We start from the raw sequence: 60,948 nt of genomic DNA, 5'->3' as shown, positions 1-60,948 counted from the left end.
CTTAATAAAGTTATTTGGGTTATTTATTTTTTTATTTTTTTAAATAAAGTCTTCTGAGTGCCTTTGCATAGTCATATTGGGGCACAATCCACATAGAAAAGGTCTATTTTCATTCCAGCTCAAAATTTGTTATATCGCCTGCTATATAAGTAAGGATTTTTATTTTTATCTTTTAAATTTTTTTAAACTTTGCAGGGTTTTACAAACAGGCAGGTAAAATACCATGAAATTGAATGCTCCCAAGTGGATAAAATGCCTTCAACTTGATTCCAAAAGGGTTCTCACACAGAAACCAGAAAAACTGTAAAAGTTAGTACGTGTTTTTTTATTTATCATAAATACAGTATGCACCGCCAAGCTAGAATCAACATTACTGTCCTCAAATTCAAAGCTGAAATACTATAATACATCACATGTCAACATTTGCATATCCAATTCCTTTATCAATCTCACGGATGTAGCTGTAAACATTTTTTTTTTCATCTTGAGCACTTGCACAATAGAAGTCACATATTTATAGACATTTACATTTTATCTACACTCAATATCTCTACAAAGCATAGAAAAAATAAATTCCATTACATTTATTATTACATTATGTATATTAGTTAATGATAGAGCAAGGGGTCATGGTTGACCGCGTGTGGCATTTTGGCTGCATCTCAAAAAGACTTTCACAATCCTTTCACAACTCAGAGCGATCCGGACGCTGCAGCCATCTAAAAAGCGCAAAGCCTCGTTCCCCTCTGTACATGCTGTGGGACTGAGAGCATCGACTGCAGTGTGACGTAGCAAAAAGGAGACGCAATATAATAACTGCTGAGATGCAGTAAGTGGCAAATCCATCCATCCAATCTCTTTTTTTTTTTAAAGTTGAGTAAGCCTTTCTGTGTTCTGTCTCAATTAATTCTCCTTCTGGAAAGTCATTATCGATCAGACGTGAAGTGACAGTCAGATTCTGGTTAAACGACCTCTAACAGTCACCTTATGTCTGATTGGATAAGTGAACTCTGCAAAGATGGGAGGAGGAAAAATTGTTTACAGAGTGGGTGTTCCACTTCCTGAACGTTTGCCAGGATTTAGGATACACCTTTCCTCGACCTCCTTCAGAGAACACTTGAATTTTCAGTTCCATTCTTGATAACAGCAAAGCAAGCTGCACATGTAGTGAAACCAGAAAAAGGAAGAAGGGAGCATTAAGAGACTGTGACCCAGAACAAAGCTACGTGAGGCACATTTCAGAGTCAAGTTTGAGAGCGTGGTCTTGCCATGTGATTGGCCTATGTACGCTAAAGGTAAAACCCAGCCAAAGGAGTTGGTGTTACTAGTTAGAGTAGCTTGAGAAGATGCATGGGAGACATGATCTTTCTCTTTCAGTGCATTTCTGACTCAGGACAACCCAGATTCCTGATATTTCTAAATTACAGAAAAAGACTGATTCCAGAGTAATAATTCAAAAAGCTAATTTTACTAAATGTCTTCTAACATTATTTGTGTGTCTGAGGCTCAATTCATTAGCTGCAATAGCTGAATGGTCCAAGAAGTTACATTGTTTAAAATATTTTATTGTAGCCAACAAAAGAAAAAGAAAAGGCAGGAGAGAAGTTGGTAAGAGTAACTACAGCAAAGCCTGTTATCTTAGATAAAACAGTATCCAAACCAAAAGATAAAAAGCAATTGTGTTTGCACCAAAATAAGGCTGTATAACACTGGGGGTTTGGTTAGGGTTCAGAGAGGAGATTCCAGCCTCCGACAGTACATTTTTAATAATAGATGGGTAAAATTATTTATTTATTCACCTCTCCTCTCCTCTCCTCAGATCTCCTTTCCTCTGTCTGTCTGCTCGGTTGTCTAAGTATAAAAAGGAGGGCAACTTGGTGAGAATGGAGACCGTGCCAAGCACAGCTTTATTTTAGATGATGGAAGGAAAACCACAATGGTGATATTATATTATCATATCCAGTCAGAACTGCTGTTACACAGCAGCAGACTCCCGCAGCTAACATGTTGCAAACAGGCCACTGTACTTCTGACCTGCTGTGATATCATCCCGTCCTCCATCGTCATCTGAGGGAGCAGGTGCTTGCTGTGACAGTGAAGTCTTATAATGAAAGGGTGTGGCTTCAGCTGGGGGCTGGAGGAACCTGTGAAGCTGGAAATGTCACTTGCTGGGAATCAGAGCATTGATGCGATGAGAAGACAAGGGGAACAGGCAGAGCTCTATTCAGAAATCCAGTGCCTGTGTGTGACCTTTTCAGCATCTTTTTAGGATTTTAAAACTACACATTTACAAGTTCTAGCTCAGATTGAGGGCAATAAGGCAATAAAAAAAAAAGATCTTGAATCTTGTTTTGACAGTATATATATCATCATTTCGCCCAGCCAGGGCTGCAAGTGGCATTTTAGGACTCAGAGAGGAGTGGAGTGTAGGATAATAGTCTTTTCCTTTGGCACATTCTGCTCATGTGCATTGTTGTTTGATTTTGCCCTGCGTCCTTTCTGTTCTGAAAATAACATGTCAATTCTCCGTGCTGTTCAAGGAATATATTTCCTCAAGTTATGATGCCACTGTTTCATCTTTCTCCTATTGATTTGAGGCGAGCTGGTGCCCTGCAGGGAGTAAGGAGGCTGGTGAAGGAGGGTAGCTCGGATGAGTTCAGGGTGCAGGAGTCAGGGGATATCTGGATGGGATCTGCTGCTGAAATTGATGGTTACCATCTTTTAGGAGAGAAGGGATTTAAACCCCTCCCCCTCCCTTTAAACCAAATTCCCTTAAGACACCCATTCAATTTTTCTGTTAGCCACAGGAACAATACATGTAATAATAAGGCCTGTAGCTGAACTCAATTTAAAAAAAAAAATGTTTTTCTTCAATCATAGATTTGCCCCTTGGAGTGGTAGTTTGCTCTTAGCTGCCTTTTCTATGAATTCCTTCCAGCAGTTCAGTATCATTTAAATCTCTCTGGATCACTGAACAAAGACTGCAGTGGTGAAGCTGCAGGGAGTTGAGGTGAGAAACATCGCAGAGTTTACCTGCCAGGTCTGTATCACCTTTGGGACTGGAGAGCTTGAGGCTTTAGAAAGGTTCACGAACAACGTGAGGATGGAGACGTCAGATGGGCAGAGAGGCAAATAATCTGTATAGTGAGCACAGTGCCTCAGGATGTTTTTTTTGTCTGAGGATGTAGTGATGTTAATCCAAAAGAAACATGATTTTGTCTCGACGGTATCCCCCCCCCAAAATTACCACTGGGCCCATACTGCTATCTGAACAAAAACGTAGACCTATTTTCTCAACATATAGGGGCATTAGTCTGCAAAAGTGAACACATATCTATTCAATTCACATCAAATGACCACTCAAAAACTTTCAGCTACCAGTTACTCATGAACCATATAAGACACAATTTAGATGTAAGCTCTCCTTGGTACCTCAATGAATTACGTTTGCTCTGCTGATGTTTCTTATGTCAGTGTGGAGTGAGTCGGTTCATCCTCGGCTGGGAAGGTAACCAGCAGATTGTGTTGTTGACTATGATGAGGAGCAGGAAGCTTCCAAAACTGCATTTTATTTTTTTAAGTTTGCAAAATTGAGGCATCTGGAATTTCGTTCTTCGAGTCTCCAGTGACTCAAATTTGACTTTCTGGCACATAATTTCATCCCCAAAAACAACAATGCACATTGTTATTTACTACAGACTAATAACAAAAAAAGGCAGCAAAAAAAAAGTGGCGAATATTGCTTAACAGAAAAGTCACTTCAGATGGACTTAAAACAAGCTCCCCAAAGTTACTATCGTGTAACTGGGGTCTTAAAAACCGACTTGATTCCTGAAATGAGGAGGCCTCTTAGATAAGCAGTCAAATCTCTTCAAGAAACACAGCAAATGTCCAGTTGCCTTTGATGGACTATTGTTAGCTGTTCCTAATTACTGAACCTGTTCAGAGACAGAGCTGTGGATCACCCTGCTGTCAGTGCTGTCCGCTACAGCTGCCAGTGCTGCCCCTCCATGTCTGCTGCAGCTGCTGGACGTGCTGAAAGGCTCTCTGGGTGATGTTTAGAGCTGGGTGGACCTTCCTCAGACTGGGCTCTCCGATCAGAGATAAACCACACAGCCCTAAGTAGGCATGGAGGGGGTCTGGTGGACAAGAAATAGAGAAGAAGAGGGAGAGGGGAAGAAATCGGGAGCAGAGCAAGAGACGAAAGTGAGAGAAAGAAGGGGAAAAGAGAGAAACGAGGTCAGAGATGGTAACGTGTATCACAGCAGAAGCACCTGCATGTGACAGGTCTGTAGACTAAATCAGAGCAAGGACGATGATAGTGTTTGTCACATCACTCTCCATTACTGAATAATAAAACAATAACCTAATTTCCCATAAAGAAGCACCATGATGCACAAGCAATATTTCTGTTTTCCTGCTCCTTTAAGAACATATAAATAATACATACTGGTTGGCCCCATGGCCCTTTCCCTCCCTGGGGACCAGAGTAAAAGCTGCACAGGCCAGTAAATGGACTAGTAATTGAATTATAATTAAGTGACAGATGATTGGACACAGACATTAAAATCAATCAAAGCACCATTAGCAGCATCACTCAGGATTCATATGGACTCAAAGTCCATTTCCAGTAGTTCAAGTCAAACAGCCCCAACCAAGTACTGAGTGCATATAGATGGACATATTTTTCAGAGGCCAACATTTCCATATTGAACATACTTTTAAAATTGGACTTTTGTTATATTACAATTTTTTTGAGACACTGAATTTTAGGTCCTCATTAAATGTAAGCCATAATCATTATAAGTACAAGAAATTAAATAAATTAAGACATGTGTGATGGACCTATATAATGTGTTATTTCCACTTTTTTAAATTTAATTACTGACATAAATAAACTTTCTATGATATTCTAATTTATTGAGATGCACCTGTATTGTGTATTATTCCACAATAAAATTGTTGCCAATAAATTATCGTCTGATAATACAAATTAAAAATGCTTTCATTGACTTCTACAAATTATGATACAGTAGGTGGCTAGTCAGCGCAATTAAATAAGAATTATATTGAAATGTTTGATTTGAGAGATTATATAAAAGCAATTAATTTAAAATGTTATGCAAAATGTTCCAAAACAAAAGTACACTTGGGATTTTTTTGTTTAAAAATAGTAGTAGAAAAAAAAAATGAATATCTTAAGAGTCAGAACTGTTCTCTGTGTTGTGTTAGTAATAATGATGCCAGTTAGATCTGGTTAGGTCAGAGCTATGCAATAAAACTTTGGATTTAATGGCAAGATTAAAATCAATTTAGTCGGAACTGAAAGCTCACTGCAATCAATTTTCGATTCAGAATCATAATCGTGACAACTTTAATGTCGTCATTCTCTTTTTGCAATTATTTTTGTTTCCACCAACTCCTGAGAGAAATATCTGGCTCTTAGGCTGCTAAACACTGCTGTTCACCAGTCAATCTCTGTCTGATGTCTGGTGCTGGACTGGTCTTGTAAGGTATCTTCAATTTTTTTTTTTCTGGAAACAGCTGCTTCCTGCTGTATTTAGATCACAATGTTTACTGTTGGAGATATAAAAGTAGGGATACCGAGATACCACACAGACAAGGCTTTCCTCCATGTTGTTTTGGCTGTTCTGCTTATTCGTTCCTCTGTGCTGTTCAGTGAGCAGGGATTGCTTCAAAAAAACTTCTGCCAGAACAGAAGAGCAAGTTGTGCTTGAGGCATCACATACTGTTCTGCCCAATCTTATATTTAGATCTGTTGGCCATCACTTGGGCAATGAAAAGCTGTTTCTTTGGTTCATGACAACAGATGCTTTTACTGAGACTTAATTTAATCGATTTGGGCTGAAATTTTAACCACTCTGTTCCTACGTGAAAAAAACTGATGAAAACTGATGATGATGAAATACATGATTCCTTCTTAAAGAGCAGCTGTGGACAAAACCAGGTTGTATCAAATATGTACATTTGGCTGTATTTGACCGAGATCTGCTTGACAAGTACACAGCATCGTCTCTTGTTCTGTGGTATTGTTACCTTCCTATCTTCCCAGAGCAGATCCTGTACATCAGCAGCTGTGCATGATGACCACACAGTTTAAGTACATGCAAGTCCAATGCTATCTACACCCAGGCAGCATGAGAGTCCCTTTTATTTCCTAAAACTCTCTTTTGTTCAGAAATATTTACGATGCTTTGTCAATACAGCATCTGATTTGCGTCACTGTTTCTTCCGGCCCATCTTCCCTGCCTTGTTCCCGTAATGTGAGGAGCTCGATCTCCTATGTCCTCGGGCTACCTATGAACAATCGCCTCATCAATTACACATTACAAGGGCCAGCAAGAACACAAGAACACATACACATGCATGTGCACCATTGAAGTTTAGGATTACAAGAGCGTTTCCATTGATCTCAAGTTAAACTGCAAACCACAACTCCACCCTGACCTCTCTGCACCTGTGGAGGGCAGGGAACAGGCTGTTCCGCCGAAACTGCTTGTTTCCAAAATCTTTTTGTCCTGGATGCAAGACCTTTGAAGCTACTGAAAAATAAACAACAGCAACAATACCTTAAACAGCACCCTCTTCATAGTCTGTTGCTCATTGTTTGCTGCCTTTACAGCCGAATAGAAGGTATATGGGATCTGTGTCATTCTTACTTTGACAGAAATTAAAAGATACAAAAATAGCGACAAGACCCATATGAAGAACCATGACAGAATTCTGTAATTGGCTGTCCTCTAGTGGCTTTTTATTTGCACTCATGACAGTAAGTTTTTCCTGTAATAGCCACCTCACGTCAAATCATTTACCTGGATGGCTGTCCGGCCACTTGGCGAATCCCCCCACCAACCGATCCTGCGTGGAAAGGATGAAGCTCCTGTTCTTGTCAAAGTTTGTATACTGGAACACATTTAACAGCTGGGACAGGAGAGAGGATGGATGGGGGGAAGGAGTGTAAGAGAAAAGGTAGGGAGATGTTTTTACCATGGCATTTGGAAACAAACATAAAACTATACAATATAAACCAGAGCTGTAAATGCTCTTCAACTGGTCGTTTCTACAGTTTTTAAATTAATTGTTAGTTCCAAAGATCTAGCACATGTGGTGTTTAGAGAGTGAGATAATGCTCATCTCATTTCATTTACTTATTACTGCAAAATATCATCAATATAGATACTAGTGGATTAAACATTAAGCCTAATTCTTTGTCTTACTGCATTTTTGCCATATACAATTTTTTTTTTGCAATGCATGCTTGTCCCTTGTTTCCCTGTGGCGCAGTTATGACCTAGAAATTCAGTTTTCCTCACACTTTTCTGGACCATGTGTGTGCATGGATGTACCTCTGGCATAGTTATGACCCACATGCTGAAAGGTTTGCTCACAAGTTCTTTTTGGGGTGTGTGTTTATGTGGGCGTGGGGGATTAACCCAGTTCTGTCGACAGTGCCATTTTAAAAAATGGCCCATGTTATTTAAAAAATGTCTCTCTTGTGACAAAATGGTGCAGAAAATCAGAGGTAAAATACTTAAATCCACTAAACATGATAATGCATGCAGGAGTGTGTCTGTACCTCTAGCGTCGCTCCCACCCAGAAGGAGTAGCATGTGTCTACAGGTTTGTTGGGCCGCCCGTGGAAGCCGCTCTGCTGCCTCATGATACACCAGCGTCGGATCCTGTCCAGCTCCCGCTGACTCATCGCCTCCTCGAGCCGTCCCATCAGGCACAGAGAGGCTATGGCGCAGTACGTCCAGCCACCTGGACACACAGAGAGGCAGGCGCATGATAAACATAAAGTGGATACGGACAATTCATCACACAAATTAATCCAATTAAATGAGAGTACTGATTTCTGAGAGTGTATTAAAATTGGAAAGCGGTTCCAGTGGTTCATCCCTACATGTTTTGATGACAGACAACTAGATGATTACAGGGCACTGCTGTACAAATAGAGTGTGTCTTCGTGTTGGCTCCTTCACTGCCAAATATTTGACAGCATGTAGCTTCTCTCGCACCTCCCTGTGGAAGTCATCACAATGTAGAGCAACGGTGTGTTTCATATGAATATAAAGGAATGTGTGCTTGTGAGGAAAATTGGCCGTTATAGCTGCATTTATATGTTTTTTTCTGCACAACAATTGAAAATCTTTGAGTGGAATGAATATGCCTTCACCAGGGACTGAATGCAGCCTTCAGAGCTAGAGTCACACAAACATGAGTGTTCATCGATTGAAGGCAGGCGCTTATCTGTACAGACACAAGCAGCAGCTATCCATCACTTTCTACAGCCAAACTGTCAACTGCTTTCATTATCATCATGCCTTTAACTCATCCCTAAACATCAACACCATCCGCCTGTTTGCTTATCTGTGTTTGTGTGTTCATGCGTGATGAAGAGAAACAAAGAAGAGTAGAATGTGTGGGTCAGGGGTGTAAATCTGCAGACGTGTTACACCAGCCTCTAATCAAACATGTCTTGCTCACTATCTGCTGGAGGCACAGGAAGATCAACATAAACCTGAATCCGACACAACAGAGGGGAATCCAAAACGATTTATTCTAACAGTAGGTTTGGAGGAAATATCTACCTGAAAGTAGCTATTTCCCCTCACAGTGAGTTATTCATTGAAACCAACAATTGGGAATTTTATGGATGGAAAAAAAGAGGTCTACGTCTTCAGAAAACAGGAGTACATAGCCTAAAGATGAAGAAAATGCTGAAAATACAAAGGGAACAGTGTGATAAAAGCCAAACACACTGAGAAACTTAATTTATTACCCTGGCACATAGTTTCCAAAATACTATGTTTCACATACTGAATACAGTGGCTCAAACACAATCATCTACAAAATCAGTGTAAGTGTGGGAGGTCTTGGTGCTGAGCAAACACACACTTCAAGGCTGAATGGGTAATGGGCATGTACTGTATATCTCTACTGATGTGTAATCAGCCGTCAGACAGAGTTGGCTGGTTTGCAGATCAGTCTCATTCAAGACTGTAATCACAGAAGTTTAATTTATCGCAAGGAGGGAAATTACTGAGATGCACTCACATCTGGCTCTTCAAGCGGTTTGATTTCTATAGATTTAGTTTATGCAGTTAGCTACAATATTAACAGGAAATGTTACATTTACCATGTCAAAAAGGTGACTTTGGATATCCTCCAAGCAGTGCTTTGAAATGTGTCTGTGCGTGTAGGATGACAGCTTTTGTGTCAGAATAATAAGGTTTAATTTGAGTGGGGTAATGAGGACAATGTATCTGCAGAGATGGATTGTAATGGCTAATCCTTTAAACCAGTTACTCCTCCCATCAGCCTCTGTCATGCCCTCTGCTACAACACCGCCAACGCATCTGCAAACCTTTTGATCTGACATGAACCTTGATTATATTTATAAATCAAATGTTTAAATCTGCGCTGCCAAGAGTGTAAATTTTGAATATTCTTCTGTGGCCTACCACACCACCCCCGCTCCTGACATGCATACAGCTTTGACATTTCTGACATCTATAATTAAACCATTACAAGATGATGTTACTCACCGTGTGACTCTCGTCCAGCTCCCTGGCCAAACCCATTGTCGTATGACTGTGTAGAGGACAAAGAAGAGCTATTCAAATGCAAGCAATATTTCATCCTTCATAAAAGGCTGATGTGAGCGTGGAATGAGATTAGTGTCAGCAGAGGCTGAACTGCACACATTTATTCATAGTGTAGACTACAGAGCTGCTTCAAATGTCAGTTTTGAGGCTTCCCATTTGTTCTTATTGGTCAAGTTATAACTGGAAGCATCATCAACTAGCATGCTTTGTATTTTCATCTTTCTTTCTTGTATTTAGTTGTTTTGCAATTAAATGTCAGCAGTTACAGATTGCATAATCTAATTAAGGATACAAGAACATAGACAGAGAAACTGTCTATCAGAGTTCTGGGACCTGAGGAGTAGGACAGAAAACCACTTATTTAAAACTTCTTTTAAACACATGGATTTAAAATAACTCTGGTCTCATCTGCGATTTGCTGATATTTAGCTTATTTCCTCATTATTCAATTAAATTCAAGAAAAATGTTGTTATCCAAAAACTACAGTAAAATCTTGTTGTTTGCACATATTAGATTCCTTCATTAAACTGTTTTTTTAAATGTATTTTTAAATGGTACTCAAGAAGTGGTAATGGTCTCAGACAGGGTTTACTTAGTCTTCACTTTTTTTTTTTTTATCAAACAGAGCAACAGAAGATGAACATGTTCTTTGACCTTGTTTTGGGACAACATGAAGCTCTGTTATTTCTGTGCACAGAAAGACTAAGGCTTCATCAACCCGCAAAAGTTAAACAGTTGATTTAAAACACCCTCATTTCCCCTGAAACTGTGACAAGTTTGAAGCAATTTTGAAAAAACAACTGCCAACAGATGGCAGTCACTTGGGAAACAGTCCTTTACCGTCTGTGGGTCTGGTGTGTTCAGACCATAACAATAAGGCTGGTAAATGGACACCTGGCGCCATCCAAGTGTAAGTGAAACTTCCGTGTGGCTGGTAAACTTGCTACTGTTCCAGGGATTTTCAACAAAACCAGCCATTATATGGTGGTTTCTGTATACTTGCAGTCCCCAACAACTAACTTGAATTGCCAAAGACATTTTGAAATCCACCCACCAGCATGCAGCCAGTGGATAAATATACCTTTCAGACATGAATCACAGTTATCTGTTAACTAATTAACAGAGCATTCCGTCTCTCTCTCTCTCTCTCTCTCTCTCTGTCGTCTATGTGTGTGTGAAAAAGAAACAGTCTCATACACAACATGCACACACTAAAGAACCTATGTAATGAAACACTCTTGTGTTAAATGTCCTCATTTTAAAATAAGCTGAAGCTTAGAGGTGAATTGGACCATCTCTCTGCTCTGGAGACTTGAGTTGTACGACAGAGACTGAGATGACGGGCTTGAAGACAAAACCTCACACAGACAGCTTTGATGTCTCAAACCCACGTCTGATGGAAAAACATTAACCACTGAGGCTAAAGTAAGGGTTGAGTTAAACATCAGTCAACAATCTGACAAAAATATCACCTAAGTGCCACATCATAAAATTGTACCATGTTGTTTTTATCCTGGTGAGGTGGAGCCTCTGCTGCTACAGCTTTAAGACCATGATGCACTGCTCAACCACCCCCCCACATTTATTATAAATGAAGTATTTCTAGGCAGACTGCCACCTACTGAAGGTGGGTGGCCTATTCTCTTCATTCAAGTGTTGAGGCTTTGCGTTGAATGGTGCAGAAACAGAGGTTGTACCATTAGGGGGCCGTCTTGCTTCCCTGATCTCATTGTAATCATTCACTTATTACTGGTGCAGCAAGCACATCATATTCTCCCCACAATATAATATATATAGACTTTTACAAAAGCAATTGCTGTCAATCATCACTTATGACCCACTAGAAGTGTGTGGTGGTGTCTGTATCTGCAGACAACCTTCCCTTTGGGCCTCACATAGATTTGTATTCCCAGCCAGAGCTCAGCGTTTGCAGCCCGTTCTCACTTCCAAGTGGTCAAATACCACAGCTTTGTCAGAGTCTCTCAGATACAGACACACAAGGTGTTTAGACCAAAGCATCAGGATTTGACGATGAACAGGTTGTTTCATCGCTGCATTTTTGTGTTTCCCTGGCTCCTTGTCTCTCTCCTCTGCACAGAGTAAAGCTGTGTGCTGTAGATTGGTGTGTCTGTTTGACCGACACATATGGATCAGGCTCTTCATACATATTCTGACAATGCAGCACTTTTTCGCAAGATTTTATGGAGGTTTGGGTGCGTTTATTTGTGCTTTAGAGCAAAACCACCGTGAAACAATCACAAGATAATGTTCATTCCTCTGATTCAAGCTCGCACAACTATCACTGCAACGACCCCTGCTGATATGCTACTTGGTCTGCATCCATCACGCAAGGTGTTGATATTGGTCATTTATGAAAAAGTGAAGGGCATAAAACAGGCTCCTCCAAAATTAAAACTGCTTGGGAGTAGGATTTAAACTTTCAACTGTCAAACAATGTATGGGATTCCATTCTCAGACTGGTGAATTCAACATCTCTCTGCGCACGTCACTGTCTGTTACAGTTTAAGGTGGTGCACAGGGCTCATATATCTAAAGCCAAACTATCTCATATGTACCCAGACGTTGATCCTATATGTGAGAGAGATGAGGCCTCACTTACTCACATGTTCTGGACTTGTCCAAGCCTGGAAAGATACTGGAGAGATTTTTTCCAAACCTTGTCACTTATTCTTAATCTTGAGCTAGAACCTAACCCACTGACTGCCCTTTTTGGCACCACTGGTGAGGATGACACACGTCTTACTCCAACCAAAAGCCGTACATTGTCTTTGGCCTCGCTTTTGGCTCGGCTTGGGATACTATTAAGGTGGATGGACTCTGTCCTGCCCACACACGCTCAGTGGTTAAGGGACATCATGTCCTGTCTTGACCTTGAAAAGATCTGCTATTCAGTTTGTGACTTGAGCAAGAAGTTCCAGAAGGTGTGGGGACCTTTCCTGAAATACTTTGAGAAGCTTAAGTCGAATTGATGTATCAGCCAATGTCTTAATTTGCCTTCTTCTACTCATCCACCTCTATTTATTGATCTATTTAGCCTGTTTGTTTGTTTACTTATTTATTTTATTTCTTATTATTTGCTTGTCTTTCAACTCAATATTTGACTTCCAGCAGTTCCCTATAACACTCGTGGAATAGTAGTCCTGGGGAATATTTGTCTGTAAGTGCGGCTAGTGTGAGGGGAGGGATGTTTATGTCTATGTTGGATCACTACGGAAAATGTACATTGTTTGAACAATTATGTATATGGGATGGGATAAAAATTGTACAATTCAATAAAAATATCTGAGAGAAAAAAAACTATCACTGCAACTTCAATTGCAAGGTTTTTTGAGTGTCTAACTGTACACAATCAAAAATCTGAGTTTAGTAAATCGTGCATTACTGGCACAAGGTGAAATCCTGCCTCCTCCATGCATGTGGTTAGTTATTACAAACTGCATCTTTAACATCTACTCACCAAACTTCCTCTAATGTACTCTATGGCCTTCTGGATGTCCATGCCTGACCAGTCATCGAGGATGTAACAGATACTGGCTGCACAGTAGATAAATCGTATGTCATTTTCACTTCCTTCTGGCACTGCGTAGAAACTGGAAACAAGAAGACACACCGACACAGAAAGCCACAAATACAAGAGAGTTACATAAACAGTTGAATAATAGCTGAGTGTCTATGTTAACACTTTGTAGCACTTAAGTCATATAGCATAAGAAAGTCTGTCAGCTTAAAAAGCTTAAGGGCAACCTTCTATGTCGGAAGATAGCACCTTCTGCCAGATGTGATATACACAATGTATGAGTGTTTCTGTCTGATGTGTGTGTGGACAAAGCAACGACTGCTGTAGGACTAAAAAAAGTTTATGTCAGTCCATATTAAGACTGGTTTGTTCATATGACCACAGGTATAAATGAGTCAGAGTGAAAGTACCAGGGAAAATCAGAATGTCAGTACAAAAGTGTGTGTGTGTGTGTGTACACTGACCTGCCGTCCTCCAGCTGCAGTGCTCTGAGACCAGCCAGACAGGCCTGTTTGTTAACCCTGCTCAGGTCGTCTCCAAGTATTAGCAGCGAGCACAGCCCAGTGTATGTCATAGCTACATGGCCACTGTCATATGGATGGAGCACACCTGGACCCTGGAGAAAATATCAAAATGAGTTATTATTAATACAACTGCAGTGCAAGGACAAATACACAAGAGATCATAGCAGTTATTAAAACAAACATTTGGAGACAAAGAAGCAGTTTAAAAACAATGACAAGACCAGACATGAAATATTTAGCCATCTAAAGACAGCTAAATAGGCCTTTTTGGGCAAATAACACAGTTTGGCAATAACACTATGTCTCCATGGGGATAGAGAGAGAAGTAATGCCAAATGTGACAAACACTTCTTTTATAACGACTGGTAATATTTGGCTGCTGAGATGAGGCTAATAAAATGGAAACAGCCCAGACCCCCTGATGTGAAAGAATGGGTTGGTGCAATGATTGAAATATATTTTCAGAAGGATTATTGCAAATGGGAAAATTAAGAAAACATAGGATCACAGAAGTGAGAGCATTTACCCAGAATATATCTTTCAATTAATACAAAGGGAGGAAGTGATTTACATTTTACATGCTAGACACAATATCAGGTCCAAAAACAGTGAGGGGTATGGCACTACCTTAGTGCTGTAAGGAATTCCAATATGTGATGATCCTCGAAAACCACAACGACTAAGATTAGCTCCTGGAAGAGAAAAACAGGACAAGAAAGGGTAGATGTGTAAGAGAGCAATGTTGAGTGGCAACCATCATGACAAACTGGTACAAGACGCCCTTTTCTGTTGTAATGCCTCACAAACTAGGTCTCATTCTGTCTGCATTGACCTTCCACAAGGCGCTCTAAAGATGCTCAGAAAGGAAAAGAAAGTGTACTGCTGCCATCTACTGGCCAGGACGGAAACATTAAATACAGCAGAACCCAATTAACAAAATGTCATTATACTGTAGAGAGTACACAATATTCTGCCATCATTTTCATCAGATGAAAACCAAAGTCCTCTGGGAACAATATATTTTAAGCCTGTCACAGAAGATATCGCTATTTCTGACTGAAATGGCTTACCATACATTGATCATTATTCTTGAAATTTGTAGTTTTTAAATCTGTATTCAGTCAAACCTTAAAAAGTCTTCAATGGTCATGCATTTCCAGCATACAAATGTTAATGTAAATGCTGCTAACCAAATTTAGATTTGAAAATGGTACCTACAACAACATCAGGGACAGACATGATGCAAAAGAAAATCTCAAGTGCCATCCAAGCTGTATTTTCATATCTAATGACAGAAAACCAGGCAGACCGCAAACATATGGCAGCAGCCAAAATGAGACCAATCAAGCAAAGCTCCCCCAACATGATTTCTGTTGATGTGTTGAATAATGAACTAACTGGGCATCTAAACAGATGGCAGAGTGGCTTGTTAGAGACAGAAAAAAACAAGTCATTAAATATTTAGCGACCAACTTTCCCTAATGAACAGAGGTACGGTTGGAACAGGTGAGGTGAGGACCACCTGTGAGGGCCAATTTCTGTTTCAAAATCCAAAAAGTATAATAATATTTCACAGACTTTGAAGTTTAACAACCCTGAAGTTTTCCCCTTCCCTCTCCTCTGTCCTGTTGAAACTATAGACCCTTAAACACACAAATTCCATTGCATCAATAGTATTTTATTCAAATATTTCAGGAAGACGGTATGCATGAAACTCGTTTGTCTTAATGTGAATATTCACAAACCGTAACCCACTTCTTTAAAGCTTCCTGTCCTGGAAATTTGGACACCTTGTATTTAAGAGTGCCTGCACCAAGTGTGCCTGTTTCAGCAACAAAAAGCATTAGTCCTGCACCTTTTCCACACTAGCCTCCGTACAACTAGTGTACAATCCCTAAAGTAGTATCACATAAATTGCCTCTTTCTTTTGTCTCTCTCAAAAGCTGGAAACAATACCGGACATTCTTGCCCATAGTGTCAGAAATATCCAAAAGGCATTAATTTCTCCAAAAAGACACCCAAGAAGCTTTTTGAACCCCTGTGTGTCAGACATGATTACGCTCCATTCAACTTACTCTTGATCTAGTTAGCACCTTTGGACATTTTTGTTGTCTACTTGCCTGGAAATTTGCCTTCGCCTTCACAGATACATGAATGCACTTAAAAACTTCACAGACATATACTCTTTAAAACGCCTCTGTCATTGATAAAGATGCATGAGATAGAACAATAAATAAGACAAATGGTTGGGATGCAAGTGCTAAAATATTAACAAATAATACACAGGTATATCGTATAATGTGTTTAGTGGGATGACTTAAAAGATCTCTAAAGGCACACTAGGTAGAAACTGTCGGCAACTATTTGTGAACACGACATTCAAAGTTGTCCTGTCCTGAAAGTAAACGCAAACCTCAGATTCACTCGTTTTGAAACAAACTTTGCCCGCTTGGCGTTTGCTTATATTTTCCTTTTTTTGGCATTGTGTCAGTCATTTTTGTAGCTTTGTGCCCAAATGATGATGTCCCAAAGTATCGACAGTAAAATTAAATTAAGATAAAACACATGCAGGATCTCTACAGACACCACTACACACTTCTAGTTGGTCTTGAGTGATGACAGAGATGTTTGTTTAAATTTATACATTGAATTTTGGGAAAATCCTGCTTAGTATACCTTTAAAGATTATTTAATTGCTGTAGATACTCTATATAATCTTCCTGAGGGGACTTTTTGAAATTCATTAAACAGAGGATGTCATGTCCTGAGCTATTAATGTTGCTTTCCCCAGGTTTGTGTGGTGTCCAGGTCCACCACATGTCTCTGGGAGTTCTGAATAATTCTGCTGAAAGTGAAAGTGAAATGTACTATTTTTGTGAGTTCCCATTTATTCCTAGTCCCTTAATTTCTGAATAAGCATGTGATGTTGTCGGAAAATAAACTTTCCAATAGAGTGTTGTAAATCATACACGGGCTCAAAGCTATATAATTTCTTCAAAACACACACTCGGGCTGTCCTCGACTAAAGACATTTTTAGCCAACCTTTGTTATGTCATTCTTATTGGCAATGAATGCATGTACTGCAAACCAGTTTATAGTGAACTGTTGTAACTCAGATTATGTGCAGTTAGATGTAAAAAGGAGCAGATATGAGACTTACCGTCCTCTGTGGGCAGAACCTGTAGTGAGTAGATCCACTCAATCATCATGTTCCTATCAATCAAATCTAGAGCGTCCAGCACATCGAGACCAGACAGGGCAAAAAATATTATCGTTAACCTGTAAAGAAGGCAGATAGCAGTCATATTAATCTCTACTCATTTAATCATAAAGGACAAAAGGATCCACAAGTAAAAATTAAAATAATGAAACCATGATCACAGCTATACATCAAATCAGACGCAATGTAAACTGCGGCAGTAAACATTCACATTACAAGGTTCATACACTTTTTCAGTGGTCAAATTCAAGCACTTTAATGACTTTTAATGTCCATTTTCAAGCTTTTCAAGGACCTTACAACGGTTGTAAGTTTTATGTTTTAGATGATACTTACATACTCAAAGGGGTAATTTCACTCAACCATACCAACAGCGATAGTATTACGCTTTTAACAACCAAAAGTACAGTTTACTAATCTCAATATTCAATTTAGTATTTTTTCTTTGAACATGTGATTATCTATAGTCAGATTGCACTGATTTACAGCAAGCATTTTCAAGCACTTTATCCAATATCCAAGCACTTTTCAAACCTTGAAAATACAACATTAAAATTTAAGCATTTTCAAGGATTTCAAGCATCCGTATGAACCCTGACATTAGATTACTGGGTGATAAAACCCAACTCAACACAATAGCTTTATAAAATATATATATATATATATATATAAGCCGATTAGCTAACATTTGGCTGCTGGTTGAGTTGAGCTTGAAACGTTAAAAGCAGCTAACTGTAGAGATGTTTGTTAGTTAAGTTTACAAATGAACAATCTCTTTTACTGAACAGCACATTTTGCTTGAAGTTCACTTTCAAATAAGCATTGTTTCCATAGTATGACCTACTAACGTTTTCCGATTAGTTTATCAGGACGTCGCGCCCCGCCGTACTGTCAGTTTCCTGATTTACTACAATCTGTCATAACTTCACTATCACTGCTGATGTTAGCATCAGCGAAGCTAAGTGCCGTTAGCACTAGCCCCCATTCAAACCGGTTGAAGCACAGCTAGCTTGAGTGCTAGTCAGGTCCTTCAGCAAAACACATAAACTGAAGTAACATTTTTCAAACCAGTAAGTGTACCTGGTTGTCTCCAGCGAGGCGTATCTCTCAGGTAACACCTGAAGTGTTCTCTGAAAGAATCGTACATGCCTATCTCTTAAAAAGTCTATTTGCTCAAATTCTTCAAACTGGTTCTCCTCTTCCGCCATCTTTGCATCCGCACCTATGAGGAGTCTTTTCCGGTACGTTAGTTTTTCAAAATAAAAGATCACACCACAAAGCAATGTGCAGTGCAGATAGGGAAATTCAGAGGTTTTATTTCGATTGAAGATATTACTACTGCTGTGAATACAGGGTATTCCCAGCGTTCAATGTAGTATTGTGTATTCAACTGCCAATAACACTGTTTGCAGTCCACCATTTAACAGTGCAACAGTACACCACCAGAGACAATACGTTTCCACAGGCTTTTATTTTTTTTAAAATGTAAATTCATAGCTGCACATTTTTCAAGATTTAAAGAAAGGCACAACCTAGTGCAGAGGTCCTATTGGAAATAATTTAATTCAAAGGGACAGTTTACACCAAAATAAAAAACACATACTTTCTGAGTGATGGAAATATCTACTGTAGAGTGCCCAAAAATACATTTATTAAACCATATATATTTATATATATATTTCCAGAAATCATGACCCAGTTACTCAAGATAACCCGCAGACCTTGTTGTGGGCAATTTCATGTTGAAATGAAATGGAATTATAGTAGATATAGTTATAGAAAATAGTTCACTCCAAAAAGCACTACAGGTAAGGGGGAAATATGTATTGTTGATTTTCGGGTGAAAGGCCCCTTTATTTTATTTCTGTAAAAACAGAAAACATTCCCAGTGCATTGTTCAGGATTGTTCAGTTGACTTCCATTGTTGTTCATCACAGGCCTTGTCTCCAAGAGGGAACAGCTCTGCAACAAAATGGCAAAAGATTTCTGTGATTCAGAAAACAATCAACTAACATTACACCAAGTGCTCCTTAATAGAAACCCGAACTACTGACTACTAATATTCCAGACCTGTGAAACATCTGTAGCACAGGTCCTCCTCCTGAAGGTCCAATGTGTTTCATTCGCTCCTCCCATCCCTTTGTGGGGCGGGTAAGTCTGGAGGGGTCTCTGCTGACGTGGCAATCCACCTGAATAAGGAACAAATATTAACCTTCACCGGTTTATTTAATGTTTTAAAAATGTTAAAATTTTGTGTTTCTCTCTTTGTTAATCATCTGACTTGTTCACTGTTCAACTCTAACCTTCTCCTTCAACTTTGCAGTGATTCTTCTCTGTCGTTCCTCTTCCTCTTTTTCCCTCTGGTGTTTCTCCTGAACCTTTGTTTCCACCTTGTGAAGATCCTGCAAAAAAAGCGGCAGAGTCAAGCTTTGTATTTTACGCAGACTTCTCTTTTAACATTAGCCTTTGCACGATTTCCAAAATTTGTCAGGCCCTTGAAAGTGGGAACACAACAGACAAACAACAGGTGTTTTTTGGTGTCTCTGAATGATTCTCAGACTCAGACCCTTTCATTAAAGCGTTTGATGCCCTTTGCCGCCTCCCTTCTCCTCTCCTCCAGCTCCTTCTGCTCCTCTTCTCTCCTCCTCCTCTCCTGTTCCGCCTCCTCCTCTCTCCTCAGTCGTAGCTGCTCCTCAATGGTCAGTTTGACCTCCAGCTGCCGGCGACGCTCTTCCTGAGAAACAGAAATGATTTAATCACCAACCATACTCTTGTTTACATCTGTGTAGGTGTGAATATTGATTTTCTTGCTAAATAAATTATCACACAGATGAGTGCATACCAATACAGAAGCACAACCTTTGATGATAAATAACCACAACTACAAGAAAAAGGGCAAGAAAAGCACCTTTGTCCGTTTTCTCTTTTGTATCTCCTCTGCCAGCCTCTGCTCCTCCTCCTGTTCCTCCTTCCTTCTCTTCTCCTCCCTCCACTCCTCCATTCGCCGTGCCATTTCCCTCTTCTCCTCCTCAGTCCTTAAACAGAAAAACAGAACACACCAAAACAGACATGACACAAAAGTGACAGTAAAAAAGGCAACAAGCAAATAAAGACCCCAAACTCATCTTTATTTAAAGCTTGTCAGCTCTGGTAGGATCTTAAGATTTGGGGTGCATTTTACTGCTTTAGCCATGAAGTCTTTCTGATTTTATTCTTTAACTGGTCTATTTCTGACTCACCTGTGTTGGTTGGCCTGGTTCTTAGCCTCCCTCCTTCCTGCCTCCTCCGCTTCCTCCTGACTCCGTATTCTGGTCTGGCGTTCCTGATGCTTGCTGGCTTTCCACCGCTGAATAGCCTGAGTATGGTAGGAAGACACGTCGCAAAAACGCAATCTGCATTAACGCTAACTACAGTCTTCTGAAGCTTACCGAATGTTACATCCTTCACAATGCTTGTGTAATGTACAATGTTGTATATCTGCTCAACGACAGACTCTGTGACCTAATCCTGATTTACTTTCCCTCACATACACATAAGTCAAGGAAAAATAATTAAATTAAGGGTTGAAATGTAACTTTATTCAAATGTATAAGTTTTAATTTGGTTTACAAAGGTCCAGTGATATGGAATGAGTACAAAAAACACTTTAAAGTGCCTTTATTATGTCTGTTTTCAAAAGAAGCTTAACTACTAGTTAAGTTAAGCTTAACAACATTACTCATTAATATTAATTTAAACGGTACTGTTATTTCCACCTAACATACTGAATGTCTCTATTTAATGTATTTCTGTAGTTCTTTGGGTTCTTTAGATGTTACTGCACAATACATACACTTTATCCAATGTGTTAGTAAAAATATTTTATGTACTATCTGTTTAGTGTCTGAGTCTCTCTTCCCAAGCCTTAGATAGCTTGTCAGGGTGTCCCATTTAACATATCTCCATTATGTCTTATGATTGTACTTGTGTTTAATACTACATGTACTTGTTGTTGTACATACATTGCCTTCTTTTTAAGCTCCTACACATTTTGCCTCTACCTCTCTCTTTCTGTCCTGTAGGTAGATCAGCTCCTGATGCCAGTCCTCATGTTGCTCTATCTCCTCCAATGTTTTACCAGGCAGGTACAGTTTGGCCTCTTTCCTGTAGGCTGACCTCCCATTGTGCTTTATCCAGACCTGTGAATCAAACCCATTAGAGTAGGTCAGTCCAGGATCTTGCGGCTCTTTGCTTGAAATTGGTTGAAGTTGCCTGAAGCAGAACATATGTATTGTATTGATGACTAACATCCCAGCTGTTTACATGATGCATAACAATGAGGTACTGTATCTATTTGTGACCTGTACCTGTAACAAATTAACTTTGTTTTAGCCATAAAAATAGGCAAAACCAATCTCTTTACTGATGGTCTTGTTTGCTTCTGTAGGTCAAATATCAGTATTACAATTCATCGCTAATTAGAAACTTCTTGTAGTTGCTTTAAGGAGTGATGTTAAGTGATTGTGTACAATTATCCTCAAGTGGAAAATAGAGGAAACAAGATGTTTTGTTAAGACACACCTTATCGAGACAGAATAAACATTCATTCAAACGTCTTACTTTAAGGAAAGCTTGGTGGTCATATTGGTCCCAGCCACCACAGGGGCCTCCTGTCTTCAGCAGAAAAGCCTCCAGTGCTCTGACCTCTGCAGGGAGGTTTCTGTCCGGGTGTTTGGCCTTAGAGAAAAAATGCTATGAATTAAAAGACTACATGGGTCGGAATTCCAGATGCATTTTTTTTTAAAAGACACTGAGAATTAGAGAAATATTTCTCTGTTGACTAACACCATGTTAAAAAATATTATGAACACTTTCTTTTGATTTATTTATCACACTTTTATTCTGTGATTCAACACTCAAAAACAAACTTGGCTCTCTGTCCTTTTTTCACTGCATAAATGATGAATTACAGAGGAAATATAGAAAGAAGGAGGATGGGGAGAGGCAGACCTTAACAGTGGGCACCGTGTGCAGTTTCGGGTCTGGTTTGACAGCGAGGCTCCAGTTTTCAATCTTCTTCTCATAAGCTGTGATCTCCTGTCTGCATGTCCTGTCTTCCTTCAAAAGTTCCTCAAAGCTGACAGAGTACAGACACAATAATAATCAAATTTTATCTTCATCTTCTTATCTCTTTGTTGACTTTACTGCTTGTTTGTTGATCCTACAGTATGCAAAGCATCTTTAAGGAACTCTGAAAAACAAATTTTAAGTCTAATGTATTATTATTATTATCCCTATATTTTTTTTATATTTTGGATTAAAAATGCATTGGATTGTAGTATAAAATGTTAGGTGTTTGTATTTATAATATTGTGTTATTTGTGTATGCAATTAACCGAACATTATAAGCTACAGGATGTATTTGTTAAAGGTTCAGTGCATTATTTTTTATTTTATTTTGTTACCATAACTGCTGTTCCTCCTTTAGGGCATTTATTGAGATTTCCACCTCTGACATTATGTCCTTCAGTCTTTCAATCACTGAAAATAGAAATACAGAAACATTATTAACAATATGATTTACATTGGATGATTATGAAACTACAATCACCATGCATTTACTGAGCACTGCATCACTTTGCAATTGTATTTTTATACTGATTTCGCAGAATGGAACAAATATTGACATCAATTATGACAAAAAAGCACTGAATGTGTCACAAGAGGGCTGAATGAACGATATAATACAATTGTATGATTGTTTTAAAGGTACTATGAAGAAACACTGTTTAGTACAAAACTTACACTCAGGAGTTGGCTTCACGTCTATTAGCTGTCTCTGAAATTTCCTCACCCCATTATGAATTTTCACCAGCTGCTTTTGAAGACTCAGCTCTAAAGAAAAAAAATGCAAATTAGAAGTTTTCATTAAAGCGGTAATATTTAGATATCAATCTTGATAGCAGAGTATTCTATACCATGTGTTAATCATGCCGCAGAGACACTGTAACCCTGCCACATTAAACCCTCTGTTGAAAATGTTAGGAAACTGTGTAAAGAAAGACCCACTCTCAGAATTTCTTTCTTCCTCCAGCACTCTCTCGTATTCTTCCAGTTCTCCATGTACATCTGTCCAGCCGTTCTTTCTGCACTGAACACTCAGTGTTTTCTCTTTCTCTAACTTTTCAATCCTGTGAAGAAAGAGGAGAAAAGTTGAATGGGTATATATTACATCATTGACCATGAAAAACACACAGCCATTAAGGTTTAAACTATTAACAAAGTTCAGGGATTGATTTGATGGGTTATAGTTGTTTAGTGAGTGGTTACACACATAAGGAGTTTGCCTTACTTTTAAAATGGGTTTTGTTTGCCTTAAAAATATCTAACTCCTCATACAAAATATGTGTGTGAAGTGGGGCTAAAAATACATACAGACACAATGAAACCATACAATGCTATGCAGTCCATTACATTAGTCCTGCAGTAGATATATTTTTTAAGCATATAGATTATGTAAATTGTATTCGTTGACACTATGCCATAGGTGTACTTTATTGTTATGTTACTGTTATTGTATTGTTGTCATTTTGTCCATTCATTGCATCTCTACAGTGAAAGTTAAGTGTTTGAATATTTTAAATTAAATGTGAAATAACCCAGAGTAGCTTCACTTACTGCCTCCTGTTTTTCTCAGTTTCCTTGAGAAACTGAGCGGCTTTCTGACGGTCAAGCCCTTGACCCACGCTGTCACTGCTGACAGGAGGAGATGTGCAGAGCTGCTGGACACTGCTGGAGTCTCCATCTGCCTGCTTTAGTTCAGTTAGTAAGAACAAAACATGTCAAATGTTATTTTTACTGGTTAAAATGTTAATTTAAGATGCAGAAATTACTGACTTACAGATGTCTTGAATTCAATTACAGATATCAGTCATTCCTTTTTGATTATTAAACATTATGTTTACAGATATCTAATTGAATTTCCATACACTGAAAAGATTATGTGATATCTATTATAATAGGTAGCAGTTTTAACATTCATTAGCAAGACTGCATATTAATTTGGATATCCACAACGTAATTATGCCCAGTGAAAACTCTTATTCAAGATATCTGTGTGTGTGTGTGTGTGTGTGTGTGTGTGTGTGTATATATATATATATATATATATATATATATATGTTATTGTACTATATTTTGACTAGTCAAAACTCTAAAAGTTTGCAAAATTTTAAATATGTGCAATTACATTTGAACTACTAAGATATTCACCACGTTTATCATTCATGTGTGTGGGCTTTCTCATTACAGATATCTAATATTCAGTTGCATATATCCATAATGTGAATTAATGCTATCTGCAGCTGAGGGACCTGCAGCATACATACAGCAGCATGGGTAAACAAGTAACACTCAAGGCATCCATTTTCGGACAGAAGCTAGTTGCAGTGACATAAAGTACACTTTTACAAATTAGCAGACAAACACTCGAAAATATTTACACTACTTAATAGCAACATGTACATCGAAAACAAAACCATGAAGTTAGCAAGCCGTCTCCCTCTCCTTGACGCTTAACGCTAGCTAACTAGCTAGTTAATGACCGCTAACTTAGCTCGTCAGTCGTCCAAAAGTTCGCCATATCTCCTTCTTTCTCTGAAAACGTTAAACATTACAATATAATAAAAATGTCCTCGATGAAATGACAATTTGAGAAAACAGGCAGTAAATAGCTCGTTGATAGCTACCGTGCAATGTTTATCAGCGCATCCTGTGGTTGCTAGGGTAGCCATGTTTCAGTGAACCTGGCAACAAAATGAACTTATTTAAAAAAAAATGTTAAATTGTAGTTAACGGTTTAGACCAGCAGAGGACGCTGCTGAACATTAATGGATTTCACTGGTATGCACAAAACTTTTGCAGGAAACTCAAAAAACTTCACCAAAAGTGTAACATATGACCTTTATTGATCATTTCACTCAAAAAGGATGTAACAAAGGATGGCTATTGGCATAGTAATAACACTGTGTGTAAATTATGTAACTTAAGAGAAATAAATGACTTAGGCAACTTTTTGAACATGCCTTTGTGACTCAAGCAAGATATGGTAACAGGTGTCTACATAAGAGTCACACAAGCCTGTCAGAGACAAGACATGACAAGTATCATTAGCATTAATTTTACTTCAAAGTGTCATTAATGTTCATGACACATCCCATGTCATGTTTATGACACACTCATGTCACTCCCTATGTAGACACCATAGAGTAAAGTGTTACCAATATTAGTGTCAACAATAAAACACTGATAAACTAAACTGATAACTAAACAATCTCCCTCTACCTCTTCTTTGCTGGGTTCATATCTGATGCCTATGAATGTGGCAAATTGTCAAAGAACTGATGATCTTAAAGGGGTAAAATCACATGATCTGATCAACTGAGGATGTAGGCGATTTTACCATAGGTGGCCAGCGTCATGAGGAGATGATTTAGGCAAAAAAAACTATTTTGACAAAAAATGACTTAGGCGATTATTTTAACAGTGTGACGATATGTACCTGAATGACTGGAGCAGACTGGTACATATAGCTGGTGTCAGTTGATGCTGATCAAACCACATAGCATATAACTATCTTTATCAACCAGAGTGATTAACCATAACCAAATCTTATTTTTCCATGAGGTAATCAGACTGAATTGGTCTAAAAATACAGGAGCCAGACAACACAATATTCATTCCCAACCAGAGGGATTTGCTTGATAATAGACAGATTTGTCAACTGGTTGCACCCTGTTTCAGTCTTCACTCAGCTCGGTGGAGTTTGCAGAGTCAAAGGTCTGGACCCAGGCAATGTAAAGATTTTAAAACAAAACAGCTCAATAAATGAAATAAATAGAAGTTATGATTGAATCAGCATATTGAATCAACTGCAATATTTGAACAGTAACGTCAACTACATGATGTAGTTATGTAAGTGTGTGTAGAAACTAGCAAGTGAACACAGTAGTCTAAACAGGTAGCAGAAAGTAATGAATGAATGGTAGAAATAAAGGGCTAAAAGCAAAAAGACTATGAAACATTTAGCTTTACTCCAATTAGTAGACCTTGTGGTATGATTGCTGATCAAACCAACCTTAATACTGAACGTCCAGTTGTATGGAAACAAATAAAATTATATTTTATTAAATGAATGGTGTCATACTTTTTTTTGGCATATTTTTTTGAGAATCCGGATAAATATTGTTGCAAGACTCTTCCTTGAAATCACATAAGTGTATATTTTTTATTGTATATGTATTTTTTTAAATTTACATTTAAGAAATATGGAACAGCATACAGAGCATTACAGTAAAGAGATAATCAACAAAGAAACTGAGGGTGAAGGAGAAAAGGAATAATAATAATAATACTATATAAATAAATAAAAACATGCAAAAGTCAATTAAAACAACATATAACTGACTGATAATTGGTAAAATCAAGTCAGAGTATACATCACACACACACATTTACATACAGTACATACATGCATGTAAGGGTATGCAAACACATGCATGCACATATATTCAGACACAAGCATGTACTAGGAGAAATACATCAATACCAAATTATTTTCTTAGATATCACATCTAACAGGGGAATCATAAGAAATGTTGTAACCTCGTGCATTTTCACTATCTTTTTTTATATTCATTATTATATATATATTTATATTCGTTCCATACATTTAATTTAGAAGACCCTTACATTTTGAGTTAATTAAGTTATCATCTTTTAAGCAATTTTGTTTAATTAGTGCTCTCTTAGCACATGGCTCAAGTGAGGATCTTTCTTATTGACCTCTTCTTGTATTTCCCCAAGTAGTAGAGTTAGTGGGTTTTTATTTAGAGAAATATAAAATATTTGACAGCTCTCTAATAGGATTTTCCCAGTAGCCAAATATATATGTGTCTCTGTTTTGCCATCTGCTCACCACATTCTCACCAATTTCCTTTGTACTTACGCAGACTATAAGGTGAGCCCAGTTCATTATGTACCCCACAGAAACACCTGACTGTACCCTCCTACAACTAAATGGTTAGAGTTACAACTGCCCTAGCTGTCTACGAGGCCTTGGTTTATTTCCGTAACAGCCTTTTTATGATAGCCAACAGCTATAATTATTATGAGCGCTGACCGAGTGACAGTCAGAGAGAAAAGAGGAGAGAGAAAGAGAGAGTGAGAGGAGTATAAATAGAAGCCTGAATCCATTATTGAGTGCAGATATCGGGGATGGTCTCTCCCATGGGTGCAGAGGCAGAGTTGTCACACCAACATAAATAGCAGCCGCTCTCCTTAATGAAGAGTGTTACAATTCCCTGTCTTCATCCTTCAGCCAGGGGACTCACTTAATTTGATAAATGAGACAATTGGATAAATGTTCGGCTGGTTGGCATAACAAATCAAACAAAACATGGTGGTTTAAATAAAGCAGGGAGTTTCCAAACAGGGTTTATTAGGGAGCAAAAAATGTAAATGTCAAAGAAGGTCAGCTCTAAAAATAAAACCAATACTCTTTCTTTTGTTGTTCTTTGTGAGGGAAAGACTTTTACTTCCAAGTCTTTTTTCTTTCTTTTTGATAAAATATTGGAGATAGCCTAATTATCATTGCGTGGCCTGAGTCAATAAGTGGTTGTCAGACAAAAGTTGTGGTGGAAGAATAAGTAGGAGACTGGGGGTCATTTTTACCATCATAACTCACATACTACTTGAAAAAAAACTAGTCATCTTTTGATATAAGAAACCTATATACTGTATGTTCACTAACTTAAAATAGAATGATACATTTTCACTAATAAGGACAAGACTATAATAAACTTAATGCAAGAATTCAGAGTGTTTACAGGGGTGCGAACAGTGTTTGTGGTCAGTTGTAAAAAATAAAATAAAAACATATGTTTATCATATTCACTCTTTTGTCAAACATTGTTTGAACACATTAAAAACATTATTTTAAACAACAAACAACATTAAATACAGTAATTTCATTTTTACATTTACATTTAGTGAAATATTGGGTAACAGTGTATTACTATTCTTGCAGCTTGCAGTCAGATCTTGTATGCTACCTAGCAACACTTCTATTAGCATAGGTTTGCACATGTCACAGTAACTGTCATCACTCTAGCTTGTTTCCGATTGGAGGAGTTGAGTGTGTTGCAGTAGCCCCCGGTCTCCCCCTCAGTTCTAGGTAGTAATCATATAAATATAAATCAGTATAAATGGAATGGAAATGCACAATATTTTGATCATGTGATGATAAATGACGCCCCCTGAGGAAGATCTCAGGATACGGTATAAAGAGCTTTATTTTTGTGAAAAATGTATCCCTCACACTGGACAAGAAAGGGGAAATTGGTAAAGAAAGAAAGAAAGAAAGAAAGAAAGAAAGAAAGAAAGAAAGAAAGAAAGAAAGAAAGAAAGGACATAACCTTTGACCTCTTCTTGGGAGCTTTATAGGCTGTTTGGAAATGTTATGAGACGTGAGCTCTGTAAACTGAGAGGTCAGTTTTGCATTCATGCACAGTGGAAGTCTCAGCTTCCCTCCTGCCGCTTCTTTGAATTAGACATGCTTATTTATGACATCTGCCTCTCTGTTTATTTGTGTGCGTTTCCAGTGGGAGACCCATAGTTGCGTCCATACTTACACCCCAGGTGAATGTGTTGATGTGTGTATGCCTTCTGTGCTGCTGGCTGTCAGCCTGTTACTGAACCAGAGTGTTTTCAGTCAACATGCCTGCTTTAATAAGGGTTAACTATGTGGACAAACACAAACACACACACATAAACAACATGCACAGACAAAAATGCATACCTGTGAAGACACACACACACATACACACACACACACACACACACACACACACGCACACACACAATTTGTTCTGACACCTGACTAGTGCTGTAATTGTATATGGTGTTAAAAAGAAACATGATCTGGCTACGTCTTGCACATGTTGGCCATGCTGCACTCGGACAGGGCGTTGCACATGCATTCTGTGTGTGTGTGTGTGTGTGTGTGTGTGTGTGTGTGTGTACATATCAGTATATGTGTGTGGTAAGGAGCCTGGGAAGGCAGGGGGAAAGTGATCAGTCTAATTTATTTTCCTGCTGCGCTTCAGACTCCAGCCTTCTCCGTTTCTCTCTGTGACGTCAACACATAAAAGCATAAATATTTCTCTAAATGTACCTTTTGGCTTGTCTGAACAAGTCCCCTTCACACTTTTAGCTTATATAATTTATGTGTGTGCAACGAACACTTTTCTTTTATCTTTCCTTGTTAAATACTGCACAGCTTTACTTCTTCTAAATGATAAATGATAAATATGTAAATATCTGAAGACCACTCACAACCCTGACATATGCACTGTGTGTCAAAGGGTTCTCAAGTTAAGTTGTGTCATTTTATGGGGTTGCTGGGCAAAAAAAGGTTTGTCATGATAAAGATTAGACAGATTGCCATGAATCTTTGGCATAGTGTCCCTGATCGTCCCCAGAGCTTGAATCCTGATAGTGATCCTCTGACCTTTCATCTAACACCACCAGCAGGTCAAAGTTTCCACTGGTTCAGCTCTTCAGCTCATACAGGATTCAAATGAGCTGTAGGATTAATGCACATTTATTTTTTGTTTGCTTGTTTGTTTTTCTCTGAAAATGTTGATCTTGTGGCAGTTGTATTCTGAATAAATTTCAACCTTAGAACCCCCTTAAAAATATAAATAACTATAAATATAGTACTTTTGTGAGCATTATTCTATAAAAAGCACAATGGCTTAATTATTTGGACTTTTTGAAACAATGCATGCATCATTGAAGTGGTGATAAATGCATGCCTTGAGCTATCATTTCCTACTTACTGAAACATACTTAATTGGTTAAAAACTTTGAATTCAAGCAGTTTTCAAGCAATTTAAAGGTGCATTTGCAAGCGTTTCCAGCACCTTTTAGCTGTGACATAAATATATACGGTACATACAGTATACTGGTTGTTTCCCTTCTTCATCACATTAAATTTGATGTTATTGTGCAATAAACAGCTCAAATATTTGTTTCCTAAGAAGGTGACAAATTCAAGGAAAAAGTTTCATGTTTCAAAATATGTCACTTGATCATAAGTAGACCTGGGATCCTATATAACCTAAATGATCAAACCTAGGAAAAACCACATCAAAATATAAATATTTAAGAGGATTTCCAGCACCAGAAAGAACCCTATTCATCTGTGCTTCCAGGAAGTTAAACCTAAATTAGTAGAAGCCTCAGAGAGGAAATAACTGACAGCCTTTCACACCTTTAGTTGTATGACGTTTATAAGGTTGATTTGATAAAGAAGTCTAAAAAAAATACATCCGGTCTATCTGAGAGGACCTCATCAATCTGCCACCACCTGGTAGCTCCGCAGCTCTCTTCTGCCTGTCGTTTTACTTATATCATCAGCCAACGAAATGATGCTTTTATCCAGAGTGCCTCACACATCGGCTGTTTACTGTGACATGAGTCCTTCCATCCACCCACACACTCCACATGGTGATGTACAGCCGAAGCCTTTCACTGCCGTCCTCATGTGACCTGCCGAGGGAGTTATATGTTCTTACTTTACTGCTTTAAATGGGACAAGGTCTTCATTCTCACATTATATAAATATATATATATATAAACTGGAACATTTTGAGTTTGAAAGTTACTTTGAAAAACAACATTTTAGATGCAACAACTATCTACAATTCTGTGATAACTTCATCTGCTTTCAAAGCTGTCAAATGGACATTGTGGTGAGATTGTTTATGTAAAACTTAAAGAAAATGTATGATATAACATTTTTGACTGAGCTTTTTATTTTTTTTACTAATACCTATATGTGTATTCATGAAAGACAAGACACTTCACCTTTAAATCCATCTTAACTGTATGCATTACATCGGAATTCCCATGATTTAAATTAGGTCTTAAGTAATACTGTGATGTTACTCCTAATAGCCTACATATCTAATTTAATAAGACAAAGACAAGAATAAGTTGATGCAAGTAGGTCACTCCTTCTGCAGGAGTTGTATTTGAGTTGGATACTTTTCTCAGAGCATCATCTACAGTCATGGGATGCACACAATCAGAGTTTAGAGGAGAGGATGGTAACCTTAACCAAGTTCTATTTCACAACATTAACCCTGTGTTAAAAAACAGCAACCTTCACATGTTTAAAAAAGCAACAGTGCAACCGTTATACAACTTTAAATGGAAAGGTCATATTTCTTAAGATATCTGAAAATGACAAGCTGTGGTTTGAAAGAAGACTTTGATAATTTAAATATTTGTTGACTCATCTTACTTTCAGTGAAAAGAAATATAAATGCATGTTGTATATGTAAATGCATACTTTTATTGCATAGCCTTTCCTGATTTTACCTGAACTTTACCTTCCCTTGAACTGTCTTTTAATTTCAACTATGTCATTTTCTAACATTATCTTTATATGTTGTTTTATGTCTGTTTTTAACTTGTCTTTGTAAAGCACTTTATAACATGTGTTTTGAAAAGTGATCTATAAATAAAGATTATTATTATTATATTCAAATTTAAAATTAGCCCTAAAATTCCCTCCCTGAATAATGTGAAATGACCAAAACTCTTTAGCATGCACAAGCCAATTTTTAAAGGTCTTTGAAATACTTTGAATAATTTTCATTTTAAAATATTATGTAACTTAAGAGGATATATGTTTGTTTGTTCTTGTTACATATAATGCTGTAACAAGGTTACCCAACTTTCGTCTTCAAAGTTGACTTTTGATAATCGGTGCGCCTTCCTACTGTGTGGTGAGAAACACTCGAAGAAAATCAGTTGTGAGACGTTATACCTGGACTAACAAATTTAGCATCGAGTAATATTTCCTGCAACTATTTATATCCTTACAGTAAATGAACAACGACAGTTCACCCAGAACTAATTCAGACGTTGAAGCAATATCATGTGAATTTCAGGCAAAAATATCCCTGCTGTAAGTACAGTACATTAACTTAACTGACTTCTAGTTAGCATAGTCAATCACATTACAGTAAAAATGTCCCAGCATCTGTGAAATAATGAGCAGCAGCTGTGGCCTGGCCCCTGTAAGTATACTCCACAAGTTGATTAAGCATTAACCAGAATAAGTGAATGAAAGCTCACGTGGAGCCTGGGGGCTGTTGGAGGGGTTCTACCACACAGCTCTGTCACTAACCACTGATAGCTTTAAACCCTTCTCTGTGTTTCTATATGTATGCATGTATGTGAGAGAGAAGTGCTTAAGTTACAGGGATGACCTGCGGGGGCTAAGAAAGTTGATTTCAGACGTGCCACTCAGGGTTCACAGGGTGTAACGCAAGTGTGTGTGTGCGTGCGGTGTGTGCATGCGTTTGGTTTAATGAGCAGGGGCGGCCGCTCTAAAGTCCATAGCTGCTGGTGTCACCCTACCCCTGGTGTTTTAATAGGAGGAATATGCTGCAGTCAGAGCAAGTGCCTCTTTCACGGAGAGAAAGTTCACCTCTGAAAGACGATTCTACACAGCAAGCTTCGATACAATACGATTCCATACCATACCATACATTTCGAAACAACTTTATTACCAATTAGCACTGACATTTATTTTGCATCCAAGTCAGTTCCAGAAAGTTTACTCTAAAAGAAGATTCTATAAATCAAGCTACAATATGATACAATAGAATACAACGCGACACAACACAATACGTTAAGATTCCATACAACTTTATTGCCAGTTTGTCATACCATACCATACCATACCATACCATACCATACCATACCATACCATACCATACTATGTTTCGATGCAACTTGATGGCCAGTTTGCACTGAAATTCATTTTGCAATAGTTCCAAAAAGTTGACCTCTTAAAGACAATTATACACAGCAAGCTACGATGTGATGCGATGTGATGCAAAGTGATGCGTTATGACTTTATTGCTACTTTGCACTGAAATTCATTTTGCATCAAAGGCAGTTCCATTTAGGAAATGTATTCACTGGTTGAGCATACAATTACACATAAGGTACTTTCCATGGACATGCAAAACAACAAGTACTTCTGGATTCAGAGCTCAGTTAGCAGCATGTATAAAAGATTTCTTTAGCCTGTTGTGTTTAAATGGATTAATTTTAATTACTTATTGGATGGCAGAAGAGGGTATTTTGAAATTGAAATCATCATGACTTTTATCTCCTGTTGAACTATGGAAGACGTTTGTTCCTGGCTCTGCAGTTTTTTGAGACACCTTTAGATGCTTCTGGCTTTGATGCCTCGAGGACTTCTGAGATGCCCACACATCAGCCAGAGAGAAAAGCTTCAATAGAAAAGATTGAAGCATTGTAAGGTGCTTTGACTGACAGGTGCTTTGATGAGTAAAATGGGATTTCTACTTTTATTCTGGCATGTGGGCAGGTCAACTCATTTATTCTCCTCCCTTTGCCAAGCCCCTGACTTTCTGTGATTCTTGGGAATATTTACCTCCATGAAATGAAAACTGACCGTGTAATGCCGAAATGACCTGTCAATTAAAAGAAGCCATGCACTATTTAGAAGCATGCCCTGCTTTATGGTGTATTGTACTTTAGATATTACCATTATTCACAGTTTAGACCCTGAGGTTTCTTCTTGCACACATTCTCCTTCTAAGTCAAAACTTGCTGCCTGCATTACCCACAATGCAATTCGACTGACAGTTCAGTTGGTCTCAATCTCCTAACCTCAAGAAGAGACAAGGAGCGAGCCACATCTCTTTCTAACTCCACGCCCCCAGACTGGCTTTTATTCACATATATTGAGACCTGTTAACAGACTTTGATTAATACAATTGTTTGAGTTCTCCTTTAAAGCACAATGTGTCTTTCTGTTTGTATGTAGGCAAAGATATGGAGAAAAAGGAACACAGAGAGCTAAATTTAGAGACGAGCGAGAACAAAAAGAGAGAGAGAGATGTAAAGGCTTGGATTGAGGTATCAGCTGTATCAGTGTGATCATGAGTAATGGACACCAGCAGGTTGGAGCATCTAGTTTATCCTCTGGACACTGGATCTGTCCCTGTCTGTCCCCGGCAGCTCAAGATCAGAGCAAACGCTGTCACCGCTCTTTGTGTAAATTATCAACTGCTGAAAGGTGCCAGGACAGAAAACGAGAGAAAGAGACTGTGTGTGTGTGTGTGTGTGTGTGTGTGTGTGTGTTGTCACACATCCGAGTTATTGTGGGTCTGGGCATGGGATGACATAATTGTCAGAAAAGACAATACTAGACAAGGAACAGGAACTGAATAGAATAGAATAGAAACCTAACCTTGTTCTATAAATAAAGACAAGCTTTGACAAAAATCTGCATTATGTATTCCCACATTTGTTAAAAGGCTGCAGTTTTGACCATGGCGGCTCTTTTATCTGCAACACGTTGCGCCCACATACTCAGGTCTGTGTTATACTGGGGAAGGTATAGTGCATGGTGATTAGACAGAAAAGGAGGTACCTTGTGGAGATGGTGGATTCTCAAAAGAGCGTGGGCAGGCTTGATGAGTCAGTATGGCAGATGGTTTGGCATTGGCAACAAATGTGGGCACAGCCAAACATTTAGACTGATGAAGAGGAACTGTTGTTGTACAGGGTGAATGCTAAACGAGGGAAACAAAAGCAGTTTTATCTTGGTCTTGTTATGAAATCAAGGAAAAAAACAGAAGCAAACAAATGCAGACATGCATGACAAAAACATTTCTTTCAACTGACCATGCTTTCTGTTGGTCAGAGATAAAACGTGAGCTTGTAGTGAGGCAGAACATGATGATAAGGCTACTATATTTATCATGCACGTTTGCTGAGTCATGTTACCTTGCCAGTTATGGACTGTAAATGGTAATAAAAGGTGCTTCTATTATTTGAAATGCAACTGCAACTTCTTCAACCTCTCTCACTTCTTCTTATCTTATTACTGTATATCTGCAACTTTAAACTGTGCCTACAGGCACTAAACTGCAGTCGATTTAATGAGGAAGTGATATAATTGTAATGGCAATCTATATAAAATAAAATGCAAAAACTCACATTATATCTATTGTGAAAAATTAATAATCCACAAAAGTTGAACCACTAGTTCACAGAGTAGATCACAATATTCATAAATTTTAACGTAACAATATCATGCAATTTTATCAAATGCAATCATACAGTCATTAATGTAGGGGGAAGTCTTCTTCTCAGTGTCCATATATAGCTCATATTCTCAAAAAAGAAAATGAAACAACTTTTGATGTGACAAGAAGAGTCCTGAAAAATCTAATCTTAACTTTCTATTCAAAAGTTTTTCCAAATGGAACTTTTTGTTATTCTATGTCACTCTCTGCATGATCATTATAACCATTATTTTCAAGATCTCAAGACCCCTACCTCAGTTTAGAATTAATTGCAGTGCAAAAGCAAATTAGATGCATAACCAAGATGAAAAATTTGAATTAATTAAGTATTTAGAAAATGTTACTTGATTTGAGTAACTGGAATAAATTACAAATTACATTTAAGGCTCTGAATTCAGTCATCTGTAGTAGAATACATTGTAAGACTGAGCGTGATAGATATAAGCATACGTGTGAATGTGAAAAGACTGTAATTAAGCCAGAGACACTGATATGGCTGATAAAGCTAGATTGTGGGTCCCATGAACTTTGGTTTTCAATTTCAAAGGAAAAGGAAAAGCACTCGGTTTCTGGATTGTGAAGTAACAAATTCCTGGTTAATCTGTGAGTAAAACAGTCACTGGGTTCATGAGTGTCGCTGCTGCCGACTGTCACTGACTTAAGTTTCAGGTTGCCTGCTCCTGTATAAGTTTGTGTCTGGAGTGCCACCAATAGCAGCTGTCCAGGTTACCCCAAGTGCCCCATGTTCAGTAGCTGCAGAGAAACAGATCCATGCATATTTGCTCTCTCCTGAGCTGACTGGAGTATCTGTAGTAGACGTGTGGTGACAGACAGAAGATCAAATGAGGCAACACAAGTTTCAGGTAATCATCTCAGTGGGTTAAATATTTTCTAATCTATGATTTTTTTAATCACACTTGGATGTGCAATAGTTTTAATGTAATTTATTCTGTGTTTTGTTGTTTTCATGGCATCAGCTGAAGAGAAGTATACCATGTGAGAGCGACATCCCTGGTTTGATTCCTTTGTTGCCCCACATTTTCTGCCTGTATTTTTTTCACTGTCAGCTACCCAGACAAATCAAATGAATAAACAAATAAAAGTCTAAAAAGTGATAGAGTGCTTCTGTGTGCATGCGTATACTTTCTTCAACATATTCCTCAGCTGTCTCTTCAACACTGTACATTAATAAGATTGAGTGGCTGTCTAAGGAAGATCTTTTTGTGTGTGCTGAACTTGTGTATTTGTTGTTATAATCACTACCATGCCAGCTAATTCTCCCTCTATTTATATGAGTGTTGTTTTGACAGCTGACTCAAAGTGGAAAGTCTCTGTGCCAGAGTGCTTGGACAGCAGCAATCATTTTTTCACTTTCTCGCGCTCACACACACAATAGATAAGTCATCCTTTACAGTTACACACACACACACACACACACACACACACACACACACACACACAATTAGCAGGTTTAATCATGGAGAATATGTGTGTGCTAGTGAGACAGAAAGGGAAAGAACGAGGCAGAGACTGCCGTGTCCAGTCCAGACCAGTATCACATTCAGACCACAGTGATCCCCATGTTAATACCCTGCCTATCTATTTTAGCTGCAGGGGCTCTTATGTAATCAGTCACGTTTTCCCACCACCACTTTCTCAGTCACCACCTTCTTATTTTACATTCAGCAGGTGCTCCTCTTATCCATGGCGATGCACTGCGAAGGTATTAAGGTAAACAGGAAAACAAAGTGAAGAACTCTGGTGAATCAGTGCAGATCCAGCTCCATTTCAACTCTGTTACAGAAGGATAGTGTTGATAGATTGGCTGTCCCGGCGCTGGAAGGCTCAAAGCCTATCAAAAATGCAGGGGGCTGTGAGTTCAGCATGTATTTACACTGAGGGACTTGTGGAAACATATTCTCTGGAGTGGTCAGCTCATTAGGGGCAGGTGGACACACTCAAACTGGTTGGGCACTGAAAAGCTGCACTGATGTGCCTCGACATATGGGTCTGGGTCTTCTCTCAAGTCAAAGTCAAGTGGCAATAGGGGTGTAAGAAAATGATGTTACACTTTAAGGCTAATACATACTCCACAAGAAGACTAACAAGTTAGTTCTGGAGATTTCATACTTCACAAGAAATTTCTGACCAATCACACAATAGTTGTCGGACACCACACAAGAAAAAAGTTCTGCCCAGATGATGTGTCAAGAACAGAGAAATTTGTTCTCTCTTCCAAGGCTGCAAGAACAGAGTGATTCTTTTCTTGTGGCCCTTTCTTGCCGTCCAATATTGTGTTTTGTGACACTGTATTGATGCTCAATAACACTTTATTGATTTTAAATTAATAGTTTGCATGCAAGGAATCGTGGCAGACAGATTGCACAAAAACTAGAGCTGTAATGTTGGATGTAACGGACTAAATTCAAATACAGAACCTACCTGCATATGATAGTGTGTTCTTTACTATGACAGTTTTCCTTTATATATAATTATATTGTAAAACTGCAATATATATGACCTTGCTTAGATATTGAATTGTAACCCCAGATAGGTATGATAATCAAAATTCTTCCCATATCATAATTAATCAACCAATTGTTTCAGCACTAAATCTAGAAGGTAAAATAATAACTTCTTAAAGTTTCAGCAACAAAGTGTTGGCATCAAAACAGCATCAAGTAGTAAAGCCTGCCTCTTGCTTAACCCCTTGTCACCCCTTCCCATTTTATAGCCATCCATCTTCTGAAAGCCCTGGTTCTCTAGTTTGTGGTTGTAATGTTTTATGAGGCTGTGATTATCCAAGAGTTCACGGCAGAAGTGGGGCTCCTATGGGAACTAACAAAATAAAAATTAACAAATAAAAATGGGCTCGTTGAATCCACAAGAGTTTCAGCTTTACAGTGATACCCGATTTGTTTAGGGACCCCCGTCTGCACAAATATACAAATACAGTAACGAAAATAGCCTTAAATTGCATGTTATCAGCATATATAAGACTGTAAAGTATGTAAAGAGGAGACTTGTGGGAACCCAGAGAGCCCATTTTCATTCAGAGATCATGACATTTGAGGTCACATGCCCGCTTTGAAAATCGGCATGCATCACCTAACTAAAGCCTACATTTGCAGCGTTACTTTAACTTCCCGACAAGATATGCTTAGTACCAATGGATTCCTTAGATCTTCTAGTTTAATTTGATGTCATATATTATATACCGTGGGCGGTACACTGGAACGCCAAGGGGTTTATTTGATTGGCTGCCTGAACCATGCTTGACATTGACGAATGGCGAACGTTGCACCTTGCACAGAACATTTGTAATATTCCAACTAATGCACATCTATAATATGCTAGAAAAATGGTTCTGTTGGAATCATGTTTCTAGATTTGTATTGTGTGATAAAGTAAATCTAAGCATATTACTGCATCTAAAGATTAAAAATCCATTCATGAACATTGTTGAGATTACATGAAGTTTGTGTAACTTTGAGATTATGTATTTTAAAAAAATAAAAGCAAGGTACATTAACCAAATGTCATTGTGAATTATCCAGTCGATATATCTTCCAGCACTGAATGGGTAAAAGCATCAAGTGCTGCAAATAAATCTATTTGTTTCCTGTAGAGAATTAGCTGTCCTCTTTATCGTGTCCTGGTAAAAAGGGCACATTGAAAAATTAATGGTTGTTTTAGTTCGCCATTGTAAAAATGAAGGTGGGAAGTAACTTTGTCGAGTCGTGATCCAATAAATTCATCCATAAAAGGAAGCAAAAATGTCAACCTTAGGGGAGACAATAGAATCTCCTGCTGCCGTGGAGACCAAGGACAGAGAGAGCGAGGAAGATAGAGAGTGAGGAGGAGGCAGACAGAGAGCTACAGACAATGACAGACAGATAAAGCTAAAGACAGGAAACAGAGAGTAATAAAACATTAAACGAGACAATAAACCTAATTTCTTATTCATAATTGTCTACTTCGTTCGTGTTCCCATGAATGTGCTCGAGCATTATTCTACTTGTCTGTCACATCAGTAAAACCTGGATTGAACTGCAACATTTTGAGTGGCACGTGGAGACAGATGGAGGCACGGGGAAAAGGAAAGGTGTCTGGTGACTGAGGCGAGTTCACCTGCAGGTATTCGGAGATGGAAGAGCACGCTTAATGTAGGACAGCTTTCCAACAGGGCATTCTTCAGTCCTAAATATAGACAGGACAGAAGTAGGCTGAGCTGAGAGCGCTGCCAAAAGGCCATGAAAAATAAGCCATAATATAAAACCTTGCGTACGTGAGTGAGTACTGTGTGGTGCGCACTCATACACACAAATACATTTTACCCTTTTGTGTTCTGTTTTAACTTTGCTTTCTGCACAAATACACATGCATATAAACATAAACCCAAGCTAAGTGGGCCTTGCCATTCTTTATACTCCCCCATCTCCACTTCTAGCCTTCCGACCTTCAATCTTCCATCATAATCACTACAGCCACTTGATGTTGTGCTAAACAATAACTGAACAAATTATGTATGGGGTCGTTTTTGTGGAGAAAAGTCTCTTTAGTGTATAAAAGAACAATTAATCTTCAAGTGTGGTTTTTGGGTTTGTTTGTTTTTTAAATAAAAAAATAAAATTACAAATAGGACATTAGGGTATATTAAAACATTTCTCGGTCTTTGCACCACTGATATATTAATATACTCCCTGCCACTGTTTACTGTCCATCTAACCACACAATTACTAAAAAAAACTCCACTCTTTTTGGAGCTGGTCTGTATCTTGCTCAAAAACAGTGCAGCAAAGTAGATTCTTGCCAACTTCATGACTGGGACTTCATGGGCAACCCCTCTGACTCACTACACCCCCTCCCTGCTCAGCGGACAAGGGATTTTTCAAGAAAATCTGGCTTTTAAACACACACATTAATCATTTCAGTAATATCTTTCCCTGCAACCCTTTGAATCTCTTCCTCATTATGTCAAGCTGGACACACAGCTGTTTAACCTCCTGTGTCAGTATAAGTGGGGCTGCAGCACATGCACACTTGGATGTTTTACACTGTGCTGTGACAAGCCTCAACATGTTCCAGGGACAGAGACCCAGAAACACCTCCACCATATACTTCACAATTACCATCAATGAGAGACGTTCACATTCCTGCAGGAGGAAAGGTAGGTTAACTGAGGTTGGGAAGAAAGAATAGTAATAGAGAAATGGGTGAAGTCTGATTAATTTTCCAACTCATATAGTTCCCAGTAATATGTTACTCCTCACACCAGGTAAAAATAAATAACTATGTGTCCTCTTTAGCCTCATAGTATGTGTGCTATTTTTAGCAGGTAATCCAGGGTGTGGTTGTGGTTATAATACAAAACAACACAGTTCAATGACACTCCTTAGAGTGGCCCTGCTGGTAAATCACATGGACTCAAAAAGTTTCCTGTTTGCACTTTTGTCTCTTTCTTTTTCTCTTGCCCACTGATTTTCAGAGGTTAGCTAAACTCTCCGTTGTTATAGTCCTGTTTCTGTTATATAAGAGTAACAGTATGGTTTCAAGTAGCTGAGTGTTGTAGATATTTGTTATGAGCGCTAGTTTGAAAATAAAAGTCCCCAGAGTTTGCAAATCCTTGTTTACAGATCACAGAATGGACTCTTGTTCTGCTATGACCCACGCAGATGGTAAAAAATATCTACCCAAACCTGCTCTGCCTCAGCTGCCCAGTACACGTACGTACACACACACACACACACAGTTATCGTGACTCATTAAGAAATTCCCACTCTCCACTTTGCTAGAGTTCCTGGCAGTGACTCATCAGAGAATATAGGATAGGTGTGACATTCAGGGACTGCTGCTACTGCTGATTTACATGTGAAGCAAACAGGTGGTGAAGTCCTTGCTGTGAGCGGGTGGGAAAACAACTTAATTCATAATTTGAATTTTTTGATTATCAAAACTTTATATAATATAATAAATCTCAATCTTCAAGTTATTAGATGACAGTTTTCTTAATATCATCCTTTCATATTTTCAATGATTTTTCGAGTGAACTGTCCCTTTTCATGGAATCTTAAACAGGACACATGTTTCTAACAGGGACCAGCCTAAAGCAGAGTGTCCCCAAACTTCTCCTGTAGTATCACTTAGCCTGCATATTATAGATCCATTCCTGCTTCAACAGAGCTGATTCAAATGATCAGCTTGTTATCAAGCAGCTTCAGGAGTTCAAGACAAGTTGATCATTTGAATCAGAAATCTGATACATGCAGAACAAATGGCACTACAGGAGAGGTTTGGGGGAACACTGGCTCAAAGAACAAGACTGGAGTTCATACTATTTTTGTGAACAAATTCCATTAACAAGGGTCTACCACATGGCTGTGCCTGGGTCCTAAACAACAATATAATAGTATTAGACGCATGACATTTTAGGGGAGTTTTTGTGATGTCTGGCTGCAACAACAAAGATAGGAACTATTTTTCATTTCTTGTAGTATGGCCAGAAGCAAACATATTTGCTAAGTTCCTTTGACTGAGTGGGTCAAGCACAGTGCAAGCTCTTTGCAGAGCACCCAGTCAGACACGCTGTTATTTTTTTATTGCTTTAAGCAACAAATACTGGACAAACAAGTCATCAATCAGCATGTTTTAGTTGCGACAGTTCTAGGAAGGGACTGGATGCACAACTTGAGCAACCCCTCCAGCAATGTCAAAGGTTTCTCTGGACACATTCCAGTCCAGAGAGGTCCTCGTAATACACGCTTCCAGCTCAAGTAACTGGAATGAAGCTACCACTCAATGACTCTGTGGCAAAAGCTGAAGGAGCAAATACTGGATCAGTCTGGACATCAGTGGAAGATTTTATTGGTTTTAAAAAGGTAGCTTGGTGATAATTGCTTCTTTTTTTTTTGCTTAAAAGTTGTGACAGGAGTTTCTTACTCTTACAATGATCTTTTTCACTACCCTTGTAAAAATTTCAGTAAAAGCTTAATTTTGTGTAGCTATGGAAATGTAAATACACATATCTTGCAAATAATTAGTCTTACATCCAAATGTGATGGGTCTACAACAGTGGTTGCAATTGCAGATTCATTAAAGACATGCCAATTGGCCTCAGCAGTTCTTCTGCTTCTTCTTTGTTATGAAATGCCTTTTCCATATGGGAAGGATACATGTCTATACTGCCTTTTCATTCTAATTCAACCATGGGAAAGTGGCACCCAGAAAGCTAAAGGCACCACCCCATCATGCTAAAAAAAAAAAAAACAACCTAAAAATGTGCTGAAATTCCTATTGGCAAAAGCCCCCACAAAAACACAGAAACGGGAAATAAAGACATTTGGACAAGAAGACAAGTGCAACATGGGTTTATTGTCAAACTGGTTATTAAGACATGAACTTGATTAATGCCATATCAAATCTTAAACTCCGCTGTGGTAAAGTGCAGATTCAAATCAAGTTGCCCTGGGAGTCCTCATACATTTTCTATGTCTGGTTTTGAACTGTCAGGTTAAATAGACTGCAATATGAAATCCTATGAATTATGAAAAGCCCTTTTTTCAACCCACACATCTAAAGCTAATGTGCAAACAAGATAATTCACAAAGCTTTACTATTCTGTATGTCAAGGTGTCCTCACGCTCATTTGTGTCTTCAGTTTCTCATACAATTAGATGATAGTTGTACAAAATGAGCAGAACTATCCCAGCTGTAGTCTAGTTTGTAGTCTAGGTGTTGTAATGAAAGGTTCTCTGCAGTGATTGGTTAATTGTGATGCTGCTGCTGCTGCACATGCACAGTGGGCCAATGTTGTTAACCTACGTAGATTTTTCTTTTCGATCACGATTATCAAAAGAACGATGGCATTTTAGAAGGTCGGCCGTGTATGAACGTTAAGAGGTCACTTCTGTGTACAAGCCTGCACACTCCAGTGGTTGTAGACACCGAGTTTGGCCGCTGTGGTTTCTAGTGGCAGTCATGTGCATTATGGAATCTCCATGAGTGCCACTTCACCAAACTCTTGTCCTCAATAATTTGTGTAAGCTCAAAAACACTCTGAAGAAACACACTGCGTGGCACTCACACACATACAGACATACACAATCACTCAAATTCATTCACACTTCTTACAACAATCAGTACAATGGTTTTGCACCCCTCACCCCCCTTCTCTGGGTGAAGTTAGGGGATACTGAAGGAAACGGCAGCAATGAGGTAAACACAAAAACTCATGAGATATTGCACAGACAAGTGCCGGCACAGAATACAACAGTCTCTCTTTCCAACAGCCTAGCCTGTGCATAGGAAGAATAAAGCACTTAAGGTGTTCGCAGACATTAAACCCTTCTCGTAAAGCTTTGTTATACACTAAAGTGGGAACGACAAATTAGTCTAGAATCCACACCACTTGGCAGATATCCAGAGTTGCATGACAAAAACTAAATGTTTTGTAAAAGTACAAAAAAAGATATTGATGACTGAGGAAGGGTCCATGACTGTTGGCAACAGTGATGGGACAAACAAAAAAATAACCTGAAGTCCCAGCATATGTAGAAATGCCTCAGTCCTTGCTTTGAAAAGACAGAAGCAGGCAAAGTTGAGGCTGGGTTGGAGCCAGCATGGAGAAAAATCTCTCAAGTTTCATTCAATAAATAGCATAGTGGAATATGCAAAAAAAAAATCTAATTTTACTAAAGCAAAAATACGTAAACCCCTTGTTCAGTTCATCCAGAGATACATCTGTGTTTGTCCATGTTGCAATCCACTCGTAATACATCCCCACAGATCAGGCTGTGACCAGTCAGAGCTGTGGCTCCATGAAAGAGCAAACAGAGGAAGAAAATGATAGCTCATTCTTCCATTTACACTGATCATTTTTCAGTTTGTCCTGGGTGATTGAGGACATTTTTGTTCATACGAATCTTCCAGTTCATACACTCCAAATAGTTTGAATTTGCAAACCTAACCCACAAAATTGTGTCTTTCAGCTCCGTAAACACCTTGCTGGTCAGGCCTTGAACTGTAATGCTCCTCTGTCCACCTTGGTGTGATCACACCCCCTCCTCTTTTCCCTTCGCTGCCTTCACGATCATTATCTGTGGAGCAAGACAAACGCCTCTAATTTCTCAGGGATGTTTCCCCGGTAGTCGAGGCTGTGCTTGACGATGGCCCTGGCGGCCAGGCACTGCAGCGTGGTGTGGTTTATGGGCTGGATTATATTCCTGGACAGTTCCTTCTCGTCCAGGAGGTCACAGGCCGTTTGTTGGAAGGCGTTGGTGCTGTCAAAGTGAGTCCCACATGATATCAGCAGGTTCATGATGTCAGGATGGCCATTTGATGCGGCTATATGAAGGGGGCTGGTGGGATGGAAAAGATAATAGATAAGCTGTATTATACTAAAAAACATGTTATCATTGGTTTTGTCCGATATGTTAATTTGTTTCACTGCCGGCTGTCAAATATGGTGCAAGTGAGGCTTATTTCATGAATTAAAGAAGAGAAATACTTTGTGTTTCCCTTAACAGAAATACAGGTAAAAAATAAAGCCAGGATAATGAAAGAACAAGTATTGGAGCTAGAGAAGAACAATAAAAACAAAACCAACAGACCTGTTGTCATCTTCATCGCGGCTGTTCACATCTGCCCCACACTCGAGAAGGATGGAGGCGACTGTGAGGGAGGGGAACTTGCAGACTGGATAGCGGCCCACACAGGTGGTGTTGCGGTCGACTGCCAGGTGTAGTGGACTGTAGCCGTTCTTACCACACGGCTGGAGCTTCAGGAATCTGTGAAGAAATGGAAACATGTCAACTTTTCAGTCAAGGAATAGCAACACGGTGACACTGAACTACAACCATTAAAGAGGGGACTTCAGGTTTGAATGAACCATTGCACAGACAATGAGACATTCATCTTTGTGTACATGATTCATTGACACAAATTCACAAAAAGGCCTGTGGCAGGGGTGGAACACATTGTTTAGTTCAAACGACACTCTTATTTGTTGAGAAAGACAGATATGAAAGTGCTCCGAGTGCTGCTCACACAACCAATGCAAACACAAGGCAGGGCATGAAAAAGACACTTTTAGAAATTAGGTCAAAGAGAAAAAAAAAAAAAAAAAAAACACATTTCCCTCAAAACCACTAAATTTTGTATTGTAAGCTCACAAGTGGATGACCTCACTTTACAAGATTACTGAGGCAATTTTTCCCCACTGATGACAAATTGTTGGTAATACAAGTAATTTACACATAAACTCACTTATAGATGGTTTCCTTCTTGAAGTGGTCCTGCTCCGCAGTACAGGGCACTTTCTCTAAAAGACAAATGAGGTGGAGGATGATTGACAAGGCCTTGCTGAGCTGGGCAGGGTCAGGAGGCATCGGTCCATTTTGTTTAACCGCCCGCTCAATCTCCAACACGCTCTTGGAAAGGATCCCCATTAAGTCCTCAAATGACACTGATGTCCCCAGGAGCCCTTTGGCTCTGTCCTGTAACATGAAGGAGAAGAGCTCAGCGAACGACAGCAGGCTTGAGGCCGTCATGGGGCTGAGGGGGTCCAGATTGCTCTGCTGCATGTCCAACGCATACTTCCACAGATTGATACAGCGCTCAAAGTTCCCAGAGTCAGCGTACACAGCACCTCTGTAACGGATGTAATAAGACGTGTCTGGATGTTGTGGGCCGAGGATTCTTTCACGGATGAGCAGTGCTTGCATGCGCATCTCATCCGGGTCAGATATAAGGCCATCCAGCTCTTCTCCATTTGTTACCTAGAAAAGAGGATTAAAAGGTCAAGACAATGGCAGGGTAAAGCCATTTGGGCAGCTGAGGGTTTCTGTGCATGTTTGATGAAATAATGCTTTTCTCTGTGTATTATATTGAATTTATATATCAGTATTTTTAGGTTTTGTGAATGAAAACCGTTTTTTTGTGAAAGAAGCATAGTCCTAAATGTCAGGTATTCGTTGGAGCATTTTTTCCCACAGCAAATTGAAAAGTGTGCCACTTGTGTCTCCAATACCAAAGACTTGAGAGCAGCTTTCAAGGTTTTTTGTGCACAGTGAATTCAAAAGCAGTCACCGTGCGAAACTCCCGGCTGCCTTTACTAAATTATAAACATTATAACTGCAATAATAAAGCCTATTTCAAGAGAATTAACTGCAATGTGGAATCACTTTGGGGAGGTGCTTGGTGGAAAGACTGACTCAAACAAATACTCACCTCCCTGGCGTAGTCGTATGCCATGATCAGCTGCTTGGGTTCTGCTTTATGGACAATGTTGTTACTGTCCATGTACCTGAGGTCCATGGCTCTCTTCCAGTATTTTAAAGCTCCGAGCAGATCTCTCTTCTTGTCAACAAATGTGGCTCCCAGGAGCTCCAGAGCATCAATGCGCTCACTGGGGCTTGTCTGCAAAGAAAAGAACATTTTTTTCAAATTTTCTTTAAAATAAATTGAAATCATAGCCATAATCTCACATACATCTATATAGACAACTGCTCTGACCTGAGGATGCGCTGTCAGATCGTCTACGATGTTAGTGTGGCCTGTGACGCTGGCAGAGAGCAGAGGTGTCATGCCGTAGCCGTCCTGCTCCATCGATGCTCCAAACTGCAGCAACATCCGCATGATCTCCAGGCTGCCTGACTCTGCACAGTCATGGAGCGCTGTGTTTCCTGTGAACAATTAACCATTTATGGTGACTAATGCTACACAACCATTTCCAACCCCCTGCTGAAGCACAGTAATTTTGATAAAGCAGAAATGGTTTTAGTGCTACTAAAAACTGGCCATGATTGACTAAAATATTAGATTTAGAATCACAAAAATATAATAAGCACATATCCTTAATATTTTTACAGAGAGACCTTGAGAGTTACAGCAAATCCAGAAAATGCAGCCGTTTACCCCGCGCACTCTTGAAATATATATATATATTTTTTAAAAGGCTACAAATCAGTCAATATCACGATTATTATGAAGCTGCCATCAAGGCATTTGCGTGCTACACACATACTCAGGATGTGACTTATCAAGCTCATATTCTGTGAATGGGATTCTCCACACAACTCGTTCAGACAACATAGCAGGTCATGCTGCCTCTAGTTCTAGTAGAATGGGTGAACCTGCTGAATAGTGGCTTTGCAGCAGGGAAGTCAGCTCAGCTGCTGCAAACCTGTGCAGGTGTGGTGTGGAAAGGCTTTACAGTGCTTTGCTGTTAAATAATATGCCGTCTCTTCACAATATTCAAGAGAGGATGAATGAAGTATAGATCTTTTAAAAAGTCTTTGAGTTGTTTGCTTTCACTCAGTGGGTGTATCACATCATAAGTGAAACCTGGTGAGCTTTAAGACCTTGTGGTATTCTAAACAGCCAACAAAAGATATTGGAGGACATATTTAACCAATACATGTATTCATGTTTACAATTATACCTTACTGAGAAAATACAAAATGACAGTTTCAGCTTCTAATCAAAGCTCATCTGATTGGAAAGACTCAAGGAATATTTATTGTCAAATATATTATTGCAAGGAGCCCAACAGGAACCAAGCCCAGTATTACTGCATCTGGGTAGTTTTAAATATACCAACTCTAGATCCTAGATTCCTGCAACAGGTTTACTTTAAAAGTGTGTATGTGTTGCCCAGTGAAATCTTTTCAGTGTTTCATGCATGGAGGAAAAAGGCCTTATACATCCAGACAAACCCTTATGAGTGACAATGAAGTACATGGCTTAATGGCATGTTGCTGTTACATAAATGTAACAATTTGGAGGAAGGCTTCTACTAAGTCAAGGCATGTCTTGCCTTTCCTTGTCCTGTAAACTTTTCTTTAAAATGCTTCACTCAGCCCTGCAAATCAGGGTCAATCATCAACAAAACCATCATAAATAAAAGGTTTCCAAAGCTGATTATTCCTGAAGTTAAACATATTAGTCATTGTTTCAGAAAACACTTGCTGATTCCATTAAGTTAAGAAAACACCGAAAGAAGTAAATGTTTAAGTTAAATCAATTCAACTCGTAACACTTCATGTTCATCCTTGAACACTTTTGTGTAATGCTGCTTTCTTTTTACTGTCTAGCCTGAGCGCTCTCAGTACACTAAAGCTAATCCATATTCAGGCAGTCCAGACCAAACAGGGTTAGTCAGGGATTAACCATTATTTATATACTCTACACTTTCTGCCAAAACTACACTGATCAGATTCTTTTTGATTTTACTCTTGACAAAGAAAACTTGGGGGCAGCAGTGAAGCAGGTTTTTCTCTAGTTTCTTGGATAAGGCCAGCTGGATTAATATTACAGAAAAACTGTCAAACCAAACATTGCTTCTATGGTTCCGTGTGGTTGGATACTTTAAAATTAAAAGTTAAATACTAAAAAATATTTTACCATCTCATCATCATGTTACCACAGATTACTTCACAACACGTCATTTGGACCTTCCTCAAAACCAGCTGCCAAAAAAGTTGACACCTTTTCTGGAGGAATAAATGTATTCAACAATATAGTTTTACATGGTGATGGAGCTATGTTGTGCTTTACCTGTCAGAATGATAAATTCACTTCCACAAAGAAAACAAGTTAATCCAGAAATTTAGGAAATCCTTTCCATAGCCAGGGATTAGTCCTCATTATGTGCTCCCAAACAGAATTTAGGCTTCCTTAAGTCGAAGTGAGGAGGGCACCTCACTAACAGGTGCTGTACTAAACAAATTTAATAAAAAAGGTGTTTTTTCTTGGGAGGAAGATAGCTGCCCATAACTTCTAAAGCAGTTCAAAACAGCTGTGATTGTATTGAGTCCTTACTATTTTTTTCCTAACTTGCTTGCCTTCCTCAATCAACACAAGGTCCATTGTTTTTGGATATTTGCCACTTCATCTCTTATATTACACATCTACTCCTTCCTGTTGGTTCAGCTGTTGTTAGGGGAAAGGCAATAGCCTCCAGAATGGGCTAGTACACACACACCACACACACCACACACACACACACACACACACGAGCACCTGCTTTCTGCTCTTCTATTGGTCAGGAGAGCCAAGTGCATTGACTTTTGTGTTTTGGCTCAAATTAATGAATTTAGAGTCAGCTGGCACAAATAAGCTAAAGGTGGGTTTATCAGGAAAGCCAAGGATGAAGAAAAACGGCACGGTATTGATCAATGGAAGTGTAGGAGGCGAACACTCAAACTTGCAAACCATTACTGCTTGCAAGATAAGACTCCTGCAGGAGGATTAACACAAACACCACGTGTGTAGTATATATATATATAATACATTTCTTGAGTGTGATAACATGGAACACAGTGGATGCACAGATGGTCAGCGGAGAAGGGAACTATGGTTTGAGATGTTTCTGAAAAAAGGACAAATTTATAATTTTTCCATCCATGAAAACGAATCACTTTTGAAATCCACTGAAACAAACATGAATTGAAACTAACCACAGCAGCTGTGCTCCATGAAAGAAGGAATAATAGATATTTGCTGGCCTATTTACACATCTACAGTAGCCAAGTGTTTGATACCCACAATATTTAATGCAGGGTACCACTTAAATCCTTTATTACTTTGACCAACCCTGTCTCATCTCATAAATATAATGCCCTGAAAACAGATGGACAATGGTTTTCATGTATTCAAAAAAATACAATCCAGGGAGAGCATATGACACACCCACAGAATAAGTTCAAGCTTGCGTATTTATCACGTCAGCTTTCCATTGTGAAACCAGAACTACATGTTATTCTGTTGAGTCATTTGACGCAGAAAGATACAAATAATGCTTGAATTATAACTTTATGTGGGTACCTTTACTTATTTAAATTTAGATCTGTGTGTAATCACCTGTGGTGTGTGAGGGTATTTAACCTGTTGACAATACAAGTAGCTGTTTTCACTGTGATTCAAAAGAAAAAAGTGCTATGAGATAATGGAAAGCCTTGATCATTGACTGACCTAGACATTTCATATCTGGCACAACTGCTGTATTTCAAACTGGTATGTTCTGCAGATACTACAACTCAGCTTCCTTCCTCGGGGTCAAGATCATGTAATTAAAGTAGGCCACTGTATGCCATTAGTTGGTGATAGCCGTTAGTGTGCTATCCACTTACCTTTTACACTCTTCCTGTTGACATCTGCCCCTCTCTCCAGCAGGTACTGTGCGATCTCCTTGTGTCCCTTGTAGCAGGAAATCATGAGACACGTATGGCCGTGTCTGTTGGCCACCTCCAGGTCAGCTTTGTGCTCCACTAGGTATTTCACAATGTCCAGGTGGCCGTCAAAGCAGGCTGCCCTTAGGGGTGTTGAGTTGGTCAGGGTAGTGCTGTTGACAGAAGCTCCGTGACCCAGCAGAGACTGGACCACCTTTAGGTGACCCGCCGCCGAGGCTGCCCAGAGAGGGGGTGCCCCCTCGATGGTCTCCCCATCAAAGTTCACCGACCCACCGACCTCAACAGGAGCGCTGCAGCACTCCAGAAGATACTCCACCAGGTCCAGGTGGCCGTACCGGGAGGCCATCAGAAGCGGGGTGGCCCCGTTTGTCTTCTCACCCATCAATTTAGTCACCTCGTGTCCATCTTTGTTCTCCAACAGTTTCTGGAGCAGCCGGAGCTTACCGTCCCTGGCTGCGTTAAACACTGCTGTCTTTAAATCCATTTCTCAGATTTAGTTTCACTGTCAATTAAAAAGGCAACGATGTCCGTGAAACAATCGGTCAGCGATATCTCAAGGTGTAACGTTGCTGTGGACAGGACAGGTGGAGCTGGGGACCCTTTGTTTACAACAAGCTCAAAACAACTAACGTTAGCGAGCGTTTAGGTTAAAAGTCCACGAAAATGTGTGACTTTCTAGAGTTCAGCTTTAAAAATTGCATTACTAGCCTGCAGTGTTAGTCTTTAAATATATTAATAACTCAGACGTTTAAGACGACCCTTAGTCCAGTAATACATTTGTCGCCGAGTTAGCAAGGTGGCTAGTCAACTTCCTTGATGAATTTAGCTGAGTAGCTCCGCTAGCTGGAGTACTTCACACCTCTTCAGTTCAACAGACACTCATCCACTGACATGTCGTCCCCTCCGAGAAGCTCGCCTCCATTACATCTGCTTCCTGTGCTTGTCATTGTTTCACAACACACTCCTGAGACGTTATTTATATTTGCTTACCGAGGGCCGAAATATAGAAATCCACCCCCACCCGTGACGCCGTGCTGCTGTTAGCTTAGCCTGGAAAACGACGCTCGGTCTGTTGTTCGGCCGAACAATCAGGGGACATCCCCAGCGTTTCTGTCACACACACACGTCGAGAAGCAAGCGAGAGACGTTACCCCCAAAACGGCGAATAACAGTCGTCCATGTAGCCACTCAGCAAGCTGGCACGACAATAATCTGAGCGAAGGGGAAGGTAAATAGGGAAGGCTATCCACCCACGGCCCGACCGGATGATCACGACTCAGTTTCTGTCAAATCGCAAACCCAACGCAGTCTTTTTTCTCCACAAGCTCAAATGATTGACGTGCGAACAGCCAATCACAGCGCGGCTAGACTGTGACGTGGTAAATGAAAAAACAACAAAAAGGGATTACTGCTCTTCAGGAACCTGGGACTTTATAAAGAAAAGATTGCAACGCAGAGGAAAAAAACCGTCAAAATTAGGGTTTAAAGTACCCCATTCCTATTTTTCTTTTTTGCGTGCGTGTGTGTGTGTGTTGTTGTTGTTTTGTTTGTTCGTTCACTGTTGTCTCATTGTGACTACATGGGTGTATGTGTAGTTATGTGTAAGTTAATAACAAGTTATGTATGTTAATAATACTACTACATTAGAGAAGGGGTGGCTTCTTCCCACTCCTTTTGAGCACAAATAAGTGTTGAGTCTTGTTTCCTTTTGTGTTGTCTGGTATTTATTGTTGTTCGTTTGTTTTTAATTGTTCATCTTTGATTTTGTGTTCAAATAAATTCTCAATCAATCAATCATCTGTATTTATCGGATTAAGAAAATGTTCTAAATATTATATGGGGCCACATCTGACTCAGATGGCCTTGATTATATCTCTCCCTACAGGATAAAATATGCATGACCAGAGGATGCATCCAAAAACTTCACCCCTCACTGAAAACAAAGCGTTTGTTTAAATAAAAACACACAGACATTTTGACAGAAAGTTTATTTAGCCATCCCAATAACTTAAAAATGTTCCCAGAGTGCACCAGAGGTGAATTTGTTTCCAAAGTTGACCTGTCAGCATACTAGAGCTGCCCCTTCTTAGTAGACTATCAGTTGTTTTATTCTGAGATGACTGAAATTTCTTTGCCATTGTAATTTTTTAAAATCCTTTTTTCATGCTGAATGATGTATTTTCAAGAAAAATAAGTGATGCTTTTGCACAATTCTTTTTGGAGAAACTCTTGGATTTAATGTTTAAATCAGATAATTAGTCAACTAACAATTTCTTATATTGAGGGCAGCCCTACAGCGCACACAACAAAAACTGAAATGTCAACAATGCACCACTTACAAAACTGACTATGAACATATGGTGAGAGAGGGAAAGCAAACCAAAAAAGCAAAGCCAAACAAGAATACATGAATAAAAGTACATTTTATAGTTATTTTCCATGTCTGTAGAGATAGTTAATCAAGACCAAGGTTTTTTTTTCTCAGTTAGGTGTAAAAGTCTCAAAAATATAAAAGTTATATTTATCTCACATGACAAGTGATGTCTTCTAGCTTTCACTTTCATTTCAAAACGACTACATTGTACTTTCATAATTCAGCCCTCCTGTCTGTGTCTAAGAGCGACATTGGATTTGGTTTTTATAATCAGTGCCTTTTGAAAGAAACTGAATTTTACCCGATTCCTGGCTCGAACACTGACACTATCAGGTTGAACTAAGCCAACAGCTACTATTTGCAGTGTTTTCTGCAGGCTCAAATGTTTACAATGAGTCATATTATATAGTGATACAATAGGTTTAAGCTGTCTAAATCGTTGTTTTTTTAACAAATTGAGTAGACAGTCAGGGAACACAATTTCAAATTACTATTATAGCTAAAAGTTACTGGAATTATCTTATATTCAAGCAGTATTTGCAAAACATATATTTTACAACAGTGCTGTATAAAACCCAAGAGAGCAATATCAGCCCACAAGATAAATAAGTTGGTGCACTTTAAACAGAAAAGGCAAAACTAGATTAAACATTGCAAGGTAACCAGTGAAAGACAATGTTTTTTTATAACAAGTTGGTGCAGTTAAAATTGCTGGCACTGCCACTTAATACACAAAATCTGTAATTTTAAAACAAAAGAATAATATCAGTTCTTTTTTGCCTTTCAAACTGAGTCACATAGATACTTATGACATTTTTAGGAGATAATTCATCTAGGTGTGGTCTAATTGAGGCATGACTTTACCCCAATGTGTTTTCAAGCAAATGCAATTCAAAAACTTTTTTTTGGGGATTGGATTTGCAGTCAGTTAAGGAAGACCGTATGCATCTCTAAATTCAATCCTTCAACCCAAATACAAACCGTTTCAAGCTAATATCAAAATAAAGAATGGCTTAATCTCTATACAGCATACTCTAAAATGACAAAGCTGATAAAAGCACAACACCATATCTACTCTTTCTCACTTAATACAGTGATGTTTAATAAAAGAAAAAAAAACATACTTTTCATAACCAAATGCAAACTTTTTTGGGGCAACACTATTTTCCTTGCCAGTGTGTTTTTAGAGACCAAAATACTCCGCATGTAAGGAAATAAACAAAACTACAAACCTTACATTGTGAGAACATTTAGTGACAAATTCTACTCTCCTAGATATTTCAGTGCAGTTTGGGCAGAAAATGGAACAGATTTCAGAGAGGGGGTTTGAGATGACAGGGGCATAAAATAAAAATAGAAAAAACAAATTTAGAAATTATTTCAAATATTTAAAGTATTTAGGTTTGCCAGAACGACATGACCCCGAACTGCCTCCAATACAGATAGTTACAAGCAACACAAGAATGCTTTTCTTTAGGCTCTGTCTTTTACACATCAAAAAACATTTTAACCATACATAACCTTTTAGCTCAACTCTCATTTGCATAAAGTTTGTAAGAATACCAGTGCTGAATGAGGATGAAATGTCAGATTGTACGACCTGGCAGTTTGATATGATCCAATTGTAGACCAGCACTAATATTCTAACCCACTCTATGCACACGAGTCTAGGTACGGATAAAGAAAATGAAGAATCACATCCTTGGGCTCAGAGACTGTTAGGATCCAACACGTGTTGTAGTGGTTTTCTTGTCAGAGAAGAAGCTTCGCAGCAGAACCACCTGACTGATGCTGACCACAAGAAGAATAATGGCCTCTCCGATGGACCAGAACGCAACACGAGTGTTGAGGTCCTCCGCGCGACTGCGTCCCTGAGCTTCTCTGAGGCGGAAGTGAGTCTGGTAGTCAATGACCGACTTCAGGGCTTCATGGATGGACACACAAGCTGATTCCATCTGGAAATAGTAAAAAAATAAATAAAAAAATAAAAAATTATAATAATAAAAAGACTTTTTGACCCCACACCCATCCCCTTTAAGATTTGGAACAATGTTTATGGCTAAAAAAGTAAATATGTTTCCTTTGCTGTTAAGAGCAAATATCAAACCACAACTGGGTGTGGTGGTGACTTCAAAATCTCACAAAAAGAAGCGGGAACAACATGGTGAATTTTTTGTATTTCTGCCTTCTCTTTGAGATTTGAGATGTGCTACCTTTCCATATTAAAAAAAGCATTACTAAGGGTTCTGAATAAAAACATCTATCCTGGTTTCTCTAACTCTACCTTGTGCTGAGCACCTGTCACACATGAATGTTTGTCATTGCCCTGGTTAAACCCGTTTTCAGCTTAAAACTGAGTAGAGCTTGGCTTGGAATTTGCAGAGGTCATTAAACTACATGTGCTAATAGGAACCACAAAGGTCTTACAGTAATTTTACCACCCTAATAGGTGCAATGAGGCCAACAGCAGGGTGAGTAAGAAATGGGGAGTTTATAATCTCATGTTGAACCACATGCTGTTAAATAACCTTTTAGTTGTTTTACCTGACGTCACATTGCGGTGGCCAATCATGCAACAAGCAATAAGACACAGAGAAGAATTTTGGTGACCATGTCACATTGTGGCATTAAGCTGTTTACTAAGCAACTTAAACGATGGAAGAGACACTGATCGGCGCAATGATCAGAGCTGTGCAACCTTGCCATGATGGAGTACAAAGTTAATTGTTGTGCAGTTGTTTAGCATTGTACCAATCTTCAAGTTGGGATCTTTTAGGTGCATTGCCGCCACCTTCTGGATTAGGGGAGTTAAAGTTCACAACCTAATCACATAACTGAGACATGAGTGACACTCCCACACCACTGTACAACCTCAATGCAACGCCTGATGTGTGAATGCAGACTTGAAATAGAAACAAATCAGGCTCAGGACAGATTTGTTCAAAGCAAAAAGCATGTATGCAATTCTATGCCTTACAGTCTTAATATTTTGAGAAAATCTAAAGAAAGATTCACTGCATCTCACACAAACATGCAACCGTGAACATCCTCACACACACACAGCTCACCTGAGTGAGAGCAGTGACCCGGTTTTCATTGGGGAAGAGTGGAGGGTCATCGCCAACCTGGAAGTCAAAGTAAACCGTCTTGTGTGTGAAGGTGGAGAACTCATTACTGAAGCAGAACTTGTAGGTCCCATTCTTGGCTGCTGTGAAGGTAAAGCTGTCATATTGCTTCTTCATCTCCTTGTAAAGTGTCGTGCCTTCTGGGTCCTCTAAACGGCAGTCTACATCATAATGGCCACCTGTCACCACCTGGGAAAATTTTTTAAAAAAGGACATTCATTGACTCAGTAACAAGATATTTAATTATATTCTTTCAAGCCATCACAAATTCTGTCCAGTAGTAATTAGTAGGAAGTAAAACACATTTCTACGTAACATGTGCATACATTCTAGAAATGGCAAGTATTGACACTCTTATAATATTACTGCAGAGCAAGCAGGCTTGGCAGATTTTTTTTCCCCAATCTATATGAAAATGAACGCTGTACAAATATTCTCTAATTTAATTCATTTTAGATGATGAACAGACAGAATGTTGCTAGACTGTGTTCAGACTCAGAGAACACAGTGTAACTCAGAGATAACAGTTACTTTGATGGTGAAAACTTGTGTTGGTTTACTTTTTTTCCAAATCAACAGACCAAAAATCAATCATTAAGGCATCAGACTCATTCGCATAGTTGATAAAATAATTGGTATCAACACAATCCTATCTATTCCCATCCCTATTTGACAAGCTTGGGAACTTCAGTTTGCTACAGAGAAAAAAATTCTGATGAAAACTGTAAAACTGTGTTTTAAGAACATTGGTATAAGGACTGTGATAAAATAAAATTAAAATAAATTGAAACTCTCCCAGATTTAGACAAAAAGCCTCTGCTTAATAAAACAATCAGCTTAATATGATGTTATATACATTTTGTTAATGCATGATCTACCTCTGTGAGTCAACATCACCATACAAAAGAAATAAATACAATGGGGGAAAACAGAAAAAGCTCCTTTAAATTTGTTTTATTTTGGAAAGTTTACTATAAGTCAGATAACCGATGATACAAAGATGTCAATATATGAAGCCTGATCCTGTATTCCAGAAGACAGTCCGACCGACACTTTAAAAACGTTTAATTTTAATAAGACTGGGGACTGAAAGAAGGTCCACACACCTGAAACTCCAGTGTACACTTTGTGCCGATGATGATGTCCTCGTAGAAACATTGCTTTGCGTTGTCAGGCAGCTCAAAAGTTAGCTCGGAGCCCAGCACCCACACACAGAGCAGCTGGGCCGAGAGCACCTGCAGCAGCACCCGAAGGGATCCGTACATCCTGAAGACCAAGAGCCTCAAAGTAACAACCTGAGCGGACCTGCCAAAATAAACATCAGCAGACATCAAACTAAAATAATATCGAAGGAGACAAAAATGGTGACAAAGCAAACCCGGACATTGATATCAACGACAGTAGTTAGCTTAAAGCTAACGCTAACTAGCTAGCTGGCCGGCCTTTATATTTTAAAGACAGAAAACCACGAAGGCTTTGTAATATTTTCTTATATCCGGTGAATCTCTGTGTTATGGGCACATTCATGGTCACTGAAATTAAAGTAAATTCAAACATTAACATTTCTTTATTCATTATTTTGTTTCAGTCAGCATTAGCTACTCACCTCACAGTGCTCACCCGGATGCGACTAATACTAAGTCGCGTTTAACAAACGTGACACGTGATTGGCTGTCATCTCTAAAAACCCGCCTCTTGCTCTCTCTCATTGGTCAAGAAAGAAGAGGAGGAGCAGCGCTGTGATCACGTGGGCCACATCCACATAATAATGAAGCGTATCTTCCTTTTTTCAATACACTCCAACGTGGCTACTGGTTGACAGACCGCGATTAGATAAAATAATACTTATGAAAATTATGTTTTGTTAGGCAGCTTACACGATACTGTAAATGTACTCAAAATGCTAATAAGTTGAAACCGTATTGAAATTCACAAATGCAAAAGCTGACTGTGCCTGTAGCAAGTACAGAATTCTAACCATCATTATTTGATATAGCTTTTATTTCAAGTATAATTTCTTGGTAATGCCCAAGCTTAAGGCCACTATTTTTTTAACATATAAAGGCACATGCTCATAAGAACTAATTTGGTATCAGATTCAATGCTACCTTTTTTTAAAATTATGAGATCTATGAAATGTTTTTGGCTATGAGACAACGGGTTGTGTCTTGATACATTTTGTATATTTTAGTGCAGTGTTCCTGCATTGAGACCAGAATTAAAAGGGGCAACCGCCCACCCACCCCTCATGACTCCATGGTTCAAAAAGTGCGCTAAAGTGCCCTCTAGAGTGGTGAAAACAAGAGGAAGTGCCTTATTGGCTGCCCTTTACACATGCAAAAAATGAATGGGTGCCCTCTAGGGTGCCCCTTCATAAAATAGAATATGATGATGTGCCCTCTATTGCAAAAAAAATTGATAACGTGCCTAAATGAGTGCCCATCTAATGCCCTTCTGGTGCCATGGTCCCTCTCTTTGGTAGCCAACGAACAGGGAATGCGAAAGAGGCGTTTCTTTCATGTAGCATCGCTATGATGACCGCAATGGATAACTAAGCAAAAGCGAACTGTGAAAAATGTTATGTGAGGTTTTTGCTCTCATTTAGCTCTCAAAGTGCACAAGATTTATGCATTTTACTTTAAAATGTATAAATTTTCTCCTGGGGGGCATGCCCTCAGACCCCCCTAGATGGTTTAGTTTGATGATTTTAATTGTCAGTACCATATCAATAATTACTTTGATCTGGATCTCCTTTTAACTTCAAGGATGAGGACTATTTCATCATACATGATGCATCATAGCTTTTTGCATGCCGGTGGGGCCCCATGTTGTGCGGAATGTGCCCTTTTTATTTTTTCGCCCCTGCCCTTCAAACAGTCTGAGCCCAACACTGGTGTAGCCAATGGCAGATGGGCACCAGTAGATGTATTGATCAATTATAATAAATCATTCTCTTGACACAAACTTGACTGAAATAAAAAATATACATTTCTTTATTTCATAAAACACAGACACCATTACAGTATGTAGCCCTAAATCGGTTCATTCCTGGGGTATATATTTGAAGTAAAAAACAAATGGAAAAAAAGTTATAATGGTAATGGTAAATGGACCCGCACTTATTTAGCGCTTTTCTCGTCGCTTTGCGACGACTCAAAGCGCTACACCAGGGGTGGGCAACCTTTACTAACTAAAGAGCCAAAAAAAAGAGAAAATCGCGGAATGGAGCCGCAAACCTTATATTGAGCCTAAAATTAAAATTAAACAGCCTAATAAGTCTAAGTTAGCCTAACGACATTATTAATAGTCATATTGAGCATTTATTAATATGATTTTGAAAAGTAGTCTATCTCGGGGAACTCAAAACTAAACTCAAAGTTGGCAAAACTTAAAGTTTAAGGTGCTGGGCCGGAGACTTTTCGACTTTGAAGCACATTTTAGTTGACTTAACTGTCAAAACTTTTTTCAATATGCTGTAAAAAGGCTATACAATTTTACAATTGAGGAATACAAATTGTTTTTGGTCTACACCATTGATAAATGAACATTTTAATGTAAAAATATGTATTTAATTTTTTATGTCTCAGCCACGGGGAGCCATTGCAGGCGGTCTAAAGAGCCACATGAGGCTCTGGAGCCACAGGTTGGCCATCCCTGCGCTACACAATAATGAACGAAGCATCGGGAGCAATTTGGGGTTGCCAACTGACCCACAGCCACGGTACAATACACGGTACAACCACATTCAGAATAAATTATCTACAATACGATAAGCACATAGATTGTATTGCCTTCTTATTCTTGATTGTTCTTATCGTGGTGCCATATTGATATTGATGAAATGTCCAAAGTTTGGAGTCTGCCCCTCTCTTCTTGTGAATATGAGAATTTCGTAATAATAAAATCATCTGTATAAAAATTGATCTTTTCCTCTCTCGTTACCTTTAAAGCACAAATAAGTGTATTATCCTGATAACGAATTATTTGCGTACTAGTATTTTTGAGATGCGCGCTGAGTGCGTCTGACTGACAGTTGTGAATACACGTCTGACCCCAAAACAAAGTCTCGCGTGAACCAGCATTACGAGATTACAGTGTAGGGAGGGCTGCATGGAGAGCTGGAAAGACAAAACAAAAGCCACACATTTCAACCAACAGGCGCTGGTCGCTTTCTATTTTTTTGTAAAGCCAAACAAATCTGATTCATTATTCTTATCGAATTTTCGTTTAACGTCAATATTTTAAAAGTTTTGCATCATGCCGAGCAGCACGTCTCTGCTGGAGGCCGACGAGGGAGAGTCCGAGGTCCCACCGCCACTAGTGCACGCTTTCGCCGGTATGGGCCTAGAGGAGCACCACAGCACCCAGAGCCGGACTCCCGAACAAGTAGATGAAAGCCTCTCCTATCACCATCACCACCACCAGCAGCAGCTTCCCCCGGTTTCTCATTTCAGCCTCCTCGGTACGGTCCTAGACTTGAAGCCTCTTCATCGGCCGCCCTCGGGAGATGAAGTGAACATGACGCCCGAAGACGAAGAGACAGAAGTTGTAGCCGACTCCTCGTTGCTAGCGCAGGCCCACCGCCACCAACACCTCGCACCGGGGCCAGGTGGCTCCGGGATGCCGTCCGGGATGGAGCCGCCGCACGTCGAGACGGTCTTGCTGTACAACGGAGAGGAGCGGGATGATACCGGGGCTGGCGGCGGCGCCCTGCAGCCGGCTGGCAGCATGGCGAGGCTGCCGCCCGGCGTGTACGGGGAGCCGGGCTACGAGGCCGAGGCTTCGCTGTTGGCTCGGCGGAAGAGCGTCAACACTACCGAGTGTGTGGCGGTGCCGAGCTCCGAGCACGTTGCAGAGATTGTGGGCAGGCAGGGTAAGTCGGTGTGGTTTTTCGGATGGTTTTGGTTGGATCCATTGGCAAACGTTAAGTTGCTATTAGGAGTTTCGACAAAACTTGGTGGGAAGACCGTTCAGACAAAATTAAAGCAAGGAAAATATACGGGAAAATAAGACCAAAATGGGTAATAAATGTATCTAATTGACATTACGACATAATTTTAGAATATACATAAAACGCAGATAAAATATGTAGTTGTATGATAGTTCATCGCAAGTGGAAACTAATGTTAGTTAGCTAACGTTAGCTAGCAACTTATTGTTGACACC

The 60,948-nt window shown here is 39.1% G+C and overlaps 5 protein-coding genes across 7 annotated transcripts in view; 1 reads left to right on the top strand and 4 right to left on the bottom strand.

Annotated features, from left to right (window-relative positions):
• Positions 1-304: 304 nt before the first annotated feature.
• pggt1b (protein geranylgeranyltransferase type I, beta subunit) lies at positions 305-18,391 on the bottom strand. The gene is made up of 9 exons (XM_059337035.1): positions 17,994-18,391; positions 16,854-16,972; positions 14,320-14,384; positions 13,633-13,784; positions 13,109-13,241; positions 9,570-9,615; positions 7,598-7,782; positions 6,834-6,942; positions 305-4,139 (listed from the first exon to the last, which is right to left on the bottom strand). The coding sequence occupies exons 1-9, from the start codon at positions 18,119-18,121 to the stop codon at positions 3,973-3,975; spliced, it is 1,104 nt and encodes a 367-aa protein (XP_059193018.1). The 5' UTR covers positions 18,122-18,391; the 3' UTR covers positions 305-3,972.
• A 346-nt stretch (positions 18,392-18,737) lies between these two features.
• On the bottom strand, positions 18,738-24,723 carry LOC131974636 (coiled-coil domain-containing protein 112). Of its 2 annotated transcripts, XM_059337032.1 has the most exons (15): positions 24,641-24,723; positions 24,395-24,548; positions 23,571-23,704; positions 22,962-23,083; positions 22,698-22,787; positions 22,358-22,433; positions 21,903-22,029; positions 21,513-21,629; positions 20,954-21,091; positions 20,153-20,268; positions 19,822-19,948; positions 19,480-19,647; positions 19,217-19,315; positions 18,984-19,102; positions 18,738-18,875 (listed from the first exon to the last, which is right to left on the bottom strand). In XM_059337032.1, the coding sequence occupies exons 2-15, from the start codon at positions 24,431-24,433 to the stop codon at positions 18,845-18,847; spliced, it is 1,503 nt and encodes a 500-aa protein (XP_059193015.1). In that variant the 5' UTR covers positions 24,434-24,548; positions 24,641-24,723; the 3' UTR covers positions 18,738-18,844. The 2 variants fall into 2 exon arrangements, with proteins under 2 accessions (XP_059193015.1, XP_059193016.1); XM_059337033.1 differs by lacking the exon at positions 24,641-24,723 and having other exon boundaries at positions 24,395-24,593.
• A 17,723-nt stretch (positions 24,724-42,446) lies between these two features.
• On the bottom strand, positions 42,447-51,568 carry fem1c (fem-1 homolog c). Of its 2 annotated transcripts, XM_059337422.1 has the most exons (6): positions 50,224-51,568; positions 46,607-46,776; positions 46,322-46,510; positions 45,359-45,870; positions 44,704-44,880; positions 42,447-44,451 (listed from the first exon to the last, which is right to left on the bottom strand). In XM_059337422.1, the coding sequence occupies exons 1-6, from the start codon at positions 50,765-50,767 to the stop codon at positions 44,187-44,189; spliced, it is 1,857 nt and encodes a 618-aa protein (XP_059193405.1). In that variant the 5' UTR covers positions 50,768-51,568; the 3' UTR covers positions 42,447-44,186. The 2 variants fall into 2 exon arrangements, with proteins under 2 accessions (XP_059193405.1, XP_059193403.1); XM_059337420.1 differs by having other exon boundaries at positions 46,322-46,776.
• A 2,161-nt stretch (positions 51,569-53,729) lies between these two features.
• Positions 53,730-57,473, bottom strand: tmed7 (transmembrane p24 trafficking protein 7). Its single transcript, XM_059337584.1, has 4 exons — positions 57,389-57,473; positions 56,889-57,087; positions 55,726-55,971; positions 53,730-54,612 (listed from the first exon to the last, which is right to left on the bottom strand). The coding sequence occupies exons 2-4, from the start codon at positions 57,045-57,047 to the stop codon at positions 54,376-54,378; spliced, it is 642 nt and encodes a 213-aa protein (XP_059193567.1). The 5' UTR covers positions 57,048-57,087; positions 57,389-57,473; the 3' UTR covers positions 53,730-54,375.
• Positions 57,474-59,587: 2,114 nt separating this feature from the next.
• LOC131975045 (RNA-binding protein MEX3B-like) overlaps positions 59,588-60,948 on the top strand; it is a 9,410-nt gene continuing 8,049 nt past the window's right edge. Inside the window, exon 1 of the mRNA XM_059337572.1 lies at positions 59,588-60,655. Within this exon, the coding sequence (XP_059193555.1) occupies positions 60,040-60,655 (616 nt within the window). The 5' untranslated portion in view covers positions 59,588-60,039. The remainder of the gene's footprint in view (positions 60,656-60,948) is intronic.

The sequence above is a fragment of the Centropristis striata genome, chromosome 7 (assembly GCF_030273125.1).
Source record: "Centropristis striata isolate RG_2023a ecotype Rhode Island chromosome 7, C.striata_1.0, whole genome shotgun sequence".
In the NCBI taxonomy this organism is placed as follows: Eukaryota; Metazoa; Chordata; class Actinopteri; order Perciformes; family Serranidae; genus Centropristis; species Centropristis striata.
This window is presented reverse-complemented; position numbering and strand designations above follow the sequence as displayed.

Bases quoted from the DNA above. Each gene is read 5' to 3' on its own strand.
- pggt1b (XM_059337035.1), bottom strand. From the start codon at position 18,121: ATGGCGGAAGAGGAGAACCAGTTTGAAGAATTTGAGCAAATAGACTTT. The intron at 14,385-16,853 runs GTAAGTCTCATA...TTTCTCTTCCAG, and splicing joins GGTTCTGCCCACAGAGGACG to GAGCTAATCTTAGTCGTTGT. The intron at 9,616-13,108 runs GTGAGTAGATGT...TCCTCTACACAG, and splicing joins AGTACATTAGAGGAAGTTTG to TCATACGACAATGGGTTTGG.
- LOC131974636 (XM_059337032.1), bottom strand. From the start codon at position 24,433: ATGGTTTTGTTTTCGATGTACATGTTGCTATTAAGTAGT. The intron at 21,092-21,512 runs GTAAGACGTTTG...TTTGATTCACAG, and splicing joins ACCACCAAGCTTTCCTTAAA to GTCTGGATAAAGCACAATGG. The intron at 19,316-19,479 runs GTCTGAGTCTGA...CTTTTTTTGCAG, and splicing joins TCAAACGCTTTAATGAAAGG to GATCTTCACAAGGTGGAAAC.
- fem1c (XM_059337420.1), bottom strand. From the start codon at position 50,767: ATGGATTTAAAGACAGCAGTGTTTAACGCAGCCAGGGACGGTAAGCTC. The intron at 46,777-50,223 runs GTAAGTGGATAG...AATTGTTCACAG, and splicing joins CAACAGGAAGAGTGTAAAAG to GAAACACAGCGCTCCATGAC. The intron at 44,881-45,358 runs GTGAGTTTATGT...ATTTCTTCACAG, and splicing joins AAGAAGGAAACCATCTATAA to ATTCCTGAAGCTCCAGCCGT.
- tmed7 (XM_059337584.1), bottom strand. From the start codon at position 57,047: ATGTACGGATCCCTTCGGGTGCTGCTGCAGGTGCTCTCGGCCCAGCTG. The intron at 55,972-56,888 runs GTGTGTGGACCT...AAATTTTCCCAG, and splicing joins AGTGTACACTGGAGTTTCAG to GTGGTGACAGGTGGCCATTA. The intron at 54,613-55,725 runs GTGAGCTGTGTG...TACTATTTCCAG, and splicing joins GGGTCACTGCTCTCACTCAG to ATGGAATCAGCTTGTGTGTC.